This window comes from Drosophila biarmipes, unplaced genomic scaffold (genome assembly GCF_025231255.1).
Source record: "Drosophila biarmipes strain raj3 unplaced genomic scaffold, RU_DBia_V1.1 ptg000004l, whole genome shotgun sequence".
NCBI classification, from domain to species: Eukaryota; Metazoa; Arthropoda; class Insecta; order Diptera; family Drosophilidae; genus Drosophila; species Drosophila biarmipes.
The window spans coordinates 1-60,794 of record NW_026114526.1 but is presented as its reverse complement, the minus strand read 5'-3'; the positions used below and the strand labels follow the sequence as shown (position 1 = coordinate 60,794).

Here is a 60,794-nt window from a genome sequence, read left to right as displayed (position 1 = left end):
AAAAAATTAAAGTTGACCAGCAACATGGGTGGAAGTCGGGAACGTACTGGCCGAACTTCCGCAGCGCAGAACGACACAAACGAATTGCTGGAAAAGCGGTTCCAGCGAAATAAGTCAAATAACTCTTCCTAATGCGTGCAAAATGGAATGTCGTTTAGGCTTTTTAAATTGATACATCTAAAAGCGTTCGCTGCTAGCAATTTAACCTTGCTGCAATGTTCCTCGAAAGTCAACCCAAAATGAAATCGCCAGTAATCACTCATGTTTTATTCATCCATTCTTACAATAATTGGGAAATTCTTCTTTCTACGTAAAGGTTGAGAGAGTATCAACACATAAAATTTATTTCGAATACGGCAGGGCTTCGAAAATGTGGACCGATCACTTTTAATCAGCTGCAGAACTCTGGCTTTTCTTTTCTATTTTCGCGGAGGCTGTTGTTTGTGAGTCGATTGCAGTCTAATACAACACTCTAAATACAATTTTTCCCCCACCCAATTCTTACCAAAGGCTCAGCCGATACCATTACTAAGCTTATTGCTAAAGAAGACAGACAATTAATCAATTGATCAATCGTCAGAGTCAGAAGACCCTCTGAACAAGCGGAGTAGATCTGTTTCTTACAAACCGAGTTCGCTAGGAGTGCGTGGCAGGGCAGCTATACAAATTTAAGTCGCAAAACTTGTGCATTATTCATCATAAGGCTCACTTAGTACTGCTGAAGCGTGTCATATCTAACTCATTTACTCTCTGTCCCAGCAGATTCCCTAAGCTTGGGCCGCCAACCCACATGATTGCGCAGCCTAGTTTCGAGGAGGCACAACGCTCGCTGCTTTACCCCCTGGAACCGTATCTTCTCATCCGGATAACGACATTCCACACGTAAAACCCTGACAGCTCATATCAGTCAGCATTTTGTTTTTGTATAGACTGATCCGGTCAACTCTACATATTTACGTAATGCCTGCAGCGCTTTACCGCGGGTGATATTTGGTAATTTCACTATTTGTTTTTGATTTCGGGCGATGCCCGACTAACGGAAGCTGCGCACAAGGTACGTTCCTGCACAGCTGATCATCGCTAATAAATTACCCCCAAATAGATTAAAAATAATACTGGACTACCACAATTTTTTCCTGCTCCATATAACTTGAGTAAAATATACAATATGACTTCCTTTAAATGTTGATATTAAAATTGCCACAATATTTTAAAAATAATGTCTTAACAAAATTGTCATGCAATACTTGTAATTATCTTAAATAACAATTTGTGGATCTCCGATCCCAGTTTTCGTCTTTGGCGTCTACGATGGTTATGAAACCATATCCCCATTCAACAGATTTTTCTGCAGAAAAATGAGTCTTCGATAAAATTTATCTATATAAGTGTCGACATGATCTTGAAAATTTCTGTCTTGCGGGCCTACAAGTTAACTAAGTTAACCGGGCGACGGCAATGACCGATCGTACGAAAGCTCGCTCCGGCCAAATTGCTGACACAGCGTCTGGCCGGAAGCCCGTGCATAGCCGGCAAGCACTACCCATTGGAGTAGCCGCTATGAGTCCCTTTTTATGTTAGCTTTAAGTTCAGTTCATTTTGATATCTCAATAAAGACAGAGCCATCGCTCTTGAATTTGAATTCCGGCTCAGCCGTTTTACATTTTTTATTATTGGTTGTTGTGCCTTAAGGGCACAGTTCCTCCCTACATAATTCCTAACTAAGAAGGAAGACCGCTAGGCTGACTTGCCCGGCACAACCCCTCCCGCTGCCGACAAATTGACTGCTGCGCGGGACTGATTAATTCCCTACGTACTTCCCAGCCAAGAAGGAAGACCGCTTTTGCTGCCGACACTTCGATTGCTGCCAGGGGACATTTACTAATTGGCGCCCACGTTAAATTACCCATCTAAGTCGGGAAATCATGTACGTGAGCACATCTGTTCCAAAAAATTTTTCGGCATCTACATTGGTAAAATATTTAAATACGCTATATTTTCTGCAGCTCTGTATTACAGTTTTATGTTAACATTTTTATAAATAAACATACTCACTAATTGGTTGACAATTTTATTGGTGTAATCACAAGTGATATTATTTATGTTTTTCATTGTTTGCATTTTTTAAATTCTTTCAATAAATATCTTGGTGCCGAATATTATCGCCAATATAACTACCAGATTACATATTTAATACCCAGCCTAGACGCAAAGGCGCCGCCGGGAAATAAATTTATTAATTGAGCATTTATTGATATATTTTTATTGGCGAAGGATACTGTCTCATTTAAATTTGTGCATTTAATTTACCCCTTATATGTAGTCGTCTTCTTGCTTACACCTAAATTCTTTGTGATAGCTTCGCAACAATCTTGGGTTTGTTTTTGTTTCCATCGCTTACCCACTCCACTACGACACTCGAACTCGACACCGCGACGTTTGTATCCCGATTTTGTTTAGCTTCGCTTATTTGTCTTTCAGAACGGCAGCTTAGCCACCACGGATCTTTACTGTGTCAATTTTTGTTGTTTATATTTTTGTTTGCCATAGCGGAGACCCGATCCCCGCGATCCCCTTTCCCTTGGCATTGCTTGGCAAGGCAACAGCTCAGTTTTTCAACGAGCTCTCGTCCATCGTTACCAAGCGTCAGCCCCCGCGGCCCCCTCGCCATATCCGTGGGCACGATTTAAGCATGCATTAAATCGCTGGGACTTCTACACCGAAAAGTGTAAGCGTCGGCACTCCCTCAGCCAGAAACATGGCATTTAACCCACATCAAATAAAGGCGCTAGTAAAGGCTGCCGTCAACCATGCCCTACAGGACAGCCAGCGCAGGGAGAATGAGTTGCGCCAGACTATCCAACAACTGGCCAACCAAGTGGCGGCGATACAGGTCGCACCCGCCCCAACAGTAGCTCCTCAGATTAAAGTTTATACACCCATAGACATTAATAACACCGTCATTTGTAATGAGCCACTAGACGCCGTCAAATGCCAGCCCGAATTTCCGGGTGCCCAGGAAACATACGTCTCCCGGCGGCAGGCGGCAGTAGGCGCATACTATATTTATTTCGTAGGAAGTTCACGCCATTATCAGGCGGTTATTATAATTAGGATCAAAATAAGGGGCCCGGCCGATGCAGTGCTATCCTCATTTGGCACAGTGCTTAATTTCGACGCGATTATAAATCGACTCGACTTTACTTATAGTGACAAGCGGACAATGCATATCATAGAGCAGGAGATGGGCACCCTCAGACAGGGGAGTCTCTCGCTTCTACAATATTATGACGAGGTTAAAAAGGAAGCTCACCCTCCTCACCAACAAGGCGACCATGACATACGAAGCCTCGGCTGCACAAGTTTTATGCGAAAAATTCCGGGATGATGCCCTTCGCGTATTTATCTCTGGATTAAAACGCAGCCTCACTGACGACCTCTTCGCGGCGAAGCCCGAGTACATGCCATCAGCACTTGCCTTGGCTCAAGAGGTGGAGGCGAACCATGATAGGTACACCTTTGCATCATCATTTGCAAGAAGCCAGGAAGATAAGGAGAAAAAACAATTTCCTAAGGCGCAAGAGCGTCAGCAGGCCGCCACTCATGCTAATTCCCAATATAGTGGCGGTAAAAATCCCCATTTTACTAAGCAACACAAGGCACAGGTGCACAATGCTCCACGCAGTCATAGGCACCAGGGAGACACTCCAGAACCCATGGAAGAATGTCTAGAATGCTTAAACCATCACAAGCCCCGGCATACCAGAATAGGAAGCCGGCGGCGTCCGATAAAGCCAACCCACAAAAAAGGCAAAGGGTAAACAACATTGCCCAGAGCGCTGACAAAACTGGTGATACGTACACCACAGCGGCCTCTAGCGCGGCACAAGAAATCGATGACGACGCTATCAACGCGTACGACTCGGATGCCATAAATTTTTTAGGGGAAGATCCCTGCTACGCGTCATCAGACGAAGAGTATCGGGGATTGACATGAGATTTCTAGTTGATACGGGCGCGGCCAAAAATTTCATCCGACCATACGAAGGATTGAAAGGCGTCCGCCCGGTACAAGCTCCATTCTAGACTCATTCGACCAATATCACGAAGAAATGCTTCGTGTCAATTTTCAACTTGAAGGCCACATTCTTCATTTTACCAGATTTGTCCTCTTTTGATGGAATCATCGGCCTTGACCTTTTAAAACAGGCAGGGGCGTCACTTTGTCTGGCCTCCGGTCAGCTCAAATGGGGCACGGAAGTAGAGAATATCGATTTTCATACATGTCCCGATGTAAATTTTATTGAGGTGGACTGCTCAGATGCACCACCTTTGGTGCAAACATTTTTGAAAATGCTCAGCGACAGGAAGAAAACCTCCGCCAACCCCAAAAAACCCCAATGAAGCCTTGTCCTACAACACGTCGGTGGTTGCCACCATCAGAACGATTGATGAGACGCCCATTTATGCCATACTTTACCCATATCCAATGGGGGCAGCTGAATTTGTAAATGAATCTGCTAAAAATGGCAATATGGGTTGTACACAAAAAGGGCACCGACGAAACTGGCAGGCGGAAAATGCGTATTGGATTTTCGCAAACTAAACGAGAAAACAATACCCGATCGATACCCCATACCGAACATCTCGATGATATTAGGAATCTCAGGCAAGGCCAAGTATTTCACAACCCTGGACTTGAAGTCCGGTTATCATCAAATCACGCTGGCAGAATGCGACCGTGAAAAAACTTCCTTTTCCGCTACGGAGGAAAGTACGAGTTTCGCAGAATGCCATTTGGATTAAAAAATGCACCCAGCATTTTCCAAAGAACAATTGATGACATACTGCGAGAGCAGATTGGCAAATTTTGCTATGTCTATGTTGATGATGTTATCGTCTTTTCGAAGGACGAAAACTCCCACATCCGGCACGTGGATTGGGTTCTCAAGAGCCTACACGATGCAAATATGAGGATATCAACAGAAAAGTCACGATTTTTCAAGAAAAGCGTTAGCTTTTTAGGGTTCATAGTCACCAATAACGGGGCTACCACAGACCCAGAAAAAAAAGTCATTCAGGAATTCCCAGAGCCTATGAACATATTCGAAGTCAGATCATTCCTTGGCTTGGCCAGATATTATAGATGCTTCATAAAAGATTTTGCATCCATAGCTCGGCCATCCCTGATATTTTGAAAGGGGAACTTGGAAGTGTCAGACAGTATCAGACAGTCGGAATCCAATCCGAACGCGAAAATCAAGAGGTGGAAAGCCCGCATCGACGAATCCGGCTCTAAAATTTTTTACAAGCCCGGCAAAGATAACCTTATTGTGGATGCCCTCTCAAGACAGCAACTTAACGTTGTGGAAGAGGAAAAGGCTTCTTCTAGCGTGGCCACAATTCACAGTGAGCTAACCTATACCATTGAAACCACGGACAAGCCTTTGAATTGCTTCCAGAACCAGATAACTTTGGAGGAGGCACACTTTCCGTTAAAACGCAGCTTCATCCTCTTTGGAAACAAGAGACGGCATGTAATTAAATTCTCCTGCAAAGAGTCATTACTTGATGAACTCGCAGATATAATCGTTCCTAAAGGCGTAAACGCCATTCATTGTGACTTGCCCACGCTGGCAATGATACAGGACGAATTGGTTCGGCAGTTTCCAGCCACCAAATTTTGGCCTTGCAAAAACCGTGTAACGGATATATTTGCAGTTCCTGAGAGACGGGAAATCCTCACCGTCGAGCACAACAGGGCTCACAGATCGGCCCAAGAAAATGTTAAGCAGATACTCTCCGAGTACTACTTTCCAAAGATGGACAAGCTAGCCACCGAGATTTTAGCAAACTGCAAAACATGTGCGAAAGCCAAGTACGATAGGCACCCAAAGAAGCATAAGCTAGGCGAGACTCCGATCCCCTCTCATGTGGGAGAACTGCTACATATCGACATCTTTTCCACAGACAAGAAATACTTCCTCACTTGCATCGACAAGTTTTTGAAGTTTGCAGTTGTGCAACATGTCCACTCTAGGACAATCGAGGATCTTAAACCGGCCATACTCCAAATCATGAACTTTTTCCCTAGGGCTAGAGTAGTCTATTGCGATAATGAACCTTCTCTAAACTCGCACACTATCTCAGCCATTGACAACCATTTTGGTGTCAGCATTGCAAATGCCCCACCACTTCATAGCGTTTCAAACGGGTAAGTAGATCGCTTTCACAGCACCCTCTTGGAGCTTGCTCGTTGCCTAAAAATCGACAAGGGGATAACCGATACTGTGGAAATTATTTTATTGGCAACCGTCAAATATAATAAATCAATTCACTCTGTCGTTGACAAACGGCCAGTCGACATCGTGCAAAAGCACCCAGATGACCCACAGACGGACGTCCAGAATAAGATGGTTAGGGCCCAAAACACGCTCAGGGCCAGGGAAAATGCCTCCCGACAGTGCAGAACATTCGAAGTCGGCGAGAAAGTTTTGGTTAAGTCAAACCGAAGGCTTGGCAATAAACTCACACCACTGTGTGAGGAAAAAGCTGTTGAAGCGGACCTGGGGACCACGGTCCTCATTAAGGGGAGGGTGGTCCACAAAGACAACATTAGATAATAATTCATTTTTTCTAATGTTTTGTTTGTGTTTTTTTCCATATTTTCTCACCCCTATCCACTTGGTATAAGTTTTTGTTATAATTGTGCTTTTTTCTTTATGCTTTGGAGGCGGGCTACAATATTTTAAACAAACACTACAATACATCCAATATTACAGGTTCGCATTCGTATCCCTGTTAGTCCTGCTTACCGTAACATCGGGGCACGTCTCGGACTACTCGCATGCCAAATATATTCCCATCATTGATGGTAGAATTCTAGTTTGGGAAGAATTCGCGTTCGTTACACACTCGGCGAATCTCTCAGAATATAGGCGTGTGGTGGACGAAACGGATGGCATGACCAGCATGTTTCCGCAGTCACACATGCAGAAACTTTTGAGTGTCGATGTCGCTCATCTGCGTGACCTGCTCGACTCGTTGAGCATCCACCACAGAGTAGCTAGTAGTTTGGATTTTCTATGAGCAGTTAAAAGGTAGTGGCGGGAACGCCAGATGCAGAGGATTTCGAAAAAATTAAATTTAATGAATTTCAGTTAATAAATGCAAACAATAGGCAGATAAACATCAATAGTAAAGTACAAGACCAAATTAATAATATTACTACCTCCGTCAACCAACTTCTGAGGTCAGCCAAGGGAACCCAAGTTGACACGAGGCATCTTTATGAGATGTTATTATCCCGAAATAGAATGATTAGTATGGAGCTGCAAAACTTAATTTTAGCGATAGCTCTAGCTAAGGCCAACATGGTGAGCCCTAGTATACTAGATCATGCAGACCTAGAAGATATATGGATAGAAGAGCCCACAGATACCCCCATCAAAGACTTATTGTCCGTTGCTTCCGTTAAAATATTACAGTCCGATAACCTTTTGTATTTTGTCATCAAATTTCCAATAATCAAATTGTCGTGTATTAAACTCACTGTTTTTCCCGTGTCCTATCATGACACGATGCTCAGGCTGGAGGACAAAATAATAGCTGATTGCAATGGAGCAATTCACACGGTCAACAATTGCTCCACAACACCTGGAGCCACATTTTGGCAGCTGGCGTTAAGAAGGTCGTGCGGGCAAGAGCTCCACGCTGGAGGCATAGCGCACTGTGACATCCAGCACAGCGATCTACATCCAATTACTCACGTAGATGAAGGCATCATAATTGTAAACGATCGTCCGGCACGTGTGAGTGTGGATAATGGCACTTACATCCATGTACGAGGCACGCATCTCATTACCTTTACTGAGAGTGCCATGGTTAAAGAAAGCCGATATGTTAACAATGGCAGGGCCCAGAAGAGGGTCCCAGGAGTAGCCAGCTCGCCCTCCCTGAATATTACTATGGAGTACAATATCCTCAGTCTTCCATACCTTCACCGCTTGAGTGAGCGTAATCTGGAACACATCAAGAGAGTCGGGGAGAATATCAACGACTATCATTGGTAGTATTGGTGGCAGGAGCCTTATGCTGCGCGTTGATCTGCGTCGGTTTCACCTATCGGCGAGCCATCCAGGCCAGGAGAGCTACGGCCCAGATAGCAGATATGTTCGCCCAAATAGGGTCTGCCGAGGGCGGCCTTAATCCTGAGGGGAGAGTAGTTAACTAAGTTAACCGAGCGACGGCAATGACCGATCGTACGAAAGCTCGCTCCGGCCAATGGCTGACACGGCGTCTGACCGGAAGCCCGTGCATAGCCGGCAAGCACTATCCATTGGAGTGGCCGCTATGAATCCCTTTTTATGTTAGCTTTAAGTTCAGTTCATTTTGATATCTCGATAAAGACAGAGCCATCGCTCTTGAATTTGAATTCCGGCTCAGCCGTTACACATTTTTTATTATTAGTTATTGTGGCTTAAGGGCACAGTTCCTCCCTACATAATTCCTAACTAAGAAGGAAGACCGCTAGGCTGACTTGCCCGGCACAACTCCTCCCGCTGCCGACACATTGACTGCTGCGCGAGACTGATTAATTCCCTACGTATTTCCCAGCCAAGAAGGAAGACCGCTAGCCTGACCTGCCCGGCACACCCCCTTCTGCTGCCAACACTTCGATTGCTGCCAGGGGACATTTACTAACTTACATAATATGCTGCTGCATAGTCCACATTTTTTTAAATGAGAGGAACAGCGTTATTAAATTAAGGTGAACAATGGAATTCGAAATAATGGAAGTACGAAATTGAATTGTTAAGTTTTCCATTTTGTATTTGACTTCCAAAGTACTCGGTATATGTACCCCAAAGCCTATCCATGTTATCCTCCTATAAAAGTCACAGAAATTGCGTGACATTCTCTGACCAAGTCTTTTAATTCTTGCCATGAAACGAATAATAATTGGTGAATAATATGAACGCTGCGCGGCTCGACGCTGAGCTTAGGGTGAATGTACGTTATCGATACATTCGATTTCATAATCAATATCTTTCTTATCTTTATATCCTTTCAGAGAGTATAATGATTTTAGTCAGAAGTTTGCAAAACATTGAAGGAAACGTTTCCTACCACATTAAGTATATATGTTCTTGATCAGCGTCACTAGACGAGTCGATCTAACCATATCCGTCAGTCCGTCCGTTTCTACGCAAGCTAGTCTCTCAGTTTTTAAGCCTTCGCGCTGAATCTTTCCCAAAAGTCTTCTTTCTATTGCAGGTAGTATATAAGTCGGAACCAGCCGGATCGAACAACTATATCTTATAGCTCCCATTAGAACTATCGGGTAAAAGATTTAAAAAAAATTGTGTTTTTAAAATTATAACCTTCTTAGCTTGAAATAACATTTTTTAATTAGTTCTGAATTTTGAAATCGGACTATATAATATAGCCGCCATAGGAACAATCGGAAAATTTTTTTTAATATATAACCTCCTGCGCTTGGAAATAACATTTTTTAATTGGTATAGAATTTCGAATTAAATTTTATCAAAATCGAACGACTATTTCATACAGCTGCCATAGAACAATCGGAAATTTAGTCGGAAATTATGAAAAAATTATATCTTTGGTGTTTTTTAACAAAAAACCTTCTAAGCTTGGAAGTAACATTTTTAAATTAGTTCTGAGTTTCGAATTAAAAATCGGACGACTGTATGATATAGCTGTCATAGGAACGATTGGAAAATTGTTGGGAAAATAATAATATAGGTTTGGGTTTTTTTGACATATTATCTTATAATATTTAATAATAATTTTTAATATTTTTAAGAATTTCGAATTCAATTTAATAAAAATTACTCTAACATTGATGTCAAAAAAATTGTCAATTCCATTTTACTTCGACAGTTGAAAGATGTCTAACTTATCAGACGACGAAGTAGTTTTTAGCGGTTCTTTGTTATAAAGATTCCGAGAATAAATATATATAAATAATAAATAATAATAAATATATCGGCCCGGCAAACACCGCTCGAATGCTTCTTAGAGTATTCACGTGGTGACGCGCTGCGTCGCACCGAGATTCGCCCCTACAGTGTGCGGGCTTCCATTTAATTAAACCGAAAAAAAAAATTTGTTTTTTATTGGTATTTTTATTACTCTCTTCTTGTAATTTTATCCAATAAAAACGTTAGTACGTGAACAATTTGTGAAATCTTTACAGTATTTACATGTAATTAAAAAAACTCTATTTGTTTTGTAGGCAATGACGACCAATGGCCAAAACGGTTAGAAAAAATTCATGGCAAAAAAGTTTGAAACTTGTAAAACAGAATCTATTTGCGTCGCTTTAGCGGAAATTGGTCGGAAGTTGAAAAAGAAAATCCCCTCTGACTGAAAAGGGAAGAGATTAGTAATGGTGGTGCTTATGGCCTATCGATGGAGTCCAGTGTTTCCGCAAAGGTTAGCACAGCAGAGATCGTATTACCAGTATTTGTTTTGTCCAGAATATACTATATCCTTGCGTAGATTCGCCCCAAAGGATGTCCATATAGAGAGAAAACTTTTACTAATCGTACTCCTCCTAATGGGCTTCTTGATTCGATTATCTCCAGGACTTCCACTATTCTGCGGATTTGACTTGTTGTGGTATTGCTTCCTGTGGGCCAAGTCACACAATTATAGCTGCATTTAGGCGACTTTGCGGTGGTTTTAGTGTTTTCCTTCCATTTTTAAAAATTGGTTTCCACACAATAGGATTCCGCACAATCACAACTAATGATCAAACTTCTTATTTTTCGGACCGCGGCTAACGGCGCTCATCGAAACTCACTCGCTAAATCTGGTATTTTTCTGGTAGTTTGTTAGTTCATCTGGGTAACGCGCTGAAAAACAGACCCGACAAGAAGCGATAGCAGCGAATTTGCCTCTCGCTGACTCTTATACAAGGTGAGTTTCAAAGTAAACAGGACTTTTTAAATCTAGCACACTCTAGTGACGCCATCTATATGTCAACTGGTGCGGTAGAATCTGCTATCGCTTATCGAATTCCAGTAAAAATTAAATTTAATATATTGGAAGTGAGGTTAGGAGACTATTTCTAATAAAATAAATTGATATTGCCGAAAAAACTATTTGTTCGGCTTTTATTTAAAAGTCCTTTTTACTTTGGAACTCACCTTGTAGTTAGATCGCGGTTTTTTTCGCTAAGTACTCGGCTTAAGTTTTGAAGGACGAAGACAGAAAGATGGGACGTTGGGTTAATCCGTATTGGTCTTATAGCGTCTTTCCACACAGATCCATCTATCATCAGTAAAACGGGTAAGGCTTAGCCGTTACGAAAATGTCCGTTTTTTCGGTTCAGTTCCGAGTTCTTCCCCTTGTCAGTAAAAATAGAAATATTCAATACCAAAACGTAAGCACTAATGCTTACAATCGAAAATGGAAGGTTGAGAGGCATCAAGTTTGGTTAGATTAACCGGATAAGCTGTTATTGGATGGTAGACGGTGGATGTGTTCTGTGGAAGCCGCGTTTCACTCTTAAAAGTGGAAGGCATAAAATCATAAGGTTTAGTTAGATTAGCAACAGCTCTTCAGAACAGCTGCTATCAGATGGCGACTACAATATTTAAATCTTGTTTCATGGTTTGAAAATTTAACAAAAATTCCTTTGCCTCTCGTTCAAGGCTTGATGGTTTTTCCCCCTCTCCACAACAAGTTTGTATAGGATTTTAAGCACGTTAAACGGTAAATAGTTGCGAATTCGACGAATAAGTACGCAGATATGTATCAATCTTATTGTTGTCCTGTGTAAACCTATTACCAAGATTAAAAAATTAAAAATAGTAGAAAATAAAAACATTACATTAATAGATTTACTGCAAATCATAGCCAAATATATGAGGCCAAAGAATGCAAAGCTCTGATATTTGTTGATAGTAGTTTACAGCAGTTTAAAGCTATTGTTTTAATTTGTAAAGAACTAGCATACTAATTTTAATTCCGTGGGCGGGTAGTGTATATACTGAATTTGTCAAAGGTCCCAACTGAGTCCCAAGGATGTGTTTCGTGGGTAAGGGCTATTACCCAATAATAATCGACTGAAAGTGAAAGTACGTAAGTATACGTCTGTTAAATATTAAATGGCTTGATAAACCAGTACTCTCTGTACATTTCTTAAAAAAGGTAGCAAGTGGCGGTATGAATTTAGAAAATGATTTCGCATCCGACAGCGAAAGCGACACGGATTATTGTGTAGAGCGTGGGAGTTTAGGAGCGCCGAACAATGAAAAATTAAGTGGCAAGCCGGAACAAAAAATGTATATTAAATCATTAAAGCATTCTGTTCGGACTTTGAGAAAGCCACGGAAATTTGAATTCTCTGGAAATGGCCACAACGTAACAGACAGGGACGACCTGCTGTCAGATGAAGAAGCTGATAAGTCACGTTCGGATGCTCTCTGGGCAGATTTCCTTAGCGATGCTAATGTAGGAAGTAAAACCACACAAAAAACAAATTATGATGCTGGAAAAGGAGTCAATATTATCAAAAAATCAGAAGTAAAGGTCATGGAAGTAAAAAACACATTAAACACTGTTAAAATAAAAAAAAAGCCTTTAGGTTCGAGGCTCATGACATCCAAACGACAGCTGGGTAAAGACAAAATCGGTTCTCTTATTAATAAATCAGACAAAAAAAAAAAATTGTCAGTGCTAGAAATATCTCAGATAGATTGGAAAAATTTTAAAAAAAATGAGGGCATAGACGAGAAATTGCGAACTTATAACAAAGGCAAGGACGGGTAAGTTTAAAAACATGCAGTAAACGTCAAGTAAATGTTGTCATATTTTAGATACTTGGACCGCCAAGATTTTTTGGAAAGAACAGATCTCAGGCAGTTCGAAATGGAGAAAAACGTACGGCAATCTCGTAGGCTAAATTAATGAACAACTCTTACCTTATCTATGTGGAGGACTTTCTTGGGCAACTCGTTGCTTTTATGGCATAACTGATGCTAATAAAAGTTTGTAAATGGAATGTCATTGCATAAGTTTTGTCAATACTAATTAGAATTGTATTGCTATATAAATAAATAATAACATTATCCTGCGAAAGCTCTGACACAGTAGAGTTGCTAAAGCAGCCTTAAGGGGGAAGCCTGATTCAGAAGCTTCAAAAAATCTTTTTTTTCATAAATGTATACATAAAATATCCAAGAATGCCCAGCGTAATAACATACAAGCTTGTTTTTTTAATTATGGTTGTTGGGATTTTATTTCCTACTAGAACTACTGGCTTGGGTACATTTTTTCCTAGTTTTGAAGTGCAGACCGGAAATGTGGTTCTATCACTGCATTGTTCGGATATTCACTACAGCATTTATTAGAGACTTAATCCCAGTACTGATATCGGCTAAGAATTTATTTATTCTTTTTAGTGTAAACGAAGATATTAAATATGCCAGCATGGGTCTTGGGCGAGTTGGATCCGGGATGGGAACGGGATTGTACCGCTAATATTGCAGGAAAGGCGCCCAGTTTCTTGGCAATGGCTACTCATGGCTCTTCTAGATGTCAGTTAGCGGACGTTCTTTTTGCTCCTCTCTATAGAAGACGCCATCGCGTCCTTCAGATCTGCATTATTGGAGAACTTGACGGAGATCGTATTACTCTAAGAAGATATTTATATTTGTACAAAGTAACCAAATTTTTGGTCCAAGAATTTACTTTCTTTGCGGGTACCCATTTTCAAAGGCCTACGTTAATAGGGAAAATCTTGGCGTCTTTTTTAATCTCTTCTGACCTTCGATTTAGAAAGAAACAAATATATTTACAGGAATTTGTTTGCGTAATTGATTACATGCAAACTCTCAAGGCGCTAAACAGCGAGCTGCTCAGCGTCTCATCAGTGTGCGCACACCTTTATTTGTCCGAAAAATATCATCAACATACGATCGTTTGCTGCAGGCACTTTAGGTGCGCGAATTGAAGTATCTATGAATACCGTCCCAGAGTCCAGTGTGCGATTTTTGGTTAGGAAGTGAATAATTGCCGTTTAAATAAAAGAAAACATTATTCTTTGACAGTAAGATGCCTGTTGCCTGTTTATTGCTTGTTAAACTAAGAACTACGTTAAGGAATGAAGTGGGATATATGATAATGAAACGAATTAGGGAATGGGAATCTGCAAAGTAGGCCAATTTTGTGTATCTGGTAATGCGGCTGGCCCGTTCACTTCCCCAGGTTTTTAAGCTTAGCTTTTATGCACTCAGTGTATGGGTTAATGATTATTTAGCTGTCGCTCAGGGCTTGATCGTGACAACGTGAGCGGTCCCTGCAATCAAAATGGCGATAATTCTATTGCCTATCGTCCAGAAGTCACTTCTGGAAGATAGAAAGACGATAGTATACAGTTTACAAAAACAAAATATACGTATATCGCGTAGAAGTAACTTCTAAATCACTTCTGAGCGATAGAAAGGCGATAGCACACATTTCGATCGCGAAGAAGTAACTTCCGAGACACTTCTGGGCGATAGTTAGACGATAGCACACATTTTACAAAAACAAACAGGGTCGCGATCGCGAAGAAGTAACTTCTGAGACACTTCTGGACAATAGTTAGACGATACAAAAACAAAATTGCTGGGAAAAAGGAGGACCCTTTTTACCTACGCTGTTGTTTTTCAACCGAGCGTCAGTTTATTTCGCACTTTGTGATCAGTCCAGTTTTGTATAAAATTTAAGTGTTGCTTTGTTTTTCGGAATTTTTAAAATTGTCCAACTCAACGAAGAGTGCGAATTTACGTGAAGCTGTACGATTACTTCAAGATATTTTTACATTACCTGGCTCGATTGCAGTGAAAAAAGAATTCGAATATTCTCCACCTAATTATAAAAGGTAATTCCTCCAAATTTATTATTATTTTAAAAATTAAAAAAATGTTGCTTCTGTTTATTTTAGAAATGGTTATTATTAAATTTCTCATGTGAACGGAGCTTGAAATAAATAAAATGATTGAGCAGCATTTCCGATATGCCAAGGACCGGTCTACAAGTGCTCAAAGACCTTATGGAAAAAATAAATGCAAAATATTGCCTAACATTTAAAAACAAGTTTTTTTATTCAAGATTTCCAATGGGGAAAGGCCCTTCTGGTATCTTCTACAAGCATCTGTTAAGTCACTTCTAAGTAACTTCCAGAAGTGACTTCGGCGATATCGCATTCGGATCGCGGAAGTCACTCCCGTCGGGAAGAAATGTGCCACTTCGGCGGCACTTCTGAAGTCACTTCGAAGGTATGACCAATTTCACAAAGGTAGATAGGGTTTGGAAGGAAGATGGAGAATTTCTTTGACGTTGTATTTCATGTTGTTTATCCATACAATACAATTTTTGTACATTATTGTACAATTCTTGTACCGTACTATTTAGGAGTCATCCAACTGTGTTTTTCGTCGTAGCAGGTTACTTTAAGGGTGACGTTGAAAATGAAGCTAAATCCTTTTTTATCATTTTAGAGTTGTGAAAGCAGAGAGTGCGGTCGCGTTTTTAATTCGCTCCGTCTATTTTCCAAAGTTTTCAACAAAAACCCGAAGGAACAGCCGGCTATCCGGCCTGAAGCATCTGGACACATACGGGAAATTATAAATAAAAAACTTCTAAACCTTATCACTAAGATTTTTTCCTTTTATATTAAATAATTGATCAAAGTCCGATTACTGCGGGCAAAGGCCCAAATTTAAGTCTGACTGGTGGTGGGCGGTGGTACGCCGGCAAGCAAAGAACTGGCGGCGCCGGCTAATGCGGACGGATTCCACACGCCACTGTCCAGTTTACCCGACTGGTCCAACATGGGAGCTGACCCATTCAAAAAAAGCAATGTGATGGCGAGATCGCCAGAAAAAAGGGCGGAGAGCATCGGCAAGCAGCCTGGCACCCCCCAATAGTAGAGAAAGGCAGCCCAAAAGCTGCTGATGAAGAGCAAGGGGATGTGCTGAAACAGCTTACTGACCTCGGATCGAAGGCCAGGGAGCTGAAGAAGCTAATGGACGGAAAGCGCTCCATCACAAACCCTATGCGGGACATAGTCGATGAAATCGACTATCTTCAGAGAGAAGTTCTGTCGTCTGTGCAAGGCATACTCGAAGAACAGGAAAGAGCTAAAGTGACCGGCAATAGCAAGCGACCCAGGGGACATGAAACTGGGAAAACGCTAGCCATGCCAGCAAAAAAGGCGATGCATAAGGCGCCGGCAAGCGAAGCTAGCCAAGGTGGAAATAGGGGCAAACATGCTGCGACCGAGAGCACCAGTAAGCCCCAAAAATCCCCACAGGAGTGGAAAAAAGTAGAACCGAAGGCGAGGAAGCCGAAGGTACGTCCGCCACGAATTGACGCGATAGTTATCGCAACATCTACTGGGGGGTCCTACGCGGACATCCTTAAAAAGGTAAAGGCAGATCCGCAGCTGGAAGACCTAGGTCAAGCTGTACAGGCCGTCAGGCGAACAGCAAAGGGGGAACTGCTAATCCTCCTAAACAAGGTCTCTGACCCAAAAACCGCAGAGCTTCAGAGCAAAATGAAAGCGGTCCTGGGCAGCAATGTCGACGTCAGAGCGCTGACTGAGACAACGCTGATCGAGGTGAAGGACATCGACGAGACCACGGACAAAACTGATGTCATATGTGCGGTTAAGTCACAGTTTGATGTGGAACTGCCAGAATCTGCGGTGGTAGGCCTACGGGCGGCGTACGGGGGCAGCCAAATCGCCACACTAAGAGATGCTCGACATAGGGAGGCGTCTCATAGAAAAGAGAAAACTTAGGTTGGGATGGACCTGGTGCAGAATCCGGTCCAAGATAACACCCAAAAGGTGTTTTAAGTGTATGGAATTCAACCATATAGCAGGAAACTGCAGATCCCAGGAGGACTGCTCTAAATGCTGCTACAAATGCGGCGCGAAGAAGCACCAAGCCAGAGGCTGCAAAGCAAAGGCCTGCTGTATGCTCTGCAAGCGCAAAAAAGAGAAGGACTGTGACCACCCAACAATGAGTGGAAAATGTCCGTACTTCAGGAGGGCTTTGCAAGGGCTAAGGGGCTAATGAAGATTCTTCAGATCAACCTAAACCACTGCGAGGTTGCCCAATCGTTGCTGGAGCAAAATGTCATCGAGCAAAACGTAGACATGGCACTTATAAGCGAGCAATATAGAAATAAAACCTCCGGTGAATGGCTAGCAAATAGTAGCAAAAAATCGGCAATATGGAGCTGCGGAAACCCAAGGCGCCAGATTAGCAGGAAAAAAAGCGGAAATTGCTTCGCCAGGGCCCATGTGAATGGTATAGCTTTCTATAGCTGCTACCTGCCGCCAAGCCTTAGCCTCCCCAGGCAATAAATGTGCTCGAAGAGATTGCAGAAGAAGCCCGGGAAAATCGCCCTGCCGTAATTGCCGGGGACTTCAACGCCTGGGCTACGGAGTGGGGCTCCCCCCGAACAAATGCGAGGGGAAGGGCGCTACTGGAGAGCTTCGCCGCACTTGAGCTAGTACTGCTGAACTCTGGAACAAAACCGACTTTTTCTAGAGCCGGGACAAGTTCCATCATTGACCTCACATTTGTGAGCGCTGGACTTGCTTCGGGCTCCAGCTGGGAGGTTAGTGACGCCTATATGGGTAGTGATCATGCGGCAATAATTTGCACGATTAAGTCCACAAATGGCCCACCAAGCGTTCCAAAGACCGTGGTAGGGTACAAAGTAGAAACGCTAGACGTGGAGATGGTGCAGATGTTGTTCGAAGACCTCTCTACAAACGGATCAGCAGACGAAAGGGCAAACCGCATCGCAGATTACACCAAGGTAGCCTGTGATGCATCTATGCAGAAGAAGGGGAAACTTCCATCAAGGAAAAGACCGGCATACTGGTGGAACCAATCCATTGCGGAAGTCAGGAAAGAATGACATAGAGCAAGACGCGCATACCAACGAGCAAGAGAGAGATTCGAATTTAGGGCACTTCAGATATATTACAGGGAAAAAAGACGAGCCCTGGAAAAACTAATAAAAGAAAGCAAACGCAGGTGTTTCAATAATATATGCGAAGAAATAGACTCCAACCCTTGGGGCTTCGCATATAAACTCGTCACAAAACGGCTTCGGGCATTTAGTAGACCGTCGCCGACATGCCCAGTCTTCCTAAAAAGGGTAGTAGAAACACTATTCCCTGAGCAAGAGGGTATGTCGCGTATAGCACAGATCGTAGACACGAGAAGCATTAAGCTCACAAGTCCTGAGGAAGTCCTTGAGGTTCTTAAGACAATAAAGTATTAAAAATAGCCATAAAAGCAAACACAAAACAGTATGTTGACATGTATAATGCATGCCTAACAGAAGGTGTGTTCCCTAGTCGCTGGAAAACTCAGCGGTTGGTACTCATACCAAAGGGGGACAAGGCAGCGGAGGAGCCTTCCTCGTATAGGCCACTCTGTATGCTGGATACGGTGGGCAAAATTCTTGAAAGAATTATCCACTCCCGGCTAGAAAGTGCCCTTGTCGGAACCAACGGCCTCTCTGAGATGATGTCCCAGTGTACATACAGCGAGTAATAGCGAGCTACTTCGAAGGTCGCCTGCTCCTGTACGAAACAGAATCAGGGCAATCGACTCACAGGGTCACCGGGGGAGTCCCCCAAGGATCAGTCCTAGGCCCTTTGTTGTGGAATGTCATGTACGACAAGATCCTTAGGATCACGATGCCCGAAGGGGCACGACTCATTGGTTTCGCGGATGACGTAGCCATAGTAATTACGGCCAAGAAACTCCCAGACGCGGAAAGAATCTGCATTGAAGCTGGGAAACGAGCAAGCGCATGGCTCGACTCTAAGAGTCTGGCCTTGGCAGCTCATAAAACCGAAGCAGTCCTGATAAGTAGCAGGCAGACAGTGGAAACGGCCACTATTAAAATTGGAGAAGCCACCATAAAATCTCGCCCAAGCTTAAAATACTTGGGGGTCATAATCGACCACCGGCTTTCTTTCAAAGAGCGTCTAGCGTACGCTAGTGGCAAGGCAGGCAGAACCGCGGCAGCAATTTCGCGAATTATGGCGAACACTCGTGGGCCAAGGCAACCAGGACGTAGATTACTGGTTAGCGTTGACACATCGACGCTGATGTACGCTGCTCCCATATGGGCCCGAGCCACAAAAAATGGGAGTTATCTGCAGGAGGGTGATTCCGTACAGAGACTGTGTGCCCTGAGGGTTTGCTGTGCGTTCCGCACGGTAGCCCATGACGCGGCACTAGTTATTTCAGGAATAATACCGATGGACCTGCTAGCAGTGGAGTCAGTGGGTATCCGCGCAGGTAGCACAGGGGTCGAAACTGTCGAATCCCTACGAAAAAGGTGCAGACAACTCACCATTGCAAAGTGGCAGGAGAGGTGGGCAAATAGCAGCAAAGGACGATGGATGCATAAGCTTATCCCAGAACTGCAGAGATGGCTGGGAAGGAAGCATGGACATGAGGACTTTTACTTAACGCAACAGGTGACAGGACATGGATGCTTTAAATACTACTTGAATAGGTTTAAGCATGAACGTTATCCGCACTGACCACTCTGCGAGTCGGATAATGAAGACGGAGAGCACGTATTTTTTGTCTGTCCGAGATTTGAAAATGAACGTCGAGATCTGAGCATAAGGGTTGGGAGGACGCCAGCCGTTTGTAACCTGGTGGAAATTATGCTTGAATCAGAAGTAAATTGGTCCGCTGTATGTAACATGGCCACAATACTTCTTAAAAAACTGCGCATCGGAGTTTTTACTGGGTTAGAGTCCCAGACTTCGGTAAGCTAGCACAGCTCCGAGTTCGCTTTCGATGCTTTAAACCACAACTAACAAAAAAAAAAAAAAAAAAACCATCTACCCATCACGTCGTACTGGACAGGAGGCGCTTCTATAACCGGAATGTCCTGGTCATAACGCAACATTGTGTGATGAGATTGGTTGAAGCTGCGGCTACGACTGCTTGATGAGCACTGAGTGATTCGATAACTGTTTCAAACAGATCAGGCGTTGTCATCGATTTCAATGTTGGCCATCCAAACAGCCAGCTGACGAGCATAGCGCACATGCAGATTGAGTTATTGCGAACGATGATTTATACCCATCCTTGCTTGGACGGCATGGTACTTGTGATGTGGGTTTGCTTGATTGAAGATATTGACAATGGCGTTCCAACAGCTTCGAACATTGCTTCCAGTTTGGCAGATTCTCAGTCCATTCGTTCAATGCGGGTGTCCTGGTCTTCAAGAAAAAATAAAACTCCTTTAAATCTGAGTATAAGGGTGCATACAATTTTAAGTATAAACTGATCGAACAACCAAAAACTCAATACCAAGACTAAGGTGATATGCGACTGCTCTTAGAGGGAGTTATCAGAGGGTTTACAGCAGAACTTTGTAGACTTTAGGGCTATACAATATTTTGTTAAAAATCTGACCAACACCATGTTTCATTCGATGGTTTCAGTCAAGTATTCCCTAAACAGCTAAGCTTTTCTATTTTCATCGAACATGTGCATTTTAGCATCATCACTGTGGGCAGCAAGCGTAAACGAAAAAATGAAAATATACTGTAATCGTCCGATTGTTCCGAGTGTTACATTGCTACTTTAAGAAAATCAATTGGTTTGGGGAAAAGAGTGGTAAAAGTGCAATTTATTTTAATTTAATGGGAGTATCATTCTTTTATTTTTTTATAATGTTGAATAAAATTTTTAAAAAATCAGACGACTATTTTTTTTAGCTGACATAGGAAACGATTCGATAATTAAGTCAAAATAATACAAAGAATTTTGTCATTTACGGAAAGCATATATGGTATTAAACTAAAATTTGACAGAATCTAAATATTTCTGTAGATATTTTTTAATTTTTCAAAAATTGGAATTTCTCAACCTACAAAGCATTTACGGAAACGACCTGCAGTTTCTTTTCCTGTCTTAAAAATCAATTATAAAATTTAAATTAAAAATAGGAACAACGATGTAGTCGAGTTGGCACTCAGTTTAAGGGAGTAAAAGGGTATCGAGTATATAAGCAGCAAAGTTGTTTTAATTTATGGTATTGTGGGCGGCAGACAGATTTAATCGTTTTTGGCCATTTGTGGACTTTATAGTGGGCGTGCAAACTTTTTTCAGGTCCCTTTTAGGTCAATCGACAGGGATAAATAATGCTAATAAATTGCAGTTAAATTTCAGTTTTCTAACAGGAAAGCTGTTGCCGCTACAGTTCTAGACGAGCATGAGTGTGGCTGCGCAGAAAGCCCAGAAACCTACATGCCGCTCCTCTAGCTTTTATAGTTTCCGAGATCTCAACATTCATACGGACGGACAGACAGGAGCATTCGCGATGCACTACCCCTCTCTCTTTTCTTACATGCAGTCCATTCACATGGGAAAGAAAGAGAATGAAGACCGTTTACCCAGTTTTGCAAACCACTAGAAGACAGCGAAAGGACCAATAGTTCGTACTCGTAAAATTGACGGGCAATAACTTTAAAACGCATTCAGTTTTCACATTAGTCTATGACTAACTCTCGTAAGGCGAGGCCGGGGTGCCTGATGCTTTTTTTTGGGGAGTTTTCAAAGCGTATTCCGATTTCAAAACGGTCATCTAATCATCTAATCTAATCAAGACACTTGACTATAGCGTTACCTCTTGTTTTATTTTCATTTCTTTTTGTGAAAGTTAAGCCTGCTGCTGACTTTTGTTCAATATCATAGTCTTGTTGCCCGTTTGATTAACACTCCCAGCTGGTACTCTTTTATGTTATGGTTGACTTTGCTGAGTGTTTTGGGTTTCATTTCATTTAGTTTGAATCTATTTATTCTGAATATAATTTTACGTTGATATTTATTATAACATTGGCTGTAACCATTATTGATCCTGTTCTGAATTTGAATAGACTCGTCTATCTTCACTGATTTTTTTTTGCGATTATTACGAAAAACGAGGCTACAGGAATTATTATATCCGTTACTCGTTGCGTAAAATGGTATACTAGATTCGTCGGAAATTATGTAACAGGTAGAAGGAAGCGTTTCCAACCCTATAAAGTAGTTATATTCTTGATCAGGATCACTAGCCGAATCGATCTAGCCATGTCCGCCTGTACGCCTGTCCGTCTGTGATCTCGGAAACTTTAACAGCTAGAAGAGTCGGACTGGGCATGCATATTCACGGGATTTCTTTAAGCTGGGTGCCACGCGCATATCCTCGACAAACTGTAGCGCGTACAATTTAACTGAATTGTATTTGTCTCATCAATACCTATCTTTTGATCTTGGGAACTATAAACTATAAAACACTTAAATCCGCTTGCTGCCAACATAACATATACTGAAGTTGTGGGTAGGTGGCGCTTTACAATATCGCTTTGCTGCTCTCTATCAATTTCCCTATTGTAACGTATATTCCTTATTGTTATAATTCCGATTTTAATTAATATATTAATATATATAATATTTTTTCCCTAATTATTGTCTTGGTTGAGCCTTAAATTATTATTTTTCCTCTGCTGTTTATAATCAAACAAAAACACCTCAAACCAAAGTTCTGAATTCAACTTTTGTGACGAAAATGTATTAAACGATCTACTAAAAAATTCATTTTCTATCGGGTGTTTTTTTTTGAGGTATAGAACTTTAAGTTAGAATCACTGTTCAAGATGGCGACCGATTTAACAGCTGTCAAGTGATTTATTCTCAGTTTGGCTTGGCTTGAATTCATCATGAATAGACTCACGCCTGAAAAACGCTTGCAAAAAGTGCAATTTTATTTCAAAAGTAATGGTTCAGTGCGGAATACATATCGCGCACTACGTCCATTTTATCGTCGACAAAATCGTCCATCAGAGCAGTTAATTCGATTAACCATGAAACGTTTTCGCACCACGTTTACTCTTATTGATAACTCGCATCCCCAGAGACGCCGTACGGTGCGTACAGAAGAAGTTATTGCTACTGTAGAGCGTAGCATTGAGGAAGACCATCGAGCACAGGAATTGGATCTATGTCCATACACTTTATGGAAAATTTTGAGGAAGGATCTTGGCTTGCGTGCTTACAAAATCCAACTCGTGCAAGAATTGAAGCCAAACGATCATCAAGCAAGGCGTAGATTCGTCGAATGGGCCCAAAGCGAGATTGTCGTTGTTCCCGATTTTCATAAGCGAATTTTGTTTAGCGATGAAGCGCACTTCTGGTTGAATGGCTACGTCAACAAACAAAACTGCCGCATTTGGAGTGAAGCTAATCCTGAAGTGTATGTCGAAACACCGTTACATCCAAAAAAAACTGACTGTTTGGTGCGCTTTATGGGCTGGTGGAATCATTGGTCCGTACTTCTTCAAAAACGATGATGGCCAGAACGTTACAGTCAATGGTGATCGGTGTAGAGCCATGATTACTAACTTTTTCATTCCTGAATTAAACAGGCGTGATGTCCAGGAGCTCTGGTTCCAACAAGACGGCGCAACATGTCACACAGCTCGTGCCACAATCGATTTATTGAAAGACACGTTTGGTGACCGCCTAATTTCACGTTTTGGACCTGTAAATTGGCCTCCAAGATCTTGTGATTTAACACCGCTAGACTACTTTCTGTGGGGCTATGTAAAGTCATTGGTCTATGCGAATAAGCCACAAACACTTGACCATTTGGAAGAAAACATTCGCCGTGTTATTGCCGATATACGGCCGCAAATGTTGGGAAAAGTCATCGAAAATTGGACGTCCAGATTGGACTACATCCGAGCCAGCCGTGGCGGTCATATGCCAGAAATCATATATAAAATGTAATGCCACAAGATTATCTTTTGAATAAAAAAATTCATGTCAATCGAATAATCCATCGTGGTTTTATTGCAACTTAAAGTTCTAAATCTCTAAAAAAACACCCGTTACATTTGGAACATATAGTTCACACTTTCTAAAATGTTCTCATTCGACACGCTTCAGTAAAATAAACAAACTGCGACAAACTAAAATATTTGGCTAAAGTGGACAGAATGAGAACATTTTAGAAAGCGTTTATTTTTCGTCAATTTTACAAGAATTTTTCGTCACAAAAGTAGATATCCGATTATTTGTATGTTGATAATGCGGAATCCCCACGACCCCTTACCTCTTTAAGAGGCGTTTTTTTATCTTGAAATTTAAAACAAAAATAGTGTTTTGATTATTACTTTGGGAGCTATATCCGACTGTTCCGACTACCTGCTCTAAGACCTCATGGTCCTCATGGTATAACACCCACCGGGGACTTAGTTTTCCCCAAAACAGGTTTGACAGTCTTGCTGGGGCCGGTCGATGGTGAGAATGAAGTGGCATCTTTCGCTTTTTTTGTTCCACTCTTTTTTTTCAATTTGAACAAAATTTAAATGACAGGTGACAAAAAAGCTGAGACATCAAGCATTTCAAAGTTTTCTCCAGCCAACAATTCATTCCAAATCTTTAAGGAAAAATTGGACTTTCATTTCTGTGAACTTAACGGTGAATTCCCCAGGCGGGGATATGGTGGATAGGGAACCGGGGGCACAACCCCCTGGAGCTAGCCTAGGAGTTGGACTGGTGGTGGGCGGTGGTACGCCGGCAAGCAAAGAACTGGCGGCGCCGGCTAATGCGGACGGATTCCACACGCCACTGTCCAGTTTACCCGACTGGTCCAACATGGGAGCTGACCCATTCAAAAAAAGCAATGTGATGGCGAGATCGCCAGAAAAAAGGGCGGAGAGCATCGGCAAGCAGCCTGGCACCCCCCAATAGTAGAGAAAGGCAGCCCAAAAGCTGCTGATGAAGAGCAAGGGGATGTGCTGAAACAGCTTACTGACCTTGGATCGAAGGCCAGGGAGCTGAAGAAGCTAATGGACGGAAAGCGCTCCATCACAAACCCTATGCGGGACATAGTCGATGAAATCGACTATCTTCAGAGAGAAGTTCTGTCGTCTGTGCAAGGCATACTCGAAGAACAGGAAAGAGCTAAAGTGACCGGCAATAGCAAGCGACCCAGGGGACATGAAACTGGGAAAACGCTAGCCATGCCAGCAAAAAAGGCGATGCATAAGGCGCCGGCAAGCGAAGCTAGCCAAGGTGGAAATAGGGGCAAACATGCTGCGACCGAGAGCACCAGTAAGCCCCAAAAATCCCCACAGGAGTGGAAAAAAGTAGAACCGAAGGCGAGGAAGCCGAAGGTACGTCCGCCACGAATTGACGCGATAGTTATCGCAACATCTACTGGGGGGTCCTACGCGGACATCCTTAAAAAGGTAAAGGCAGATCCGCAGCTGGAAGACCTAGGTCAAACCGCAGAGCTTCAGAGCAAAATGAAAGCGGTCCTGGGCAGCAATGTCGACGTCAGAGCGCTGACTGAGACAACGCTGATCGAGGTGAAGGACATCGACGAGACCACGGACAAAACTGATGTCATATGTGCGGTTAAGTCACAGTTTGATGTGGAACTGCCAGAATCTGCGGTGGTAGGCCTACGGGCGGCGTACGGGGGCAGCCAAATCGCCACACTAAGAGATGCTCGACATAGGGAGGCGTCTCATAGAAAAGAGAAAACTTAGGTTGGGATGGACCTGGTGCAGAATCCGGTCCAAGATAACACCCAAAAGGTGTTTTAAGTGTATGGAATTCAACCATATAGCAGGAAACTGCAGATCCCAGGAGGACTGCTCTAAATGCTGCTACAAATGCGGCGCGAAGAAGCACCAAGCCAGAGGCTGCAAAGCAAAGGCCTGCTGTATGCTCTGCAAGCGCAAAAAAGAGAAGGACTGTGACCACCCAACAATGAGTGGAAAATGTCCGTACTTCAGGAGGGCTTTGCAAGGGCTAAGGGGCTAATGAAGATTCTTCAGATCAACCTAAACCACTGCGAGGTTGCCCAATCGTTGCTGGAGCAAAATGTCATCGAGCAAAACGTAGACATGGCACTTATAAGCGAGCAATATAGAAATAAAACCTCCGGTGAATGGCTAGCAAATAGTAGCAAAAAATCGGCAATATGGAGCTGCGGAAACCCAAGGCGCCAGATTAGCAGGAAAAAAAGCGGAAATTGCTTCGCCAGGGCCCATGTGAATGGTATAGCTTTCTATAGCTGCTACCTGCCGCCAAGCCTTAGCCTCCCCAGGCAATAAATGTGCTCGAAGAGATTGCAGAAGAAGCCCGGGAAAATCGCCCTGCCGTAATTGCCGGGGACTTCAACGCCTGGGCTACGGAATGGGGCTCCCCCCGAACAAATGCGAGGGGAAGGGCGCTACTGGAGAGCTTCGCCGCACTTGAGCTAGTACTGCTGAACTCTGGAACAAAACCGACTTTTTCTAGAGCCGGGACAAGTTCCATCATTGACCTCACATTTGTGAGCGCTGGACTTGCTTCGGGCTCCAGCTGGGAGGTTAGTGACGCCTATATGGGTAGTGATCATGCGGCAATAATTTGCACGATTAAGTCCACAAATGGCCCACCAAGCGTTCCAAAGACCGTGGTAGGGTACAAAGTAGAAACGCTAGACGTGGAGATGGTGCAGATGTTGTTCGAAGACCTCTCTACAAACGGATCAGCAGACGAAAGGGCAAACCGCATCGCAGATTACACCAAGGTAGCCTGTGATGCATCTATGCAGAAGAAGGGGAAACTTCCATCAAGGAAAAGACCGGCATACTGGTGGAACCAATCCATTGCGGAAGTCAGGAAAGAATGACATAGAGCAAGACGCGCATACCAACGAGCAAGAGAGAGATTCGAATTTAGGGCACTTCAGATATATTACAGGGAAAAAAGACGAGCCCTGGAAAAACTAATAAAAGAAAGCAAACGCAGGTGTTTCAATAATATATGCGAAGAAATAGACTCCAACCCTTGGGGCTTCGCATATAAACTCGTCACAAAACGGCTTCGGGCATTTAGTAGACCGTCGCCGACATGCCCAGTCTTCCTAAAAAGGGTAGTAGAAACACTATTCCCTGAGCAAGAGGGTATGTCGCGTATAGCACAGATCGTAGACACGAGAAGCATTAAGCTCACAAGTCCTGAGGAAGTCCTTGAGGTTCTTAAGACAATAAACTATTAAAAATAGCCATAAAAGCAAACACAAAACAGTATGTTGACATGTATAATGCATGCCTAACAGAAGGTGTGTTCCCTAGTCGCTGGAAAACTCAGCGGTTGGTACTCATACCAAAGGGGGACAAGGCAGCGGAGGAGCCTTCCTCGTATAGGCCACTCTGTATGCTGGATACGGTGGGCAAAATTCTAGAAAGAATTATCCACTCCCGGCTAGAAAGTGCCCTTGTCGGAACCAACGGCCTCTCTGAGATGATGTCCCAGTGTACATACAGCGAGTAATAGCGAGCTACTTCGAAGGTCGCCTGCTCCTGTACGAAACAGAATCAGGGCAATCGACTCACAGGGTCACCGGGGGAGTCCCCCAAGGATCAGTCCTAGGCCCTTTGTTGTGGAATGTCATGTACGACAAGATCCTTAGGATCACGATGCCCGAAAGGGCACGACTCATTGGTTTCGCGGATGACGTAGCCATAGTAGTTACGGCCAAGAAACTCCCAGACGCGGAAAGAATCTGCATTGAAGCTGGGAAACGAGCAAGCGCATGGCTCGACTCTAAGAGTCTGGCCTTGGCAGCTCATAAAACCGAAGCAGTCCTGATAAGTAGCAGGCAGAAAGTGGAAACGGCCACTATGAAAATTGGAGAAGCCACCATAAAATCTCGCCCAAGCTTAAAATACTTGGGGGTCATAATCGACCACCGGCTTTCTTTCAAAGAGCGTCTAGCGTACGCTAGTGGCAAGGCAGGCAGAACCGCGGCAGCAATTTCGCGAATTATGGCGAACACTCGTGGGCCAAGGCAACCAGGACGTAGATTACTGGTTAGCGTTGACACATCGACGCTGATGTACGCTGCTCCCATATGGGCCCGAGCCACAAAAAATGGGAGTTATCTGCAGGAGGGTGATTCCGTACAGAGACTGTGTGCCCTGAGGGTTTGCTGTGCGTTCCGCACGGTAGCCCATGACGCGGCACTAGTTATTTCAGGAATAATACCGATGGACCTGCTAGCAGTGGAGTCAGTGGGTATCCGCGCAGGTAGCACAGGGGTCGAAACTGTCGAATCCCTACGAAAAAGGTGCAGACAACTCACCATTGCAAAGTGGCAGGAGAGGTGGGCAAATAGCAGCAAAGGACGATGGACGCATAAGCTTATCCCAGAACTGCAGAGATGGCTGGGAAGGAAGCATGGACATGTGGACTTTTACTTAACGCAACAGGTGACAGGACATGGATGCTTTAAATACTACTTGAATAGGTTATCCGCATGAACGTTATCCGCACTGCCCACTCTGCGAGTCGGATAATGAAGACGCAGAGCACGTATTTTTTGTCTGTCCGAGATTTGAAAATGAACGTCGAGATCTGAGCATAAGGGTTGGGAGGACGCCAGCCGTTTGTAACCTGGTGAAAATTATGCTTGAATCAGAAGTAAATTGGTCCGCTGTATGTAACATGGCCACAATACTTCTTAAAAAACTGCGCATCGGAGTTTTTACTGGGTTAGAGTCCCAGACTTCGGTAAGCTAGCACAGCTCCGAGTTCGCTTTCGATGCTTTAAACCACAACTAACAAAAAAAAAAAAAAAAAAACCATCTACCCATCACGTCGTACTGGACAGGAGGCGCTTCTATAACCGGAATGTCCTGGTCATAACGCAACATTGTGTGATGAGATTGGTTGAAGCTGCGGCTACGACTGCTTGATGAGCACTGAGTGATTCGATAACTGTTTCAAACAGATCAGGCGTTGTCATCGATTTCAATGTTGGCCATCCAAACAGCCAGCTGACGAGCATAGCGCACATGCAGATTGAGTTATTGCGAACGATGATTTATACCCATCCTTGCTTGGACGGCATGGTACTTGTGATGTGGGTTTGCTTGATTGAAGATATTGACAATGGCGTTCCAACAGCTTCGAACATTGCTTCCAGTTTGGCAGATTCTCAGTCCATTCGTTCAATGCGGGTGTCCTGGTCTTCAAGAAAAAATAAAACTCCTTTAAATCTGAGTATAAGGGTGCATACAATTTTAAGTATAAACTGATCGAACAACCAAAAACTCAATACCAAGACTAAGGTGATATGCGACTGCTCTTAGAGGGAGTTATCAGAGGGTTTACAGCAGAACTTTGTAGACTTTAGGGCTATACAATATTTTGTTAAAAATCTGACCAACACCATGTTTCATTCGATGGTTTCAGTCAAGTATTCCCTAAACAGCTAAGCTTTTCTATTTTCATCGAACATGTGCATTTTAGCATCATCACTGTGGGCAGCAAGCGTAAACGAAAAAATGAAAATATACTGTAATCGTCCGATTGTTCCGAGTGTTACATTGTTACTTTAAGAAAATCAATTGGTTTGGGGAAAAGAGTGGTAAAAGTGCAATTTATTTTAATTTAATGGGAGTATCATTCTTTTATTTTTTTATAATGTTGAATAAAATTTTTAAAAAATCAGACGACTATTTTTTTTAGCTGACATAGGAAACGATTGGATAATTTAGTCAAAATAATACAAAGAATTTTGTCATTTACGGAAAGCATATATGGTATTAAACTAAAATTTGACAGAATCTAAATATTTCTGTAGATATTTTTTAATTTTTCAAAAATTGGAATTTCTCAACCTACAAAGCATTTACGGAAACGACCTGCAGTTTCTTTTCCTGTCTTAAAAATCAATTATAAAATTTAAATTAAAAATAGGAACAACGATGTAGTCGAGTTGGCACTCAGTTTAAGGGAGTAAAAGGGAAATGGAGATTTGATCGAGTATATAAGCAGCAAAGTTGTTTTAATTTATGGTATTGTGGGCGGCAGACAGATTTAATCGTTTTTGGCCATTTGTGGACTTTATAGTGGGCGTGCAAACTTTTTTCAGGTCCCTTTTAGGTCAATCGACAGGGATAAATAATGCTAATAAATTGCAGTTAAATTTCAGTTTTCTAACAGGAAAGCTGTTGCCGCTACAGTTCTAGACGAGCATGAGTGTGGCTGCGCAGAAAGCCCAGAAACCTACATGCCGCTCCTCTAGCTTTTATAGTTTCCGAGATCTCAACATTCATACGGACGGACAGACAGGAGCATTCGCGATGCAATACCTCTCTCTCTATTCTTACATGCAGTCCATTCACATGGGAAAGAAAGAGAATGAAGACCGTTTACCCAGTTTTGCAAACCACTAGAAGACAGCGAAAGGACCAATAGTTCGTACTCGTAAAATTGACGGGCAATAACTTTAAAACGCATTCAGTTTTCACATTAGTCTATGACTAACTCTCGTAAGGCGAGGCCGGGGTGCCTGATGCTTTTTTTTGGGGAGTTTTCAAAGCGTATTCCGATTTCAAAACGGTCATCTAATCATCTAATCTAATCAAGACACTTGACTATAGCGTTACCTCTTGTTTTATTTTCATTTCTTTTTGTGAAAGTTAAGCCTGCTGCTGACTTTTGTTCAATATCATAGTCTTGTTGCCCGTTTGATTAACACTCCCAGCTGGTACTCTTTTATGTTATGGTTGACTTTGCTGAGTGTTTTGGGTTTCATTTCATTTAGTTTGAATCTATTTATTCTGAATATAATTTTACGTTGATATTTATTATAACATTGGCTGTAACCATTATTGATCCTGTTCTGAATTTGAATAGACTCGTCTATCTTCACTGATTTTTTTTGGCGATTATTACGAAAAACGAGGCTACAGGAATTATTATATCCGTTACTCGTTGCGTAAAATGGTATACTAGATTCGTCGGAAATTATGTAACAGGTAGAAGGAAGCGTTTTCAACCCTATAAAGTAGTTATATTCTTGATCAGGATCACTAGCCGAATCGATCTAGCCATGTCCGCCTGTACGCCTGTCCGTCTGTGATCTCGGAAACTTTAACAGCTAGAAGAGTCGGGCTGGGCATGCATATTCCCGGGATTTCTTTAAGCTGCGTGCCACGCGCATATCCTCGACAAACTGTAGCGCGTACAATTTAACTGAATTGTATTTGTCTCATCAATACCTATCTTTTGATCTTGGGAACTATAAACTATAAAACACTTAAATCCGCTTGCTGCCAACATAACATATACTGAAGTTGTGGGTAGGTGGCGCTTTACAATATCGCTTTGCTGCTCTCTATCAATTTCCCTATTGTAACGTATATTCCTTATTGTTATAATTCCGATTTTAATTAATATATTAATAAATATAATATTTTTTCCCTAATTATTGTCTTGGTTGATTTTAATTAATATATTAATATATATATATAATATTTTTTCCCTAATTATTGTCTTGGTTGAGCCTTAAATTATTATTTTTCCTCTGCTGTTTATAATCAAACAAAAACACCTCAAACCAAAGTTCTGAATTCAACTTTTGTGACGAAAATGTATTAAACGATCTACTAAAAAATTCATTTTCTATCGGGTGTTTTTTTTTTGAGGTATAGAACTTTAAGTTAGTATCACTGTTCAAGATGGCGACCGATTTAACAGCTGTCAAGTGATTTATTCTCAGTTTGGCTTGGCTTGAATTCATCATGAATAGACTCACGCCTGAAAAACGCTTGCAAAAAGTGCAATTTTATTTCAAAAGTAATGGTTCAGTGCGGAATACATATCGCGCACTACGTCCATTTTATCGTCGACAAAATCGTCCATCAGAGCAGTTAATTCGATTAACCATGAAACGTTTTCGCACCACGTTTACTCTTATTGATAACTCGCATCCCCAGAGACGCCGTACGGTGCGTACAGAAGAAGTTATTGCTACTGTAGAGCGTAGCATTGAGGAAGACCATCGAGCACAGGAATTGGATCTATGTCCATACACTTTATGGAAAATTTTGAGGAAGGATCTTGGCTTGCGTGCTTACAAAATCCAACTCGTGCAAGAATTGAAGCCAAACGATCATCAAGCAAGGCGTAGATTCGTCGAATGGGCCCAAAACGAGATTGTCGTTGTTCCCGATTTTCATAAGCGAATTTTGTTTAGCGATGAAGCGCACTTCTGGTTGAATGGCTACGTCAACAAACAAAACTGCCGCATTTGGAGTGAAGCTAATCCTGAAGTGTATGTCGAAACACCGTTACATCCAAAAAAAACTGACTGTTTGGTGCGCTTTATGGGCTGGTGGAATCATTGGTCCGTACTTCTTCAAAAACGATGATGGCCAGAACGTTACAGTCAATGGTGATCGGTGTAGAGCCATGATTACTAACTTTTTCATTCCTGAATTAAACAGGCGTGATGTCCAGGAGCTCTGGTTCCAACAAGACGGCGCAACATGTCACACAGCTCGTGCCACAATCGATTTATTGAAAGACACGTTTGGTGACCGCCTAATTTCACGTTTTGGACCTGTAAATTGGCCTCCAAGATCTTGTGATTTAACACCGCTAGACTACTTTCTGTGGGGCTATGTAAAGTCATTGGTCTATGCGAATAAGCCACAAACACTTGACCATTTGGAAGAAAACATTCGCCGTGTTATTGCCGATATACGGCCGCAAATGTTGGGAAAAGTCATCGAAAATTGGACGTCCAGATTGGACTACATCCGAGCCAGCCGTGGCGGTCATATGTTAGAAATCATATATAAAATGTAATGCCACAAGATTATCTTTTGAATAAAAAAATTCATGTCAATCGAATAATCCATCGTGGTTTTATTGCAACTTAAAGTTCTAAATCTCTAAAAAAACACCCGTTACATTTGGAACATATAGTTCACACTTTCTAAAATGTTCTCATTCGACACGCTTCAGTAAAATAAACAAACTGCGACAAACTAAAATATTTGGCTAAAGTGGACAGAATGAGAACATTTAAGAAATCGTATATATTTTTTTGTCAATTTTACAAGCATTTTTCGAGAAAAAGTTGATATCCGATCTATTGTATGTTGATAATGCGGAATCCCCATGACCCTTTGCCACGTTATGAGGAGTTAAGGAGTTAAGAGTAGAACAAAAATAGTGTTTTGATTATTACTTTAGGAGCTATAGAACATAGTTTCCCCATCCGACTTGTTCCGAATTATTTACAACCTGCTCTAAGACCTGCCAAAAAGACGGTATAACACCCACCGGGGACTTAGTTTTCTGTAAGCCTTATATTATTATTATTCCTCTGGTGGTTATAATCGAAAAACACCTGAAACCAAAAGATCTGAATTCAACTTTTGCGACGCAAATGTGTTATAAAAAATGTACTTTCTTCATTTGGAAAATATAGTTCACACTTTGTAATATGTTCTCATTCGACACGCTTCAGTAAAATATACCCCATACTCGTATACCACAAGCTGAAATATTTGGCTGAAGTGGACAGAATGAGAACATTTTAGAAAGCGTTTATTTTTCGTCAATTTTACAAGAATTTTTCGTCACAAAAGTAGATATCCGATTATTTGTATGTTGATAATGCGGAATCCCCACGACCCCTTACCTCTTTAAGAGGCGTTTTTTTATCTTGAAATTTAAAACAAAAATAGTGTTTTGATTATTACTTTGGGAGCTATATCCGACTGTTCCGACTACCTGCTCTAAGACCTCATGGTCCTCATGGTATAACACCCACCGGGGACTTAGTTTTCCCCAAAACAGGTTTGGCAGTCTTGCTGGGGCCGGTCGATGGTGAAAATGAAGTGGCATCTTTCGCTTTTTTTGTTCCACTCTTTTTTTTCAATTTGAACAAAATTTAAATGACAGGTGACAAAAAAGCTGAGACATCAAGCATTTCAAAGTTTTCTCCAGCCAACAATTCATTCCAAATCTTTAAGGAAAAATTGGACTTTCATTTCTGTGAACTTAACTTAACGTAACTTATTGTGAATAATACTATTCAGAAATTTCCTTGATCCTTATCCCACATTATACACCGCCAACGCTCGTATTTCGAGAGTGAAAGACATTTCATAAGGCTACTTAAGGTGATAGTGAAAATGTTGAGGTGTAGTATGAACGATTGAAGCAGTAGGCGCTGATGGGAAAAATTTTGAGAATATTTGTAAGCATTTGTTTTAAACCAATTCATTATGATCTTTCCTGGTCCAATATTCGAGCGCATTTGTGACGAAAATCTTTCATTACCTTGAGCATTAGGAAAGGCAATGATAGTCAAAACAAAGATAACCACAAAGCATTTAAACGAGAGCATTAATTACGTAAATGGGAAGATCAACAATACGAACCAGAGGCAAAGCGGATTCAACAAAAAAAAAAACGGCAGCTTGAGCCTTGTCAAAAATGTCAAGGGCAATGGAAGTCAACAAGGTAACAATAACACATGTTATGTCGCTGCCACAAATGTGGAAAAATAGGCCACTTGGCGAACGTTTATAAATTAAAATCAAAGTCTTTATCTTTTGTAGCAAAATCTGAATTCGAAAAAAAAAATTATGATTTTCCTATATTTAGTATGTCTTTGATTTTGTCTAGTGAAATATATTTTCTATCCGTAAATATTGAAGGTGTTCATGTGAAAGTTGCTTGTGATACGGGTGTTACGGACGGTACGTGGGCGTTTGAGTGAGCGTTACAACCTTCTGAAAGAATCTTGGGCTGCGCAGGAAGCCCAGAAATCTGCATGCCAAGTTCCACTCCTCTAGCTTTTATAGTTTCCCACATGGCTAGATCAACTTGGCTGATCAAGAATGGGGTTGGAAACGGTTCCTTCTGCCTTTTACATACTTTCTAAAGAATCTAGTATAGCCTTTAACTCTACGAGTAACGGGTATAAATATGTAATAATATGTAAAGCAAAAAATGCTTTTTAAACTAAACTGAAAGGGGTTGATCTTTTTATTTCTCAATATCTTCCAAACCATAATTCTTATGATAAAAAGTTCTGGCTGTCGTTTTAGTTCCATTTCGAATTGAGAAATCACTTTTTAAACTTGGCTACGGTGTGGCCTTTCTTTCGCTTGTAAATAAGAATTAACAGCTTCTACTTAACTCTAATGTTAGGAGAGTGGGGGTGGAGACAGTCATCAGTCCGAGAGCGAGATGAGAGTCCATCTGGACGTAATTGCTCTCGTCTAACCACTAACATTCACAGTAGCACATCCTTGGCGCTGCAGTTGGTGCTTCGAACTGGTCGGAACACCTGAAATGGTTCCGCGGGCTTTGCGTTGGATTTGGCGAGCGTAAACCGGAATCTGAAGGTGGTGGTGACGTCGCCGAGGGTCGCAACGAAGAAATTGATCGGCCGCGCGAACTGGAAGATTCGCGTAAATGGAGCAGCGTGTGGTGGTCCTCAGGAAATGGTTGCACTTCCGTAGAGTATGGATTCTCCGACAGACTCGACAGCGGTAGGATCGAGTATCTTGTAAACGTCTGTCGTCCAAAGTTTGGGCGCTGCGGGGACGTGGAGCCATGGTTTTAATGCTTTAGTAAAAAAAAAGATAAGCGCATTTAGTATCAATTGAGAATGTATTTTAAAGCATGAGGACAGAAGGCACTATTTTGGATGGGCGGAGGTTGCCTTGACCTCCATAGGTAGAAGTACTAGCTTGTGGATGGGAAGTGTTATATATAGTCCCTAGAACGGTAAGGATTTCGACTACGTGAACTCTACTAAATTGGGAATGGATTTTGAAGCATGAGGACAAAAGGCACTATTTTGGAAGGGCAGAGGTTGCCTTGACCTCCATTGAAAGAAGTACTAGCTAGTGGATGGGAAGTGTTATAGTCCCTCGTGCTTCCTTTCTCGTAATCTTGTATAGAGGTCGTTTCTTTTTTTCTGCGTTTAGTCGTAGCCTGACATGTTGCAAACTTCAACGTGTGCGAGGCCTGCAATATATCATTGTTTTAGTCTCAAATAAAAATCTCCCTCCATTAAATTCACAAGAAGTAACAATCTTAACTAAGTGTTTAGTTTAAGATACTTAAAAAACCTTTGCACAAAGGCCATTGAAATGCGGGAGGAAGTCAAACAAAAGGACTTGGCTTTTTTAGTTGTATCAAATTCTACAAAAATTATTGAGTCCGTATATTTCTCAATTTGAAACTTTTTAAGAACGGTATGAATGGTTATATTAATAATCTATATCGGTTTTATAAAAGAGAACGTGGGCATAAGGTAAGTTTTTGCATTGAGGCAAATGTTAGATTATAGATGAATTTGAATTTCGCGCATTAATACGGCGGCTGTCTTCTTGCTAGTGTAGAAACGTATACGATTTGCCTTGATTTCATCCCAGATGAGTGGTGTACCGCAAAGGTCCAATGCTTCATGTGCATTGCCTTTTACTATATTACGAATAGCCCTGGGATAATCTGCACGTACGGAGTGTGATCTGCGGACCTATGAGCATTAGTTCCCCGACACTGGTAATGAAAGTTTCTATATTGTCAGAAGGACTCTTGAAAGTTGGCAAATGCTAAACAAAAGCCAATATATCTTTAGAACTTCAGTTTTGGTTGACAATAGTTAACGAGTTGCAACTGTTTGGTTAACGCATCCCGATGGGTTTCCAGAGTCTTAACTACGCATGTTGGGGTTAGAAAGTTGAGATTCTGATTCTGCTCTTCTTTCCCAAGTACCCTTTTGTCTATCAATCTATCACCACTTCTCAAACCTAGAATTGGAAGTATAATTAATTTTGGTATGTAGTTGTAATGTTTAGTATGTATGTTTTATTTTTCTGTGACTTGCGTAGATTTATTTGCAAATAATAATGCAGTGAATTTAGTTTCTTTTTGCATAGTGTACAGCTTAATTTATCCGCCTTTTTATACTACTCTACTTTATCATAGTTTAATATCCATTTATTTGACATATTCGGACTCGAATATTTGTAAATATGCATTATTTTATCTAGAAAAACTTGAGTGAGAAAGTTGAGATTACGTGGTCCCGGTGCTTTTTTAGCGTTTGATGTGCACATATTCGGACACGAATCTGTGTAATTGCTTATTATTAATTTTTTTTTTGTTTATTTTGAGTACGTTATCCTGGTGCCTTTACAGTGTTTGATGTGCACATATTCGCCCAAGAATCTCTATTTTTTTGACTTTATTATTGTTTTTATGAAATGGCCATTTTTCTCAAGAGTGCTGAAGTTTGGGGGCGGCTGTGTGTGCGCGCACAACAAGGCAGAGCGGCGCGGTGCGGCATGAGGAACGCAGACTCAAGCGAAGTCATCCGTGCCGTACAGTCGTACAGCCGTACAGACATAGATACCAAGAACAAAAGAAGGAATTGACCAGAGTAACAAGTAATTTTTGGTATCTGAGCTTCAACAAGTGTTTGTTGTACATCCTGACAACTGCTGATGGTGTACTTAGTGTTATGCTTAATATTATTACAAACCCTTTGTAGCAGTTGGCTGGCGGCGCACCTAAAGAAAAATTAAACGAAAATGTTGGCGATCTCTTGTCATTTGAGTTTGCCGTAATGGAGAAGAATAAAAAGTGCAAAACCTATGCGATTACCGGCACAGGTACCGCCTGAGCCCATAGGGCCAAGATATCAGCTTAGACAACAAGTGTGAGGGTTAGGACGACCCTTACGCCAGGGAAAAAGCATCAGCGAGCCAACCGACTTTGACAAAAATTTCAAAAAATATATATTAATAATTAAAAAAAAAACAATATATATTTATAAGAGAAATATATTGTAAAACTAAGCGGAACCCTTTCTGCTTAATAGCAGTATATTCCGAAAAGCTTTTGAAAAAAGAGGTAGGATAATGTAAAAAGAGAAAGACCAAAGCCTAAATTTCGGAAATTAATTTTCTGTATAGAAATATAAGTGAAATGTAATAGTATAAGCAAATTGGAAGAAAAATTTTGTGTAAGTGATAGAACAACAATGGGGTTAGTTGATACTAAAACAGTGGACTCCCTTGCTAATGTAATTAATAAAATTGTACCAAAAAATATCGACCACATTTAACAAATATATTGTTATTGATAATTGTAATAACAATGTGTGCGTATATTCTTTTAAAATTATTATAAAATAAAGGAGCCTTAGGCCAAGCTAACGTTCAAGATAGATCTAATTTATTAGACACACAAATAACTGTCAAAAGCATATATTCAAAACTAAAACAAAAATAAGTCGATTTTGATATGAGTCAATTTAATGGGAGTATCATTCTTTTATTTTTTTATAATGTTGAATAAAATTTTTAAAAAATCAGACGACTATTTTTTTTAGTCGACATAGGAAACGATTGGAATTAAGTCAAAATAATACAAAGAATTTTGTCATTTACGGAAAGCATATATGGTATTAAACTAAAATTTGACAGAATCTAAATATTTCTGTAGATATTTTTTAATTTTTCAAAAATTGGAATTTCTCAACCTACAAAGCATTTACGGAAACGACCTGCAGTTTCTTTTCCTGTCTTAAAAATCAATTATAAAATTTAAATTAAAAATAGGAACAACGATGTAGTCGAGTTGGCACTCAGTTTAAGGGAGTAAAAGGGAAATGGAGATTTGATCGAGTATATAAGCAGCAAAGTTGTTTTAATTTATGGTATTGTGGGCGGCAGACAGATTTAATCGTTTTTGGCCATTTGTGGACTTTATAGTGGGCGTGCAAACTTTTTTCAGGTCCCTTTTAGGTCAATCGACAGGGATAAATAATGCTAATAAATTGCAGTTAAATTTCAGTTTTCTAACAGGAAAGCTGTTGCCGCTACAGTTCTAGACGAGCATGAGTGTGGCAACCTGCTGAAACTGCTGCGCAGAAAGCCCAGAAACCTACATGCCGCTCCTCTAGCTTTTATAGTTTCCGAGATCTCAACATTCATACGGACGGACAGACAGGAGCATTCGCGATGCACTACCCCTCTCTCTATTCTTACATGCAGTCCATTCACATGGGAAAGAAAGAGAATGAAGACCGTTTACCCAGTTTTGCAAACCACTAGAAGACAGCGAAAGGACCAATAGTTCGTACTCGTAAAATTGACGGGCAATAACTTTAAAACGCATTCAGTTTTCACATTAGTCTATGACTAACTCTCGTAAGGCGAGGCCGGGGTGCCTGATGCTTTTTTTTGGGGAGTTTTCAAAGCGTATTCCGATTTCAAAACGGTCATCTAATCATCTAATCTAATCAAGACACTTGACTATAGCGTTACCTCTTGTTTTATTTTCATTTCTTTTTGTGAAAGTTAAGCCTGCTGCTGACTTTTGTTCAATATCATAGTCTTGTTGCCCGTTTGATTAACACTCCCAGCTGGTACTCTTTTATGTTATGGTTGACTTTGCTGAGTGTTTTGGGTTTCATTTCATTTAGTTTGAATCTATTTATTCTGAATATAATTTTACGTTGATATTTATTATAACATTGGCTGTAACCATCATTGATCCTGTTCTGAATTTGAATAGACTCGTCTATCTTCACTGATTTTTTTTGGCGATTATTACGAAAAACGAGGCTACAGGAATTATTATATCCGTTACTCGTTGCGTAAAATGGTATACTAGATTCGTCGGAAATTATGTAACAGGTAGAAGGAAGCGTTTTCAACCCTATAAAGTAGTTATATTCTTGATCAGGATCACTAGCCGAATCGATCTAGCCATGTCCGCCTGTACGCCTGTCCGTCTGTGATCTCGGAAACTTTAACAGCTAGAAGAGTCGGGCTGGGCATGCATATTCCCGGGATTTCTTTAAGCTGCGTGCCACGCGCATATCCTCGACAAACTGTAGCGCGTACAATTTAACTGAATTGTATTTGTCTCATCAATACCTATCAGTTAAGGAGTTAAGAGTAGAACAAAAATAGTGTTTTGATTATTACTTTAGGAGCTATAGAACATAGTTTCCCCATCCGACTTGTTCCGAATTATTTACAACCTGCTCTAAGACCTGCCAAAAAGACGGTATAACACCCACCGGGGACTTAGTTTTCTCTAAGCCTTATATTATTATTATTCCTCTGGTGGTTATAATCGAAAAACACCTGAAACCAAAAGATCTGAATTCAACTTTTGCGACGCAAATGTGTTATAAAAAATGTACTTTCTTCATTTGGAAAATATAGTTCACACTTTGTAATATGTTCTCATTCGACACGCTTCAGTAAAATATACCCCATACTCGTATACCACAAGCTGAAATATTTGGCTGAAGTGGACAGAATGAGAACATTTTAGAAAGCGTTTATTTTTCGTCAATTTTACAAGAATTTTTCGTCACAAAAGTAGATATCCGATTATTTGTATGTTGATAATGCGGAATCCCCACGACCCCTTACCTCTTTAAGAGGCGTTTTTTTATCTTGAAATTTAAAACAAAAATAGTGTTTTGATTATTACTTTGGGAGCTATATCCGACTGTTCCGACTACCTGCTCTAAGACCTCATGGTCCTCATGGTATAACACCCACCGGGGACTTAGTTTTCCCCAAAACAGGTTTGGCAGTCTTGCTGGGGCCGGTCGATGGTGAAAATGAAGTGGCATCTTTCGCTTTTTTTGTTCCACTCTTTTTTTTCAATTTGAACAAAATTTAAATGACAGGTGACAAAAAAGCTGAGACATCAAGCATTTCAAAGTTTTCTCCAGCCAACAATTCATTCCAAATCTTTAAGGAAAAATTGGACTTTCATTTCTGTGAACTTAACTTAACGTAACTTATTGTGAATAATACTATTCAGAAATTTCCTTGATCCTTATCCCACATTATACACCGCCAACGCTCGTATTTCGAGAGTGAAAGACATTTCATAAGGCTACTTAAGGTGATAGTGAAAATGTTGAGGTGTAGTATGAACGATTGAAGCAGTAGGCGCTGATGGGAAAAATTTTGAGAATATTTGTAAGCATTTGTTTTAAACCAATTCATTATGACCTTTCCTGGTCCAATATTCGAGCGCATTTGTGACGAAAATCTTTCATTACCTTGAGCATTAGGAAAGGCAATGATAGTCAAAACAAAGATAACCACAAAGCATTTAAAGGAGAGCATTAATTACGTAAATGGGAAGATCAACAATACGAACCATAGGCAAAGCGGATTCAACAAAAAAAAAAACGGCAGCTTGAGCCTTGTCAAAAATGTCAAGGGCAATGGAAGTCAACAAGGTAACAATAACACATGTTATGTCGCTGCCACAAATGTGGAAAAATAGGCCACTTGGCGAACGTTTATAAATTAAAATCAAAGTCTTTATCTTTTGTAGCAAAATCTGAATTCGAAAAAAAAAATTATGATTTTCCTATATTTAGTATGTCTTTGATTTTGTCTAGTGAAATATATTTTCTATCCGTAAATATTGAAGGTGTTCATGTGAAAGTTGCTTGTGATACGGGTGTTACGGACGGTACGTGGGCGTTTGAGTGAGCGTTACAACCTTCTGAAAGAATCTTGGGCTGCGCAGGAAGCCCAGAAATCTGCATGCCAAGTTCCACTCCTCTAGCTTTTATAGTTTCCCACATGGCTAGATCAACTTGGCTGATCAAGAATGGGGTTGGAAACGGTTCCTTCTGCCTTTTACATACTTTCTAAAGAATCTAGTATAGCCTTTAACTCTACGAGTAACGGGTATAAATATGTAATAATATGTAAAGCAAAAAATGCTTTTTAAACTAAACTGAAAGGGGTTGATCTTTTTATTTCTCAATATCTTCCAAACCATAATTCTTATGATAAAAAGTTCTGGCTGTCGTTTTAGTTCCATTTCGAATTGAGAAATCACTTTTTAAACTTGGCTACGGTGTGGCCTTTCTTTCGCTTGTAAATAAGAATTAACAGCTTCTACTTAACTCTAATGTTAGGAGAGTGGGGGTGGAGACAGTCATCAGTCCGAGAGCGAGATGAGAGTCCATCTGGACGTAATTGCTCTCGTCTAACCACTAACATTCACAGTAGCACATCCTTGGCGCTGCAGTTGGTGCTTCGAACTGGTCGGAACACCTGAAATGGTTCCGCGGGCTTTGCGTTGGATTTGGCGAGCGTAAACCGGAATCTGAAGGTGGTGGTGACGTCGCCGAGGGTCGCAACGAAGAAATTGATCGGCCGCGCGAACTGGAAGATTCGCGTAAATGGAGCAGCGTGTGGTGGTCCTCAGGAAATGGTTGCACTTCCGTAGAGTATGGATTCTCCGACAGACTCGACAGCGGTAGGATCGAGTACCTTGTAAACGTCTGTCGTCCAAAGTTTGGGCGCTGCGGGGACGTGGAGCCATGGTTTTAATGCTTTAGTAAAAAAAAGATAAGCGCATTTAGTATCAATTGAGAATGTATTTTAAAGCATGAGGACAGAAGGCACTATTTTGGAAGGGCGGAGGTTGCCTTGACCTCCATAGGTAGAAGTACTAGCTTGTGGATGGGAAGTGTTATATATAGTCCCTAGAACGGTAAGGATTTCGACTACGTGAACTCAACTAAATTGGGAATGGATTTTGAAGCATGAGGACAAAAGGCACTATTTTGGAAGGGCAGAGGTTGCCTTATCCTCCATTGAAAGAAGTACTAGCTAGTGGATGGGAAGTGTTATAGTCCCTCGTGCTTCCTTTCTCGTAATCTTGTATAGAGGTCGTTTCTTTTTTTCTGCGTTTAGTCGTAGCCTGACATTTTGCACACTTCAACGTGTGCGAGGCCTGCAATTGCTGTATATGATACACCCGTGATTTATATATCATTGTTTTAGTCTCAAATAAAAATCTCCCTCCATTAAATTCACAAGAAGTAACAATCTTAACTAAGTGTTTAGTTTAAGATACTTAAAAAACCTTTGCACAAAGGCCATTGAAATGCGGGAGGAAGTCAAACAAAAGGACTTGGCTTTTTTAGTTGTATCAAATTCTCCAAAAATTATTGAGTCCGTATATTTCTCAATTTGAAACTTTTTAAGAACGGTATGAATGGTTATATTAATAATCTATATCGGTTTTATAAAAGAGAACGTGGGGATAAGGTAAGTTTTTGCATTGAGGCAAATGTTAGATTATAGATGAATTTGAATTTCGCGCATTAATACGGCGGCTGTCTTCTTGCTAGTGTAGAAACGTATACGATTTGCCTTGATTTCATCCCAGATGAGTGGTGTACCGCAAAGGTCCAATGCTTCATGTGCATTGCCTTTTACTCTATTACGAATAGCCCTGGGATAATCTGCACGTACGGAGTGTGATCTGCGGACCTATGAGCATTAGTTCCCCGACACTGGTAATGAAAGTTTCTATATTGTCAGAAGGACTCTTGAAAGTTGGCAAATGCTAAACAAAAGCCAATATATCTTTAGAACTTCAGTTTTGGTTGACAATAGTTAACGAGTTGCAACTGTTTGGTTAACGCATCCCGATGGGTTTCCAGAGTCTTAACTACGCATGTTGGGGTTAGAAAGTTGAGATTCTGATTCTGCTCTTCTTTCCCAAGTACCCTTTTGTCTATCAATCTATCACCACTTCTCAAACCTAGAATTGGAAGTATAATTAATTTTGGTATGTAGTTGTAATGTTTAGTATGTATGTTTTATTTTTCTGTGACTTGCGTAGATTTATTTGCAAATAATAATGCAGTGAATTTTGTTTCTTTTTGCATAGTGTACAGCTTAATTTATCCGCCTTTTTATACTACTCTACTTTATCATAGTTTAATATCCATATATTTGACATATTCGGACTCGAATATTTGTAAATATGCATTATTTTATCTAGAAAAACTTGAGTGAGAAAGTTGAGATTACGTGGTCCCGGTGCTTTTTTAGCGTTTGATGTGCACATATTCGGACACGAATCTGTGTAATTGCTTATTATTAATTTTTTTTTTGTTTATTTTGAGTACGTTATCCTGGTGCCTTTACAGTGTTTGATGTGCACATATTCGCCCAAGAATCTCTATTTTTTTGACTTTATTATTGTTTTTATGAAATGGCCATTTTTCTCAAGAGTGCTGAAGTTTGGGGGCGGCTGTGTGTGCGCGCACAACAAGGCAGAGCGGCGCGGTGCGGCATGAGGAACGCAGACTCAAGCGAAGTCATCCGTGCCGTACAGTCGTACAGCCGTACAGACATAGATACCAAGAACAAAAGAAGGAATTGACCAGAGTAACAAGTAATTTTTGGTATCTGAGCTTCAACAAGTGTTTGTTGTACATCCTGACAACTGCTGATGGTGTACTTAGTGTTATGCTTAATATTATTACAAACCCTTTGTAGCAGTTGGCTGGCGGCGCACCTAAAGAAAAATTAAACGAAAATGTTGGCGATCTCTTGTCATTTGAGTTTGCCGTAGTGGAGAAGAATAAAAAGTGCAAAACCTATGCGATTACCGGCACAGGTACCGCCTGAGCCCATAGGGCCAAGACATCAGCTTAGACAACAAGTGTGAGGGTTAGGACGACCCTTACGCCAGGGAAAAAGCATCAGCGAGCCAACCGACTTTGACAAAAATTTCAAAAAATATATATTAATAATTAAAAAAAAAACAATATATATTTATAAGAGAAATATATTGTAAAACTAAGCGGAACCCTTTCTGCTTAATAGCAGTATATTCCGAAAAGCTTTTGAAAAAAGAGGTAGGATAATGTAAAAAGAGAAAGACCAAAGCCTAAATTTCGGAAATTAATTTTCTGTATAGAAATATAAGTGAAATGTAATAGTATAAGCAAATTGGAAGAAAAATTTTATGTAAGTGATAGAACCACAATGGGGTTAGTTGATACTAAAACAGTGGACTCCCTTGCTAATGTAATTAATAAAATTGTACCAAAAAATATCGACCACATTTAACAAATATATTGTTATTGATAATTGTAATAACAATGTGTGCGTATATTCTTTTAAAATTATTATAAAATAAAGGAGCCTTAGGCCAAGCTAACGTTCAAGATAGATCTAATTTATTAGACACACAAATAACTGTCAAAAGCATATATTCAAAAATAAAACAAAAATAAGTCGATTTTGATATGAGTCATTTCTAAAATTTTAATACAAAAATTCGGAACCAGGTTTTGGGAATAGGATATTTAGGATAATTAGAAATATTGAAGAGCCTTTTTTAATGTAAGAAATTTTGAATGTAAATACATAGATAGGTACAACTTAATTTTTTCTCCCCTTACCCATTGCAACAGCACACAGAACGCAAAATTAAACTATAATAAAAGCTAAAATAATTTTACTATAATAAAAGCTAAAATAATTTTATTTTAGCTTTTATTATAGTTCTTTGTTCTAACATTGGGTCTTTGCCTATTTTTGAGAATATTTTGCAATTTTTCACAGTAAGCAGTAATTTTGCCTTCTGAGTGCTGTTGCAATGGATAAGGGGAGATACTTTGATAACAGTCAGAAGAAAAAATGTATTATAACAATATTTCGAATTCAGTGAGGAAGTTGATATAAAAAAAAAAGATCACGATGTGACAATTCCTGCGATAATAACATTACCGGAACCAGGAGAAGATAATATAATGCCAGACGACGTAGATGCCTAAAGGGCATTCATAAAAGACATTTTGAATGCCATTCCAGAATTCAATTGACAGAGGCTACACCTTCAAACAGTTATAAAGTAAGTAGGTTTATAAAATGTATTTTATTTATTTATTTTTATTTATTATGAAATTTAAAAATAATTGGATCAATATTGTACAAAGTACAAAACAACACAACACTTAATGCAACTACAAAAAAATTGCAAAAGAAAAACTGCCGAAAAATTCACTACGGAAATTGGCAATTTAAGTAGGCTCTTGGAAGTATCGTATATTGACGAAATCCTTCCAGTAGAATATTTTGATAATACAGCACTAAATAAGACATTAGCACAATGATCAACAATTGTGAGCATGGAAAACAAACTACTAGACAATGAACGAAGCGATCACAAAGTACTTAGAACGCAACGTGAATTTCACTCTAAACGCCCAAATAGGCCAAAGCCACTGCGGTAATTACTACCAAGAGGAAATTATCGCGGTAGAGGCAATGGTCGCGGTTATTATAATAAAAAATATAAAAAAATAAATAATCGCAACAATGTTAAGGTGAGCCAAAAAGTTTCGGATAACTCCCAACAACCTTAGGGCACACAGTAGTAAAAAATATTTAAACTGACACCATAAATCTCAGCCAGAGCACATTCGTCAATGTTATACATGTAGCAACGGGAAACAAATTAGTCTTTTAATAGGCAGAGGTGCGGAAATATTAAAATGGAAGGGAAATTCCGATATTTTTAAGTACATACAATACAAATAATTATATTAGAAGGGTGTGCGACCGATTTCTACTATATATATATACACGAAGAAATGTAATTCTGCAGTACTCGTCCGATTTTTTCGAGTGACACATCAATCGGAAGGTATTGCAAAAAATAAAAGAATTGCATACCAAGATTTTAAGGATATAAATTGGTTCGGGAGAAAAAGTGATGAAAGTGTAAAAGTGAAGTGTAAAAAAAGGGCCGGTAGGAAAATACTCCCCGCTATAAACCTAGTTGTATTCTCATTTAAAGTACGCGCTGAGTAATACCTCAACTGTCAGAATCGGATTCTCGGTTCAAAAGTAATACGCAAAATAAGATTATGAGGCTCTTCTCAAAATTAAAATTTTATTTTGTTTGTTTCAAAAATTTGTTTATAGTCCTGAAACTTCTAGAATTCTAGATTCTACCACTTTTGGAAAAACTTGCTAGTTTGGCGAGAGAACAGCAATAAATAGCTCAATTTTTTATATGCATAACTTAAGAAGTACCGAAGCTACAGGCTTGTGGTGGGGTAACGACATATGTCCGCGCGACATATCTCCGCTGAACAAAAAACGACATATCTCCGCGCGGAGATATGACGTTTTCAAAACGACATTTCTTCGCCGATTTATTAGAGACTCATCTTACACTTGAATGAATAATGTATTATGTATAATATATAATATATACGTACATATAAATGCATATACGTTTGTTATTAACATATGTAAATCTATGTATTTGAACATACGTATGAACATACACATGTATAATTATGTCAACAAAAATATATAATATATATAAATATATACCGATATACGTTCTGATTTCGCCTCTTGTTGTTGAGTATAGCCTATTTCCACTGCCACTCAGTTCTTTTACGTTCGAACCGACTTTTTTTCTTATGGGTTTTTGGATTGGGCGAACGTAACATTCGACCTGAACGAAAAAAACCGAGGTTTTTTGGTGCAGTGGAAATAGGCTATACTATTATTGCTTAATCTGGTCACATCTGATGGCAGCACTGATGAGTATGTACCCACTCATATGTATGAGTGGGAACGCGCCAGAATTGCAAAGTTCTTGGTATCCCATTTTTTGCTAGTATGTTAAGTACACTTTTAAAAAATTTGGGAAATTATATATACATGTATATACATATATATAAAAATATATATATGCATTTGCAAAGCGAAGATCAGCGAGAATTTATCGCATACGCCAATTCCGTTATTTCTATTATATTGAACAAATTTGTATAACACTAATAAATATAATAGAAATAGCGGAATTAGCGTGTGCGAAAAATTTTCGTTGATCTTCGCTTGCAAATGCCGGGCTTTCAATAACTGTGCGTTGTCGGTTTTATAAGAGCGAGTAAAATGGATTTGGACAATATCAAATTTGAGTTTAAGGAAAGAAGCCGTGCAGGTTGCTCTCAATTATTATATACCCCAAGTGACCAACAAATTCACATAAAAAATAAACAATTAAAATCGAATGATATTGCATATGTGTGTCGTTCAAAGGATTGCAGAGCACGGGCTTATTTAAGTGCAGATAGGGCTCGCGTCTTTTCCAATCCCGAAAAAATTAAGCATGTTCATGGACCACAAGGCCATAAAATGGAAAAAATCGAAGTGCTGTCGCAAATAAAATTGAAGTGTCAAACCAATTCCGACGACACCAAAAAAATATTTAATGATGTTCTCGCCAGGTAAGTACACATACATGCACGCATACATACAAGAATTAGTATACATATATATGGTACATATGTATTCAAAAACATGACGGTGTGTGTATATGTATTATTCAGAAAATGATATACATAATTGAATTTAATATTTTTTGTCTCGTTTTATAATAATTTAGAAAAACAAATGGAGAAGAGGAAATTGAAATAAGTTATGATGCGGTGAAACGCACTCTACAGCGAAAAAGACAACCCTTTCTTCCAAAATCTCCAATTACTCCCGAGGACGTGCGCGATGCTTTCAATGATGAAAATATCATGAACAGTTTTGGCATGACAAAAGGAAATTTTCCGAAAGTTTTTTAAAGAAATTATATGCATCAAGTTCATTTGCCTATTGTGTAGGTCATCACTTTGATGCAAGCCAATATTGAGGAGCAGAATAGGTATTTTTTAATAGATGCTACATTTAAAGTTTGCCCTTTCGGGGACTTTAAGCAACTGCTTCTTATTTATGTTAAACACATACAAAAGGTGATTATTTTATTGATTGTTAAATTTTATTTTTTCTTTGACATTATTATTTATTTCTTAGATAACACCGTTCCTTTTTGTTTTGATGACTCGTAAAACAGAGCTCTGTTACCAACACCTATTTACATATGTTGACTCAAATATTTGCTGTCTTAATGGTGCATCATTTATATCGGATTATGAGAAGGCGATGCGCAACGCTTTGAAAAATATGAATTTCTTTTCTTGCTGGTTCCATTTTACCCAAGCATGTAAAAGAAATGCAATCAAAACTATTGGTTTGGAGAAAATGCTATCGTGCAATAAACATGCGTATGTATATGTGGTTTATGAAATTTCTATATTTACCTCTTTTACCGGAATGCAAGATTGTTGAAGCAATTAATCTTCTTGAAGCTCAAGCCACAGCCTTAGATAAGAAGATTTTTTCGCCCTTTTTAAAATATTTTAAGAAGCAGTGGCTTAAGAAGGTAATTATTTCATAATTTTAAATGTATGCTCTTATTCATTCATATTTTAATTTTAATAGGAAAGACCTAAAAATATATCGGTATACAAACGATCCACAAGAACCACGGGTTCAGTCGAAGCATAAATCTGGGCAATAAAATTCGAGCAAAGGGACACTTTTTCAAATTTGTGGAATGGATCATTGATGCGGAGTATGAAAAAAGTCGAGAATTCGCTCTTCTCTTTCAAAATGGTGGGATAGGTAATTCAACACAACCAAAAACTATACGTCTAAGTATATACGAAATAAAATTAAAGCCATTAAAATATAATAAAAGTTTAATTTCAGGATCGCGCTCAAAAAATTGTGGATGCAATGGATTTGTTTGACAAGGGAGAAATTGACATACAGGGTTTTTTGACACGAACTGTTTCGCTAAATGACCGTTTTAAAAAACAGGACCTGTTTGACAGTGTGCATATGGACTTCAATTTGTCCGGAATGTCATCTGAAATGAAGGCATCAACATCATCGCTTTTGTCGAGTGACTCAAAATCTAGTCGAATATCCGATTCATCTATATTTCAAATGAATCCCTGCAATGTATGTCTCATCGAACCAAAATCGGTTTTATTGCGCCAATGTAATCATGTGAATATTTGTGCAGCATGTTGGGATCAAATTCTGGCTCATAATCAAGAACAGAACGATGATCCTAACGATCCTGACAGTGGTGAACCAAAATGTCCATCGTGTCAACAAGTTGTCAAAGAAGATATCCGTAATGTTTATATATATAATTAAAAAATTAAAATAATAAACTAAGTTTCATGCACATTAAATAAATTTATGTAATATGGGCAATTCTTTGACAGAATTTGTGCGACCGTCTTTACAGTGAAAAAAACATAAACTAAACCAATTTGAAAATAAGTGAGTTATTCTTACTAATCTAGAGCTATGAGAAAAACCTTTCCTTATTTTCAAAATGTGTATAGTTTATGTTTTTTTCACTGTAATGACGTTCCTACAAATTCGGTCACAGAATTGTTCATATGTATAATATATAATTTGAACTGATTTATGTAAAAATTAATAAAAATAATACATATACTTAATAAAGACTTGTGGGAAACTGCGTTTTTTAAGGGATTGAAATTATCGTTAAATTATTAAGATTTTCTATTAAACTTTCTGTATGAAATTAATTTAAAAAAAAAATTAAATTTATTCTATTGGAAGATGAGTTGCTAATAAATCGGCGGAGATGTAACTTTTCATAGCGACATAACTCCGCGCGGAGATATGTCGTCTTGAAACGTCATATCTCCGCGCGGAAATATGTCGCTTTTTGTTCAGCGGAGATATGTCTTTTTAAAACCGACATAACTCCGCGCCGAGATATGACGTTTTGAAAACGACATAGCTCCGCCAAAAAAAAAACGACAATTCCGCTCGAAAATTGTACCGAGCGGAGATATGTCGTCCGGAGATATGTCGCTATGCCCTTGTGGTATACGTAGTTAAACACGATTTGTACAAAAAGCACCGTTTAAAATTATGGTCCAGAGTTTTTTTGTTTAAATTTTTTGTATCCATTTTTTTTTTCAAACTATTTTTGAATGTCCTGGAAATTAAAGGTGATGTAAAACAGCTTAACAGGAGAAACTTTACTATCTCAAAAATAATGTCCAATTTGTTCCGATTTTTTTAAACTTTTTTATTATTTTTCAAAGGTGGCTTGAAAGATTTTGGACTCTACTTTTACTTTAGATCAACTAGGTAGATTCAAACGGAACTCGAAATAAGTTCACGAGATATAACGTCCTCTTCAACAAGCAATCATATCGCCTCACGCAATTACCATTCGGCTTAAAAATAACTAAAAATTCTTCTCAGAGAATGATGACTAAGAATTCTCTGGTATAGAACCTTCACAATGTCTATATGAATGATGTTTATATGGATGACTTAATAGTTATTAGTTGTTCTTAAAAACATATGCTCAAAAGCTTAACGGATGTTTTTGAGAAATGTATTCAACCTAAATCCTGAAAAATGTTTATTTCTATACCCTTGCAGAGGGTATATTAATTTAGGTCAGAAGTTTGCAACGCAGTGAAGGAGACGTTTCCGACACCATAAAGTAAATTTATTCTTAATAAAGATCACTTGACGAGTCGATCTAGCCATGTCCGTCTAGTCTCTCAGTTTTAAAGCTATCGGGCTGAAACTTTCCCAAACATCTTTTTTCTATTGCAGGTAGTAAATAAGTCGGAACTAGCCGGATCAGACAACTATATCATATAGCTCCCATAGGAACTATCGGCGAAAACATTAAAAAATGGTATCTTTGGTGTTTTTTAACATATAACCTTCTAAGCCTGCAAAGAAACTTCCCCACACCCCCAATGGGACATTTTCAATCATGTATCCCTTTTCCTCATTATGAGTACTTAATATTCAAAAGGTGTTGCGGTGCACAGAGAAACATGTTCAATCATGTTTTGAAACAATGTTTTCTACGATTGCAAGACCAGTTTAGAAATCAAAAGAAGCCCCTTAAAATAAATCTCACAAAATTATAATTCTCAAATATTTTCAACCCTATATTTTTGTTTCTGCCCCAGAACGTTCTTCTGGGAAATTGTCAAAGAATATCTACTTTCCACAAAAGAGCCATAAAAATGTCAGGCAGAGCCAGAGACCTGAAAAGGTCCATTACCTGACCCCAATAAAAGGGTCCTACGGGTATAACGGGTATTGAAATCGAGACCGCTACTCATAAGTAGCGCATATTTCTCAGTCAAGAAATTAATTTCAATATTCCATACCAGTCATTTTAATCCGAAATAAAAAGTAAAAACATTATTTTGTAGCACAATCATACGTTTAATTACCTATTTTGGTATTGTGAACAAGCTTTTGCTATATATTCATATTAATTTTTGGCTCCGCTCCAGCGAATTGCAAGAAGAGGCAGTCGCACTTTTCGCAATTAAACTTCAGGTTTTCAAAATGCATAGTATTCAGCATAATTCGTAGTTAAATATGTGCCCCTCGCCGTAATAAAGGAACACACGCAGGTCTGTTGGCGCGCATGCTCATTGAGAAGATTGACTGCCTATCTTTAGCAACTTCCATGAACTCACAATTATACCTGTAACTTAAAATCGAAGTATAAAGTCAAAAGTTTATTTTGTAGCATAATAATACTTTTACTTATTTATTCTGGTATAGCGTGTTTTCTTCTTCATCCTTACACATCTAGTCTCAACTTTAAAATGATGTTCTTGTTTTGGTGCTGCCTTTACAAAATCTTAAAATATTGTATGAATTTTATAGACCTCAAACCCCGCCCTTAAAATGAGTTTAAAGTTGGACATTCAATTTCCTCGATATAAACTGTATTTAAAAAATGTCAAAATATTTGATTCCGCCCCAAAGCGGGGTACTGGTAAATTTTCAAAGATTTTCCCCTATCCACAAAATGATCCCAAAGGTATCAGACAGAGCCAGAGGCCAAAAAAGGCCCATTACCTGACCGCAATAAAACCGCGTGTGTTCACACGCACAAGCGCGAGGGGCACGCTCATATCTCTGGCACGTTCCATAAAGGGGTTGAAATCACCGCGCGACAACTAACAGGTATACAAGTAATTTAAGATCGAAATAAAAAGCCAGTAGATTATTTTGTAGCATAATAATACATTTATTCAATTATTTTAGTATTGTGATCATGATTTGTTATGTTCTTCCAGATTACAATTCAATTTTCATAATATTAAGTGGTTAATTTTTGTATTCCGAAATTCGATGGCATACGCAAGTATCGACACTCTCGATGGCTCCATATGATTTCAATGATGTTTTCATATTGGGGTCAAAATGGGTGCTATTCTCGATTATAGTAACTAGATTGAAATCTTGTATACATTTTATATAGGTTGGGCGTACTATTGTTACTAAAATCGACATTCAAGTGGAGTTTCAATTTTAATCAATTATTTGTGATAAGATCTCTGTCTACATTTTATTATTATGAATCGCGGTTTTTTCGAATCCCAACTCCGGAATGCGATTGAAAGGAATTTTTCAGGTGATACTCTTATTTCCATTTAAAAAGTTTTTTTTATATCAACACATCGTCAAGAATCTTGGTCAACATCAACACTAGTTCTTGATAAAAATTTAATAAAACTGTTATAGAAGCCTCAGAAATTCCCAACACATTTTTAATGGCACAAAAAATTTAAGATTATTTCCAATTCCTTATCCAGGGTTTAATAAATTTTTACCTTAAAGATTCTCCATCCATTATTGTTTTGGGCTCCGCCTTGACGATCGGAAATCTTACGTTTTCAGGCATCCTTGTGTTTGATATCAGCGTCTTTTTATAAAATTTATTAAACTCTTTAATTATAATATTCATCTGGTTTTCCTGGTTCATAATGGTGATTAAGTTTTTTGGACGTGGTATGGTTGTTACCCCTTTTTACCTTCATGGTTTAGACTTGGTTTTGGATGGTAATTACTTGAAAGGGGGTGTACTGTTTATGTATCTGTACTGTATCTGTACTGTATCTGTACTGTATCTGTAATGTATCTGTACTGTATCTGTACTGTATCTGTACTGTATGTGTACTGTATGTGTACTGTATGTGAACTGAATGTGTACTGTATGTGTACTTTATCTGTACTTTATCTGTACTGTATCTATTCCGTATCTGTTTAGTTGTAAACTTTTACCAGCTGTTCTGGTCTATTGCTAAGAACAATAAAAGGTTTTGTTCTAAACGACGATCGATGTGAAGTAGAGACTTAGACTGTGAATTTCAATGCGTGTGGGTTTTATACGTGGCTACACGTTGTATTTAACTATTAACTTGATGGTTTTGACTTGAATATGGGATAGTTACTATATTCCTCAGATGTCTTACCCGTTCCGTTCCAGAATCATTATCTATAAAATGAGAAAAAGTCACTTTTTTCCGATAGCGACGACCCAAGACGAAAGGCACTGATAAAGGAGACATGCGACGACCCAAGTTGATAAGTTGATTTTATTTATTATTATTATCATTTTTTTTATAAATATTTTTAACATATATAATTTGCCATGCCATTACCATTAGCCATAAACATATTTTGAAAACATTGCGGGTCCAAATAGGAACGTATTAAAATATAATTTCAGACTAAACTTTATGGTACACGTGTTGGGGTCTGGTAATATCTTTTTTTAATTGCTTACTTTTTTTTATGGCTCATCAAGTTAGTCTAAAGATTTTTGCAAAAAGTATGGAATTAAGTTTTATGTGACGTCTTTTGTTTTGCAACTCAAAGGTATAAAGATTACAATCACTTGTACAAATTTATAGAAACGTTTTAAAGACTTAAAGGTTTTAAACCTCGCGTTCTACCCCGAAAAAATGTTAAAATAGTTTTAAAATAGTAGTTGATATATTTAATAGAATATTATTCAATATTATAATTATACTATATAATATTTATAGTATTTTAAAACCATTTTAACATTTTTTCGGGCAGAACACACATTTTGTTTTTAAATAAGTCCCTTCTGATACAGAAAATGAATACTTAAAGAAAGCTTAGTCAGTATTAAGAGGAAGAGATATAAAAACATAACAAGGCACATAGATAGAGAATAAAATGATAATGAAATATTTATAAAAATTTCAAGCAATTGTAACCGAAAACGCTATAATATTCACTTTTTAGCAGAGGATTTAAGTTACATAGCAAAGACCATTACCATAACCTCACATTTGTATGAAATTTATGTTATTAGATATAATGCTTTATAAATTAGAGAAATTTCAATACATATATGAGCTTTTAACATATAATCGTTGTAAATCTTTTAAATAAAAGTTTAACGTCGTGCTGGCACCCATAAATAAATTATTTGTGTTATTTATTTCTTTATTTTTAACAATTAAAATTATTAAAAAAGATTTTTAAATAATCAAAGTAAAAACTTTAGAGAATTATATATATGCAAGAGAGGTTTATATATGCAAGGATTAACAAGTACCGTCTAGAGGGGAAGATTGCCTGTGTAAAATATTGAAGAGCAGAGCGCATAAAATAAAGAAAAGAGATGATTGACGCTCCACATATGTAACTTCAACGTACAAAAATACAACGATTTATAATACTTACGTAAATTATATGAATTGTTCCTTGTTTCTTGCGGCTAGCTCAGTAAATTTGTGCGTTCGTCCCTCCAACCTTATATTAAATGAGACCCTCAGTAACAACAATTCAGAATTCGGATATTGAGGCGCTTATTCTCGGCTCTAGATTACAAAGTTTAGCACTCCTGTGATTATACTTCCTGCGCTGATTTTCCCTTGTATTCCGTTTTCATTTCCTGGTTGAGATAAATGGCTGAGGCACTCAACGACGATCATATTACCGGGCACTTGAAGAACTGTTTGGGGTTGAATTTGTGCTTTTGCTTATGCTTATGCTTATGCTTTTGTAGTAATATTTATGCATTGTTATATAATTGTTAATATTGTAATAATTTTTTTTGGTTTTTAATTCGAATTGTTAAGTCAAAGATTAAGGTTACTGCCTATTCATTTTTTTGTTCAGATTTAGGTAGTGGACCCATCTTATCCACAATTACCCTGTCAAAAGCATTTGAGGCGTTTTAGTTATAGTGAATGGCGTCTTTGTATGTTTGGTCGTTTTTATTTTTTGGAATTTGAGGCATTTTCTAATATTAGTTGAAATGTCTCTTGTCATGTTTTTCCAATAATAGTGCTTTTTTATTTTAGCCAATGTTATAGCTATGCCTGTATGACCTCCTTGTATTGAATCGTCATCTGATGTAAGCAGTATTGCTTCTTTTTCGGTATTTAATAATAGGGTCACCGGCTTGAGTAGCGGTACTTTTAGAGATTGTAATATTTTATTGCCCAATATTTGAGTAGTGCTACTATTAGAGATTGTAATATTTTACTGCCCAATATCTTAAAAGACGCTAGTGTCGCTTGGTGCCATTCGGAAATCTACTTTTTCTCTTTCTTTTTCTGCGCAGGAATTTTTAAGTTTTTAAGCTTTGACTTCTGGTAGTGACTTACAGAAATTTATTATTCGATTGAGTATTTTTCTAGTCCGTGATAGTAATTCTTTATTATATTCCTCTAATTCAAGTCTCATTTGTGTTAATTTTGAAATGGGGTCTGTGATCTGTTTTGAAAATGAAGGGTCTACCATAAATAGGCCTATCCTATTATGATTGCGTTGATAACTGATTTATCCTTAATAATTATAATACGGAGGTTTAGTGAAGTAAGATATATTCTAGAGTAGGTCCGTAGGTTATTTTTGATGATGGTAGCATTTAGCATAGTTTGCTCGGCTGACAATGCAACAAGGTCGGGTCAGTTTGCTGTCGGGTCAGTTTGCTGTCGAATTAGTGAGACGTTGAGTCAATCGTTGACATTGACTATACTGATCAGCAGTCCTTATAGCCAGTGAGCGAAACTAAGCTCCTTATACTTTTCCCAATTTGTCTACTGCTTGATTTGTTGCGCGCTAGTCATGTTGAGAAACCTTGGGTACGACAAGGATGAAAAGTGGTATAATAAGGCTTTTATTCTCGGGTTACAAACTTTACAACTCTTGTGATTATGCTTCTTCTGCTGATTGTTCCTTGTGTTCCGCCCTCGTTTCCTCGTTGTTATAAATGGCTGAGCTTACCAGACAACCGTCGGGCTTCTCAGACCATCAGTACCACGTTCGCATGGCTTGTTACTCTTCCCGGGCCTTACGGCTCCTCATTGAGATGATTTCAACAGGTTTTCTTTTTCAGTTTTCTCTTCCCTTTTCGAAAGGTCTTTGCATCGCGAATATGTCACCAACACCGTTACAAGGCGCCGATTATGATTATGTCTGTTATGGCATATGTTATTGCCGAATTTAAATATTATTCACCACGACAGAAATTGCACCGAATGTAGCAAATAATGTTTAAAGTAATATGCCGTTGTGTTTGGCACCGACATATACACAAACAGCAGCGAACAACAAAAGATCGTAATTGTTTTTAACGATTAAAAAACCATGTACCTCTGTTTTTGCGACGAAGTGCACATTCCGGATCAAGAACCACGTCGGGGTCACCAAATTTTTTGGGGAAGACAACGAATTTGGCACCCGTATTTTTTCAAAATATTTATCAGAAACGCACGATATTTTTTAAATTACGAAAAAGACGTGTTTAATTATTTGAGATCGGAGCTGCACTGAATACATAAAAAAAAAATGCAACTGCCAAGCGGCGCTCGGCTTACAAGATAAGATTAGAGATAAAAGCGAGCCGACGAGAGAGGCTAAAAAGCTCTGGCGTGTAACAGCTTTTCATACAGTGGGCTTCTTTTGCAATGTTTATAAACATTAGCCAATAGCATTTCCTATTAATGAATTTTATTTTGGTACTGCTCCGAACAATGGCCTTTGTAGAAAAATAAACGAAAACCAACACGTACCCTTTTGTAATGGGGCAAGCTCATCCGACTTAATATTTTCTATAAAATCACCGCCTTCCTCAAGTTTTTCATTCTCGGAAATCACTATCGGGGCCGGGTTAGACGAACCACTAACTGATTGCCACCATTAAATGAAATGAGATGCCTAAAGCGTTACCGGAAGCCGCGAGAGAGAAAATTCGTACGGTGGGATTATAGGCTGTCGCTCAATATCGCCAACTGCCGGAGGCCGTGCTTAACATGACTTAACGTCTCACTAACTCGACGGCGCACTGACCCACCAAAGCGGTCAGCACATTGCTGCAGTGTCAGCCGAGCCAATTACGCTAAATAGCCATATAACCAATTGGCTGCTTCTGTGGACTCGGTGATCTTCGTCACCTTGTTGGCAACGAACGATGTCCAATGACACACTGGTTTGGCTGATCATGCTAGTACAATCTTGAAATTGGTCCTCTGAATGATGATTTCAGCTATCTCGAACAAAAGGCGAGCACCGTTACCGTTGCTAAGTCTGGTGGGACGAATAAGAACGTCGCTTTCCATCGTACGCCGAAAGTAAAATATAGCCACTTCAGGCGATAGTTAAAACGGACTGTAAGACTGGGCCAGCGTGAAGGATATCATTTAAGCTCATTCTCTGAAGAGCTGGAGGCATTGAATACCATACGCAGCTTGGTGGTTATACTTTCCTGCTTGAACACAGCATGAGGTGATGGAATAACGGAGTCATATAGCTGACTGTACCTTTTTAAGCGTTGCTCGGATCTTAGGAACTACGATAACGCGGAGGATGTCGAGTGACCGAGAGCAGATTTTACGTTTTCAGGATCACGAAACGGAAAAGTTACGACATACCTGCTGTTATCGTCCCCATAGTCTTCCGGAGAAAATTTTTCTCACACGAAAATGGTTTCTTGACTGAGGAGAGAGCAACAAACCAGAATATCTATCTGAGCGCTCTCGTAGAACTTTGGATCCACTAGAAACTGTTGAGGAATCGGACAAGATGGGAGCTTTCCAGCTAATTGAGGAAGAAGGTAGGCCGTCGTGTTTATTTGCAAACCAAGCCTGTTCGGAGAACAGGGTGTAAACTGACAAAGCTTTTCTGGAGAAACCTGACGGGCGTACGTCGTCTATGTCTTCTTAAGTCCGGCGACGCTCAGTAAGGAATGCGTTTTGCTCCTGCCACGTCGGAATCTCGGCAGTAGATAGGAAACGCGGGTTCTGTGACAATTTGCATATTATGAGTAATTAATAATCAAAAGGTGTTGCGGTGCACAGAGAAACATGTTCAATCATGTTTTGGAACAATGTTTTCTACGATTGCAAGACTAGAAAACATTAAAATAAATCTCACAAGTTTATGATTCTCAGGTATTTTCAGCCCTATATACCCTCCTTTCCACAAAAGGACCATAAAAATATCAGGCAGAGCCAGAGGCGCGCCCACTCATTTACATTATAACGGGTATTGAAATCGAGAACGCTACTCATAAGTAGCAGACATTTCTCAGTCAAGAAATTATTTTCAATATTTCATACCAGTCTTTTTAATCCGAAATAAAAAGTAAAACCATTATTTTGTAGCACAATAATACTTTTAATTACCTATTTTGGTATTGTGAACAAGTCTTTGCCATATATTCATATTAATTTTTGGCTCCGCTCCAGCGAATTGCAACAGGAGACAGTCGCACATTTCCCAATTATACTTTTCAAAATGCATAGTTATAGTAGTTAAATTCGTAGTTAAATATGTGCCCCTCGCCGCAATAAAGGAACACACGCAGGTCTGTAGGCGCGCATGCTCATTGAGAAGATTGACTGCCTATCTTTAGCAACTTCCATAAAGGGGGTTAAACTTACAAGTATACCTGTAATTTAAAATCGAAATATAAAGTCAAAAGTTTATTTTGTAGCATAATATTACTTTTACTTATTTATTCTGGTATAGTGTGTTTTCTTCTTCATCCTTACACATCTAGTCTCAACTTTAAAATGATGTTCTTGTTTTGGTGCTGCCTTTACAAAATCTCAAAATATTGTATGAATTGTATAGACCACAACCCCCGCCCTTAAAATGAGTTTAAAGTTGGACATTCAATTTCCTCGATATAAACTGCATTTAAAAAATGTCAAAATATTTGATTCCACCCAAAGATTTTCCCCTATCCACAAAATTATCCTGTAGGACAGACAGAGCCAGAGGCCAAAAAAGGTCCATTACCTGACCGCAATAAAACCGCGTGTGTTCCCACGCACAAGCGCGAGGGGCACGCTCATATCTCTGGGTTAAAATCACCGCGCGACAACGCACAGGTAATTTAAAGTAAGTAATTGAAAATCGAAATAAAAAGCCAGAAGATTATTTTGTAGCATAATAAAACATTTATTCAATTATTACATAGATTACATATATTTTCATAATATTAAGCGGTTAATTTTTGTAGTCCGAAATTCGATGGCATACGCAACTATCGACTCTCTCGATGGCTCCATATGATTTCAACGATGTTTTCATATTATCTCGATTACATTGAAAGACTTAATTCAATAAACTGAAGACATACAAAATATGCATTGAACAGAATTTCATCAAATTCGTTCAGAGTGTTGTTTATTTTAAGTGAATCTCTGATGCATGTCTAACTCAACAATATCGTATTAACCATTCAGAATATTCTTGCACAACTTATAAAGATTTTTTATATAGGTGTTTCTTTTCTTTGTTTACCTCAAGATCTGCATACTTGAACTTCAACAAATGAAAATCATTGATATTTTCCCAAAGTCGAAATAATTGTTTCCAAACTGCCCCCTATTGGCTACCTGAGTATAACTCTGTGTATAAAAACTGATCTTTCATTTCCCACCTGACAATTTCACATTCCTCCTTTTTAGGCTCCCACGCCCCTCTCCATTTTGGGTTAACATGTGAGTCCCAACTCCGGAATGCGATTGATAGGAATTTTTCAGGTGATACTCTTATTGCCTTTTTAAATTTTTTTTTATTTCTTCTTTACTCAAACACAACGTCAAGAATCTTAGTCAACATCAACACTAGTTCTTGATAAAAATTTAATAAATCTATTATATAAGCCGCAGCGATTCCCAACACATTTTTAATGGCACAGAAAAGTCAAGATTATTTCTAATGCCTCATCCAGAGCCTAATAGATTTTTACCTTAAAGATTCTCAATCCATTATTGTTTTGGGCTCCGCCTTGAGGATCAGGAATCTTACATTTTCAGGCGTCCTTGTCTTTGATATCAGCGTCTTTTTATAAAATTTA

At 39.3% G+C, this 60,794-nt stretch overlaps 1 protein-coding gene and 2 long non-coding RNA genes across 11 annotated transcripts; 2 read left to right on the top strand and 1 right to left on the bottom strand.

Moving 5' to 3' along the window:
- Positions 1–12,144: 12,144 nt before the first annotated feature.
- Positions 12,145–13,120, top strand: LOC108027643 (craniofacial development protein 1). Its single transcript, XM_044093800.2, has 2 exons — positions 12,145–12,800; positions 12,852–13,120. The coding sequence occupies exons 1-2, from the start codon at positions 12,199–12,201 to the stop codon at positions 12,940–12,942; spliced, it is 693 nt and encodes a 230-aa protein (XP_043949735.1). The 5' UTR covers positions 12,145–12,198; the 3' UTR covers positions 12,943–13,120.
- Positions 13,121–13,393: 273 nt separating this feature from the next.
- On the bottom strand, positions 13,394–14,327 carry LOC108027654 (uncharacterized). Of its 3 annotated transcripts, none has more exons than XR_007764820.1 (3): positions 13,859–14,327; positions 13,726–13,801; positions 13,394–13,669 (listed from the first exon to the last, which is right to left on the bottom strand). It is a non-coding gene; the product is annotated as an uncharacterized LOC108027654 (long non-coding RNA). The 3 variants fall into 3 exon arrangements; XR_001768340.3 differs by having other exon boundaries at positions 13,919–14,327; XR_007764819.1 differs by having other exon boundaries at positions 13,726–14,327.
- Positions 14,328–46,496: 32,169 nt separating this feature from the next.
- On the top strand, positions 46,497–50,049 carry LOC108035574 (uncharacterized). Of its 7 annotated transcripts, none has more exons than XR_007764824.1 (6): positions 46,497–46,511; positions 47,822–48,009; positions 48,168–48,522; positions 48,584–48,992; positions 49,052–49,234; positions 49,322–50,039. It is a non-coding gene; the product is annotated as an uncharacterized LOC108035574 (long non-coding RNA). The 7 variants fall into 7 exon arrangements; XR_001768783.3 differs by lacking the exon at positions 46,497–46,511 and having other exon boundaries at positions 47,529–48,009; positions 48,584–48,834; positions 48,919–48,992; positions 49,322–50,043; XR_001768782.3 differs by lacking the exon at positions 46,497–46,511 and adding an exon at positions 47,531–47,723 and having other exon boundaries at positions 49,322–50,038.
- Positions 50,050–60,794: the final 10,745 nt, after the last annotated feature.

Excerpts from the sequence above, each read along its gene's own strand:
- LOC108027643 (XM_044093800.2), top strand. The coding sequence starts at position 12,199 with ATGAATTTAGAAAATGATTTCGCATCCGACAGCGAAAGCGACACGGAT. Across the intron at positions 12,801-12,851 it reads TATAACAAAGGCAAGGACGG|ATACTTGGACCGCCAAGATT; the intron begins GTAAGTTTAAAA and ends GTCATATTTTAG.